Consider the following 72,089-nt stretch of genomic DNA (forward strand, 5'->3'; position numbering starts at 1 on the left):
TTTCCGTATCTCCCAGCCAACAGACACCAAACACAACTTAGAAGGTCAGTAGAAAGGGCGAGAGTAGAACACAATATAGCTCAGGCCGTGCCAGCACAACCTCAGGCCAAGCAAACCAGGAGCAGGCCTTGGGAGCCACTTAATCATCATCATCAGCAGTTGTTTCTGGAGATCTCAGTCCACGGACCATGAGGGGGTTGACCAAGTGTTCAGAAGGGGATTACAGGGATCTTTTTGCTAGCCCTGAGGCAGGACTCTTTTGTTCTACCCATACTCATATCTGGGTTGTAGGATGGACCAGAATATGGATGAACACTGGCACGCCAGAGTTTGCAGCCACAGTGGAGGGGGGACTTTACTTACAGTTCCAGGGAAAAAAAGAGTGATTGTGTTCAGCAAAGGCCAGGAGAGTAGTAAACACACCTCTCCTTAGATCATACCACCTTACAGAACTGAAAACTTATAGGTCTCTGAAGTATCTCTGAAGACAGCTGCACAAAACCCCTGAAGCTTGGAACAATGCACCTTTTACCCAGGATGCAGAGCCTTACTTTAACAAAGAGTTAAAGGTCAAGTAAAAGGCTGGGGAAATGATCAAACAACAGAAAAAAAATTCTGATCGTAGAAAGTTACTATGGTGACAGGGGAGATCAAAACACACAATCAGAAGAAGATAACGAAGTCAAACCCCTACATCCAAAGTCTCCAAGAAGAGTATTAATTGGTCTTAGTCCATGGAAGAGCTCAAAAAGGATTTTGAAAATCAAGTAAGAGAGGGAGAGGAAAAATTGCAAAGAGAAATGAGAGTAAGGCAAGAAAAACATGAAAAATGAGTCAGTAACTTGTTAATGGAGACAAAAAAATGCTGAGGAAAATAATGCCTTGAAAAGCACACTAGGGGGGAGCCAAGATGGTGAAGTAAGAAGAAAGTCTCTCTTACCCTCTTTTATTGACCTCTGAAAGCCCAGAAAATATTGCCCCAGGAAAAATCCTAGTACAGCTGAATCAGAATAAAGATGGGGTGTAGTGGTCCAATAGCCCAGATAGCTTGAGGGATTAATGGGAAAGGCACCTTTTGCCCTGGGGGAAGGGGAGCAGTACAGAACAGGAGGCATCCCAACAAGCTAGTAGAAAGCCCCACCTCAGCATACCAGGAGGAGATCCTGAAACCCAGGTGGTGGAGTAGGCAAAAAACAATACGTGTTCCCCCAAGTGCCTCAGTGAGGGCAGAGGAACCCATGGAAACTAGCTTGGAAAACACCAGGTGCCTAGGCATTCTACAGCAACTAGGTCTCCCAGTGCCTCAGCAAAACTAAGGGAAACAGTGCTCCAAGGGGCCCCAGGCAGATAAAAATCCTGCAAAATCCATCTGAAAGGAGCTGAAGAAAGCAAAAGGAAGGAAAGGCCCAGGTGAGCAGGAAATCTCTAGGAGCCATACTACCCAATCCTACCCCTAGGGTTTCAGTGTTGCTGATTCCAGTCCAATACCATGTAAGTTCCCAGAACCCTACAGCCTCCAATTGCCAGCATTGGAGGCCCCAACATGCAAAGGCAGTGACCAGACCCTAGGCTCCCAACACAAGAAGCTTGGGTCAGTGCCCTCTGCTACCCAATGGGAGAGCTCAATCTCTTTAAAGGCCAGGAAATAAACAAACGCCATGAGCAAAAAGAAATTTACAATAGATCCTTATTGTGGGAAGCGTGAAGATCAAGGCAGAAATTCTGTAGAGGACAACATAGTCAACAAACCCACATCTGGAACCTCTAAAGGGAATATATGCTGGTCTGAAGCCCAAAAAGCCTTAGAAAAGCCCAAGAAGGATTTTAAAAGTCACATGAGAAAGGTAGAAGAAAAAATGAGAAAAGAAATGAGAGGTGTGCAAGAGAGAGTCAATAGCTTGGAAAAGATAGGACACAAATTAACTGTAGAAAACAAGTCATTTAAAAAATGCAATTGGCCAACTGGAAAAAAAAAGTACACTGAATAAAACAAGTCCCTAAAAAAATACAATTGGCCAAATGGGGAAGGAGGCACAAAATCTAATAGAAGAAAACAATTTGTTAAAAATTAGAATTGGGCAAATGGAAGCTAATGACTCTATGAGAGAGCAAGAATCAGTCAAATAGAAACAAAAGGATGAAATAATAAATGAAAATGTAAAATACCTCATTGGTAAAACTACTGACCTGGAAAATTGATCCAGGGGAGACAATTTAAAAATTATTGATCTACCTGAAAATCTCAATGAAAAAAAGAGCCTGGACAGTATCTTTGAGGAAGTCATCAAGGAAAACTGCCCTGAGGTCCTAGAACCAAAGGGTAAAATAATCATAGAAGGAATTCACCAATCGCTTCCTGAAAGAGATCCCAAATTGAAAATGGCAAGGAATATGGTACCCAAGTTCCAAAATTGCCAGGTCAGGGAGAAGATGCTGCAAGCAGCCAGAGAGAAACAATGTAAATGTCATGGAACCACAGTTGGGATTACACAGGACCTTGCAGCTTCTACATTAAAAGACTGTGGGGTGTGGAATATGATATCCCATGTGGCAAAGGAGCTTGGATTGCAGCCAGGAATCAGCGAAGGTGAGCATGTTCTTTCAGGGGAGGAGATGGATGTTCAACCATCCAAGCTCAATAGAAAATTGATCTTCAAATACAAGACTCAAGAGAGACATAAAAAGGTAAGTGGGACAGAAAGAAACAACATGTTATTAATAAGGGCAAACTGTTTACTTCCCTACAAGGAAAGATGACACTTGTAAATCTTGAGAAATATATTATTATTACACCATGTTAAAGGGGTGTACATGAAGGGGGGGTGGACATAAGTTGACTTTGATGTAATGATAAACAAAAAAAAATCTAATCAAGTGGGTTAAATGGATCCAAGTAAGCAGATTAATTCAATATAACTAAGAAAATGAACTGAGAGAAAAGGAAAGGAGGAGGCAGATGAAGGTAAATTCCATTACAGGAAAACGTACAAAAAACTATTACAGCCGAGGGAAAGAAGGGAAGGAGATGAGCATTGTTTGAATTTTACTCTCCTCAGATTTGGCTCAAGAAGGGAATAACATAATCAATTAGGTACTAATATTGATAGACTTAACCCTTCTTAGCAATACAAAGATCTAAGACATCTCCAATTTATCCAAATAGAAAAAGAGGCACAAAAATTAATTGAAGAAAATTACTCTTTAAAAAGTAGAAGTGGCCAAATGGAAAAAAAAATGTACAAAAGCTCACTGAAGAAAATATTTCCTTAAAAATTAGAATTGAGCAACTGGAAACTAATAACTTTATTAGAAATCAAAAAAGAATAAAACAAAATAGATCCAGAAGAGATAATTTAGAAAAATACTGAACTATGTGAAAGCCATGATCAAAAAAACAGAGCCTAGACATCATCTTTTAGGAAATTATCAAGGATAACTGTCCTGATATTCTAGAACCAGAACTTAAAATAGAAATTGTAAGAATCCATCAATCACCTCCAGAAAGATATCCCAAAATAAAAACTATCAGGAATATTATAGCTAAATTCCAGAGCTCCCAGATCAAGGAGAAGATATTGCAAGCTGCCAGATATTGCAAGTGTCCAGGTCCCAGGAGTTCTGTTCACCCCTGCTTACTGGCCACTCCCATCCAGATCACCTTAGGCCCCTCCTCCCATCACCCAAAACTACTTGGCCACTCCTAGATCCCTTCCACAGGCTTTCTGTATATAAGGTCTGTCTTGTCTCCATTAAGATGCTGGGATTCTTATAATCTAGCCACTGCCCAGATTCCTAAAATCTAGCCTGCTTAGATTCTTAAAATATAGCCACTGTTCAGATTCTTATAATCTAGTCAATAGCTTACTAATGTTCAGACTTCTTAAGAGTCTGCCTAAGATGACGGATGTTCTAATAAACTTTATCTTTGGCTGAAAGAAGGCTTGGGTCGAATTCTTTTGGGCAGGACCAGCCTTTTGTGATTTTGGGGTCCCAGGACTTCTGAACCCCTAATACCACATCATTTTGGTGGCCTGTACAGGGAAACTGCCTAACCCCAAGTTCTTCTCCAGTCAAGACTGGAAGGTGTGTAAGCCTCCCCTCCCTCCTTTCTTGCTCTGCAGTTATGGTTGCTCTCCAAGTACCAAGACTTAGAGGTGCTTTTTAGGCAGACAGTTATGAGGCTGTCTGTCATTCAGCCTAATGCTCTCAGGCTCTCAGTCCACTGCATTGGTTGAAGGCCATGGACCTGGATACACCTTCTGCAGCATAGAGAACAAGGATGGACGCCCTATCCAGAAGAGTATGCTCAATTCTGTTTACTCCCTCAGTGCTAGGGAATTGGTGAAAACTGCAGTTGCTTTTTGGTTCCTTGAGGCTTACTTACTCCCTTCCCTCTGCACCTGTGAATCCTCCTTCATGGAGGTTACAGGGAAAGTTAGAATACCTAAGAATATCTTGGCAGATTCTGGAGGTTTTGTGATTGATCATTAAGGAGTTTTGAAACACCTGTACAACCTAGTCACTGCCTTCCCTTGAGTCAAGAGGGTATCTGTTAACCCCTCTCATAGGAGAAGAGAGTTTCACCCTTTACCCCTCACCTTTGATTTTACCCTCCCCCACCTGGGAAAGGAAGGAGGGGTGAGGGGCAGCAGCTACAGTGTGGGACCCCCTGGCAATGGCCTAAGGCCTAGGGCAACCTTTGGCTGGAAGCATCACCCAGGTTGAGCACATCCTGCTCCAGGTAAAGAAGCTGGCCTCTGAACTTGGGTAAGTGTGCTCTTTTTAAAGTTATAGGTTTAACTGTTAATGATGAGTTGTTGATTCTCTGTGTAAAATAATTTGGAAATGCATTTAATAAAACTGAAGTCACTTGATTGATAATGGGTTTGTTTCAAGTTTCAAATTGGTGAACTTTTTGTATCAGTTATGTCAAGCAACTTTTCATAATTTGGTTACCATTAAAATACTTTGGCTATTGTTGGCTATTGTTTTAATGTGTAAACTAGTCAAAAAGCTTGTTTGGGTATGGCTTGCTGAAAATTTGCAAGTGTATAGAAATCTCTAAAGATTGGCTTTTTAAAACAGGACAAATTTTAAGTTTGAGATGTAATTCCTGGAAAAGTTTTTTTTTTTCTTTTTTCTTTTTTTTCCTAAACTGTGATTAGTGAAACTTGCTATGAGGTAAAAGCTCATAAGATTTTATTTTGAGTTGTTTGATGGATCATAATCCATCAATAATCAATAATCCACCATCTGCGAGAAATGCCACAAGTTACTCAGAGAAAATATGATACTGGTGGGAAGTCAGCATTTGGAAAAGCTGAGAGGACATTTTTAGCCCCAGTCTAAGATGGGATCCTCCTGGCTCAGTTTCCCCATTATGTTCCTTTGAAAGGGAATGTTACCCACCTGGCTATTCATGAGTCTGGCTATGAGTTAGATTTTATATTGCATGGTTGGAAAGCTTGAATTATCTGAATCCAAACAGAGCTAAGGATGTTTCATCCTCTCATTTGGGACCTAAATCTAGTACCTGCTTTATATTTGGGTCTTACAGTCTTTTCTGTCAGATTTGTGTCTTCCAGACTACAGGTCATTCACCTACAGTTGGTAGCAAACAGTGGGTTTGGGAGACAGTCAATGTCTCCCCATTGTTCCCTGGATGCAGCCTGTGCTCAGTTCCAGCCAACCTCCTCTTTGGGACCCCTTTGAGGCACGGACAGCTCTATGCCCCTTGCCAGCAGGAAGCAGTTTCAGAAGCTGAGACCTTCTCCCCTTACACCAAAAGAATTTGGGTCCCATTTCTTTGAGGGGAGAATGAGGGGTTGGGATCTGGACCCCAGAAAGGAAAAACCCTGGACTTTCCCACATGGCCAAATCTCTGGCTTTCACCTGAGGTTATAATCCCATCAATTTGCCTTTCATTGTGGCTACACCCAATCTCCCAATTCTGTTACCCTTAATCTAGCCTAGCCCTACCTCCTTATGGTCCCTGGCCATTTCCCACCCTTAATCCTAGTTAGGCTCCATTCTACTTTGGCCAGGAGGTCCAGGTCCCAGGAGTTCTGTTCACCCTAGCTTATTGGCCACTCCCATTCAGAGCTTCCTTAGACTCCTACCACAGTCTTTCTTTATATAAAGTCCACCTTGTCTACATTAAGATGATTAGATTCTTAAAATCTAGCCAATAGCTTACTAATGTTCAGACTCCTTAAGAGTCTGCCCAATATGACTGATGTTCTAATAAACCTTGTCTTTGGCTGAAAAAAAATCTATTGTACTATAAGACGTGATGAGCAGGATACTTTCAGAAAAACCTGGAAAGAATTACAAGATCTGATGCAAAGTGAAACACACTGTGCATACAGAAACAGCAATATTGTATGATGATCATCTGTGAATGACTTAGCTATTTTTAGTAATATAAGAATCCAAGACAATTCTGAAGGACTTATGATGAAAAACGGTATCCATCCCCAGAGAATGAACTGATGGTGTCTCAATACAAATTGAATCATACTTTTTTTTTTTACTTTCTTTTCTTGAGGTTTTTATTTTCCCCCTTTGGTTTATGTTTTCATTCACAAAATGATTATTATAGAAATGTTTTGCATGACTACACATGTATTGCTTGTCTTCTACATGGTGGGGATAGGGAGAGAGGAAGAGAGAGAATTTGGAACTCAAAGTTTTGAAAATAAATGTTAAAAATTGTTTATGTATATAACTAAGGGAAAATAAAATACTAAGTATTTTTAAAATTAATTTATTTATTTTTAGTTTTCAACATTCACTTCCATAAGATTTTGAGTTCTAAATTTTCTCCCCATCTCTCCCCTACCCCACTCAAAGACAGTGTGGATTCTGAATACCCCTTCCCCCAATTTGCCCTACTTTCTATAACATTCTCTTCTTATCCTCTTCCCTTTCTATTTTCCTGTAGGGCAGGATAGATTTCTATACCCCTCTGCCTGTATATCTTATTTCTCTGTTACATGTAAAAACACTTTTTAACATTCATTTTTAAAACGTTGGATGCCAAATTCTCTTCTTTCCTCCCTCCACACCCACCCTCATTGAGAAGGCAAGCCACTCAATACAGCTTATACATGTGTAGTCATGCAAAACATTTCCATAGTAGTCATGTGAAAAACTAACTATATTTACCTTCATCCTATATTATCCCCCACTTTATTCTATTCTCTCTTTTGATCCTGTCCCTCTTTAGAAGTGTTTGCTTCTGATTACCCCCTCCCCCAGTCTGCCCTCTCTTCTGTCATCTCCTGCTCACTTATCCCCTTACCCCCTATTTTTCTGTAGGGTAAGATAGATTTCCATAGCAATTTATTGTGTATGTTATTCCCTCCTTTAGCTGAATCTGATGAGAATAAGATTTACTCATTCCCTCTCACTTTACCCCTCTTCCTCTCCACTGTAAAAGCTTTTTCTTGTCTGTGTTATGTGAGATAATTTACCCCATTCTACCTCTCCCTTTCTCCTTCTTCCAATATAATCCTCTCTCACACCTTAATTTTATTTTTAGACATTGCCTCCAATCTCCTACTCACCCTGTGCCCTTTATCTATCTATCTGTCTATCTATCTATCTATTTATCCATCTATCCATATAATTTTTTCCCCTCCAACTACCCTAAAACTGACAAAGATTTCATGAGTTACAAATATCATCTTTCCAGATAGGAATGTAAACAGTTCAACTTTAATAAGTGCCTTATGATTTCTCTTTCCTGTTTACCTCTTCATGCTTCTCCTGAGTCTTGTATTGGAAAGTTGACTTTTCTATTCAGCTCTAGTCTTTTCAGCAAGAATGCTTGACAGTCCTCTATTTCACTGAATGTCTGTTTTTCCCCTCAGGGGTTATACTCAGTTTTACTGGGAAAGTGATTCTTGGTTGTAATCATATCTCCTTTACCCTCTAGAATATTATATTCCAAGCCCTGAAGTCCCTTAATGTAGAAGCTGCTAAATCTTGTGCTATCCTGATTGTGTTTCCACCATACTTGAATTGTTTCTTTCCGGCTGCTTGCAATATTTTCTCCTTGACCTGGAAATTCTGGAATTTGGCTGCACTATTTCTGGGAGTTTTCCTTTGCAGATCTCTTTCAGGAGGTGATTGGTGGATTCCTTCAATTTCTATTTTACCCTCTGGTTCTAGAATATCATGGCAGTTTTCCTTGATAATTTCTTCAAAGATGATACCTTGGCTCTTTTTTTGATCATGGCTTTCCCATAGCCCAATAACTTTTAAATTAGCTCTCCTGGGTCGATTTTCCAGGCCAGTTGTGTTTCCAATGAGATATTTCACATTATCTTCTATTTTTTCATTCTTTTGGTTTTGTTTTACAATGTCTTGATTTCTTATAAAGTCACTAGCTTCCAATTACTCCACGCTAATTTTTAAGGAATTATTTACTTCAGTGAGCTTTTGGACCTCCTTTTTCATTTGGCCAACTCTGCTTTTTAAGACATTCATCTCCTCATTGGCTTTTTGGACCTCTTTTGCCATTTGGGTAAGGCTATTTTTTAAGGTGTTATTTTCTTCAGTATTTTTTGGGGTCTCCTTTGCAAGCTGTTGACTTGTTTTTCATGATTTTCTCACATCACTCTTATTTCTCTTCCCACTTTTTCATCTACTTATCTTATTTGCTTCTCAATACCCTTTTTGAGCTCTTCCATGGTGTGGGACCAGTTCATATTTTTCTTAGAGGGTTTGGATGTAGGATCTTTGACTTTATTGTCTTTTTCAGGTTGTATGTTTTGATCTTTTCACCAAAATAAGATTCTAAGGTCTGACTTTTTTCAAAATTTTGCTCATGTTCCTACCCAATTACTTGAGTTTTAAACTGTTTGTTAAGGCAGGAGTCTGTTTCCAGTGTGGAGAATGTACTGTCCCAAGCTTCAGGGGTTTGTGTAGCTGTTTTCTGAGATACTTCTTGGGACTTTAAATTTTCAATTCTTCCAAAGTGGTAAGATCAAGAGTGAGGTGTTCACTCCTTTCCTGGTCTGTGCTCTGGTCCATGAGTGACCATAAGCACTCTTTTCTGCCTTGTAACTGTGAGGAAGGTTCGCTCTTCACCACCACCACCACAAACTCTACCACGCTAGTGCTCCTCCTCGCCCTAGGACTGCTACCCAGGACTGTGACCCAGATCCAAGCATGTGTAAAGTAAGAGAATCCTGCCTCAGTGTCAGCAAAGAGATCCCTGCAATCCCCCTCTGATCAGCCACTTTATCCCACCTCTGTCAGTGAACTGTGAACTCTGGAAATAGCCCCCACCCCCGGGCTACTCTGGGACTGGAGTCAGACCTAGCTCCTCTCTTACCATGGTGACAGACCTTTCCTACTGACCTTCTAAGTTGTCTTTGGTGTTTGTGGGTTTAGAAGTCTGGAAACTGCCGCACCTCCCCTTGATTCAATCCCCTAAGTACTGCTCTAGGTTTGCTAAAGCCTGGTCTTTAACTTCACAGCCCATGCTGAATTGTGCTCCTGTCCCAGCCCAGCACAATAGACCTTTCTAATCAACCATCCAGGTTGTCTTGGCCTGGTAATTCATTTCACTGTATCATTTGTGGGTTCTGCTGTTCTAGAATTTTAGAGTCATTTTTTACACATATTTGAAGGTGTTTAGGGGAGAGTTCAAGCAAGTCACTGCTTTTGCTCTGCTATCTTGGCTCTGTCCACCCCCCCCCCAAGTAAATTTTTAAAAAGATAAAATACTAAAGCAAAACCTGTTGAATATTAAAAAATAAAACCTAGCTATATTATTTCAAATTTCCTCATATTATAAGTCTCTGTGAATTTAATAATCATATTTGTAATGAGTTACATGAATATAATTTTCCTATATACAAAGTATTTTCCTCATAATAACACTATGAGTTAGGTTGTATTGCTATCCCTATTTCACCCATGAAGAAACTGGGACATGAAGAAATGAAATGCCTTTCTAGTTCTGTTCATTGTGTATTCCTGGACATGTCTTAAGTTACTATAAAAATATGAGTTAGTATTTGGAATAAATAGCAGAATTGGAGTTTAAACCTACTATTCTGGCTCCAAATCTCATGGTCTTTCTGACACATCATGTATGCTGTGTGCACCAGAGGTTTTTATTTTTTTTTTAATTTTTTCCTCCAGACAACCTTTCGCATTTGCCTGCCAAAACAAGTACGTTTTTTTCATTTTCTAATGGGAGAGAGAACAGCACAAGTAATTAGAGGGAATGAGCAAAGAAGAAGAGAAAAGGCAGTGAGCAGGCAGTGGAGCTGGCTGAAACCTCTAAGGAACAGAAGGTGAGGCATGATGACAGATGTCTTTGTTTTGTTATTTGTTAAACACCATGCACTTGCATCTCCCGACATTTTGCAGCCTGCCTGTACATTCCCCAAAAATGTTGGCAGCAGAAAGCATGACTGATTTTTTTTTTTTTTTTTTGCATAGGAAGTAGTATGCTTAGATGAAAGGATCTGTGGGATAGCCCTGATAATCCTTCTGTCCAAAACTTTTTCAACTGCTGATCTGCCATGATGCCCGAACTCCACAACCAATACAAGTATTCATCTCATTATCTCCAGCAGTCTCCTTCCATTATAAAAATGCCCTTAGGAAAACAACTTATTGAGCCATTATATGGCACAGGAGAAGTAGCATGGTAGAACAAAATAATGTAGGGCTCAGAATCTGAAAACTTAGTTTTCCATCCCAACTCTTTCACTTTATGTGTGACTATTAAATCTGGAGCTCTCCAGTATGCCTCATAGTCAATATAGCAGTCTTATCTAGTCATGGTCTCAGAGATGAAGCCTGGGATATCTTTGAAGTACATTATCACAGGTGTACCTATCATGAAAGAATGGCTTCCAGAAAAAGGAAGGAATTAAGTCTAACTACAGTATACTGGACAAGGGAAGTGCTATTTCAGCAAATAGAAGCTCCCACATCCTTATCACATGTCAGTGTATCACAGGGACCACAAAAGCATGACAGAAATAGGGTGCTTTACTGGAGTTTATAATACAATCAAATACTTCTTAGGAGCCAAGATTTACTTCAGACTCAATCACCCTTAATAGACAACTAGGTTTGACAATGAACTTAAAAATAGCAAGCTAGTCCAATGCTAATTGGAAGGAAGCACTATTTTCCTGACATGGATCTCACCACCTAACACTTCCCTAGAATGCCCATATTTTTGTCACCATGCAAATTCTTGTTCTCATGTCAGATCATTTGTGGCCCAGTCATGGTACTCTTCCAAAAATACTGGAGTGGTTTGCCATTTCCTTCTCCAGCTCATTTCACAGATGAAGAAACTGAGGCAAATGGGGTTAAGTGACTTGTTTAGGGTCACATAGCTAGTAAGTATCTGAGGCCAGATTTAAACTCAAGAAGATGAGTATTCCTGACATCAGACCCAGCACTCTATCCTCTGTGCCACCTACCTGCCCAAATAAAGCAATAGATGAAACTAAATATCCCTTAGCCATGGTGTTGAAAAGGCTAGTCACTACAATTGTATCATAAGCCTTAGTCATAATGCTGACATTGAACCTGGTCAAGTAATAAATTTGCAGGCAAACAATAAATATTTGTTAAGCTCCTACAAGGTACAAGGTATTGTGCTAAGTCTTGGGGATACAAAAATAAGTAAAAGACAGTCCCTAAATTTAAGGAGCTCACAATCTAATAGGGGAAATAAAAAGCAAATACATATGTACAAACAAGCTATAGATAGCTATCGTAAGGTTGTTCCTTATATGTAGTGTGGAGTTGCTGTGTGTCTCAAAGGAGACAGAATAAACATATCTAGCCTCTTCTTCCCTCAGATTTCTCCAAGGGAGACTTTTTACTCTTGCCAAGAGAGGGATCAGGAGGTAGAGGCAGAAACTGATCATTATACTTTCCTCAGAAAGAAGGGGTTAGAATTATAGAAACAGGATTATATCTATAGATAGATAGCTAGATAGCTAGATAGCTAGATAGATAAATAGATAGATAACCTACTCCTTTAAATACTATTGGTTTTGGGTGTATAGTTTTCAGATTCCAGTTAAACTTCTCATCATTGTACTTTACTGGTTAAAGGAGAATTCAAGCTTTATATCCAATGCTTGTTTTGTTTACCACCAAATTCCAGCTTTACAATAAACACAGATAGCAAGTATAAAAGAAACCTCAATTTACCTAAGTCAATAATAAAACATAAATCAGAGAAAGTATACATTTGTGAGTATATATAAGACACAAAAGAGTGAATGAGCTCTCCCATCAGGGGCAAAGTCACTCAGCTCAGCCAAGAGAGAAAGAGGTCCATATGTCACCCAAGTGGATATTCCCTGAAGTCTCTTGTAACAAGCTGGTGATAGGAACATGATGAAGATTTCCTAGCTTCTCTCACTTTGATTTCTTCCCAGAGTCTTAGTCTCCCTACAGCAAAGTGAAGTGGGGTGGGCATCATCTAATTTCTCTTAAAGCTGAAAGGCAGAAGTTCCCAAATGAATTTCTAAGTCCAAAGAAGCTGGAGGGATTGAAAATATTTTCAAGTCTACCAAGGCCAAAGTCTTTCTCTCTCCCCTCTCACCAAGTCTGCTCTACACTTCATGCATGAATTGGGCATTGGTATCCACTAATAAGGACAGAGTCTTAGGCCAGTGGAGTTTGGGACACAGGTTGCATTCCTCCCTGGATTGAAACTGTTTGCAGTTCCTTGCAAATATTAGCCAGGGCAAGTCCAAAACCTGTAACTAGACTATATAGCATAAGTACAAGCATCATCGCTTTAAAACCACAAGGGTGGTTTTTCTGGCTTCCCAGGTAACTAACCTTCAGTACCATGGAAACTGAAATAAAGCAAATGCACATTAATTGTATCTGTAGTAGACATAATTTTATGCAAAGCATCTCCTGGGAGAATATTATAAGAACAACATGATTAATTATACACAGGACGTATGTAGTCCAAAACTGTCTAGTCATAGAAATAATAAAAATAATAAATGTATGTGTATATATGCATATATGAACATGCACACACATACACATACATACATACATGCATATATTTCCTTCCTCCAATGGCTAAGTGGAAAACTCTAAGATATTATAAGGATATGACCGATTGTTATTCATTTCTTAACAAAAAAACACCAAATTGGAAAGTGATAAGTGTGTGTGTGGATAAAAATGAGTAATCACTCAAATTTGAGTTCAGCATTGAATATATAGGGGCATAGATATCTGAATGTCTCTCCCTTACCATAATGCTATAAATTCATCCACTTTTCCCAATAGCACATATTACATGCTCAGGGTTCTAGCTTCCAAATACAATATCATTTAATGAGTCCACAGCAATTTGAGCATTATGCCTACTCCCCTCTTCTATCATATTTGCAGAAAGAGCTCTACACAGGGGCATCAAGGAGGGTCATTCCACCTCTGTTTCCATGGCTACCTTCATATGAAAGCCATTTCATTCCAGAGCCCATAGCTCTGATATAATGGTCCCCAATGTCACACACAGTGCCCCTCAGGACATTGACTTTTACTGAAATTCCACTCGACCTGGCTTAATGGCAGGGCTTTCAACAGGTATCTTTGGCACAAATTTCCAACTGTGCAGTGCCAGGACAGTGATTGCTTTAGGGTTGATAACAGGGCAAAAGGGTTCTTGCCAGAGCAAAATAAAAGCAACAACAGCACAATATTTCATATGGACCAATTCTTCTTGGCTCCAAGGTACATACACATATCATAGACTTCCCTCCCCCAAGACAATCTCAGCCTCCAAAATGAACTTTCCCTATTTCAAAGTTCAGTCTTTCCTTGTTGCTAAGTGAGGGTTTAAGAGATCAGTGGCTTGTTGAATATGACATGTGGAAAAAGAAGAACTGGAAATATCTGGTTTTACTTAGTTAAATTAGAAAAAGAGCATAATTGTAATTAATTTATTCCACTTCAGCAAACATTTATTAACTGACTACTCCATGTAAGGATCTATGCTTGGTGTGGAATATATTCACAAGAAAAATATTCCCGAAGAGTTGAGAATATAAAATCAGGGAGGGGTATAACATATACGCACAAAAGTAAAATATTATACAGATAAGGTCAAAGAAGTCCAGGCACAATTTCCTAGGGAAAAAAATGAGAAAATTATAAGAATAAGAGAAAGTTTCAAGGTTGTAATATCTGAATTGACTTAAGAAAGTTTTCTGGAACCAACTTTGGTAGATTGAGCTCTTCTTAGCAATACAATGATCTAAGACAATCCCAAAAGACTCATGATAGAAAATGTTATCCACATCCAGAGAAAGAACTATGGAGCCTGAATGCAAATTGAAGCATACTATTTTCTTTATTTTTCTTTCTTTCTTGTTGTTTTCCCTTTTTCTTCTGCTTCCTCTTTCATGACATGACTAATGTGGAAATATGTTTAATATGATTGTATGTGTATAGCCTATCTCAGATTGCATGCTGTCTTGAGAGGGAGTGGGGAGAAAAGGGGAAAATCTTGGAACTCAAAACTATAAAACTGAATGCTGAAAACTAAAAATAAAAAAAAAAGAGGACACTTTTTGGAAACAGAACCAAGATAGTAGATTACAAGCAATAACCCAGCTGAATTTTCCCAATATTCTCTTCCAAATAACTTTAAAATACTACCTCAAATCAACTTAAGCGGTGGACAAGCCAACAAAGGCAAGAGTGAGACATTATTCCAGCATAATAAAATTTAGGAAGCTTCAGGAGAGGTCTGTGACCCTGTGGTGGGGAGAGGTCAGGAGCACAAACAGCAGCACCAACAGTGGGCCATGGAGGCCTTGACAGGAGCAGCTACAGTTTCAGGAGTTCTCAGCAGAAAGAAAGAAAGAGGCCCAGACAACTTGTAAGGGGGAGTTTACAGGGAACCCCTTTCTGGCACCGGGTACAGACGGCACCGGTCACCAACTCTATTTCCTATACAGAGCTCTGAATTGCAGTTCCAGCTCAGACAGGATTGCTTATGATCAGTCACAAAAGAAGAGGAGCCTTGGTCACAGTTTCAAGGCCAAGAAAAGTGCTATTGCTTGTGTTTGCAGGGGATCAGCAGTTCTTCCTGGGTAAAGACTAAGTTCAGTCTAAGAGAGGAGGGACCACACCTCTCCCCAGATCATACCTCCTTGGAAGCACTGAAAAAGCAGACCTCAGAACTCATTCTGAAAACAGCAGCAAAAAACAAACAAACAAACAAAACAAAAAACAAACAAAGAAACAAACAAAAAGAACACAAAAACCTGAACTTGGGACAATGCGTCCTCACTCATAGGTGAGCAGAGCCCAATTTTAACATAAACTTCAAAGTAAAAAAAAAAAATAGGCTGGGAAAATGAGCACACGACAATAACAAAATAACTTGACCATAAAAAACTACTTCAGCAGCAAGGAAGACCAAGACAAACTCAAAAGAAAACAACAATGTGAAAACAGCTACAATCAAAGCCTCAAAGAAAAATGCTAAATGGACCTAAGCCAAACAAGAATTCCTGAAAGAATTAAAGAAAGAGATAAGAGTGGTAGAGGAAAAATGGGAAAACAAATGAGTGATAAAAAAAATTACAAAAAAGATAATTCACAGGAAAAAAAGACACAAAAATTCGCTGCTGAAGAAAAGAAACAGGATAGGCCAAATGGAAATTGAGGTATGTAAATTCACTGAAGAAACTGCTTAAAAAAAACATAATTGGTCAAATGGAAAAAGAGGTAGAAACTCTCACTGAAGAAAATAATTCCTTAAAAATTAGAATTGGACAAGTGGAACTTAATGAATTCATGAGACATCAAGAAACAATAAAATAATCAAAATAATTAAAATGTAGAAGAAAATGTGAAATATCCCATTGGGGGGAAAAAAACAAGTGGCCTGGAAAAAAATATTGGGGAGAAATAATTTAAGAATAATTGGACTAGGTGAAAGTTGTGATCTAAAAATGTGCCTAGATATCACATTTTAAAAAAGAGAGAAAGAGAGAGAGAGAGAAAGAGAGAGAGAGAGAGAGAGAGAGTAAAATAGGATGGAGGTAAATACACAGTAATCACAACTGTGAATGGTAATGGGATGAGCTGATACATAAAATGGATTAGAAACAAGAATCCAATATTGTGTTGTTTACAAAAGACATATTTGCAACAAAGACAAACACAGAGTTGAAATAAAGTTAAAAGAATGGAGCAAAATCTATTATGCTTCAGCTGAATTAAAAAAAAAAAAAGCAGGGTTCACCATCATCATTTTAGACAAAATGAAACAAAAAAGACCTCATTCAAAGAGATAATCAGGGAAACTATAGTTTGCTAAAAGGTACCATAGACAATGCTATAATATTTAAAAAACTCTAGCCAGTTTCTCTGATAAAGACATTATTTCTCAAATACAAACATATGTACACACATTCATACATATATATATGTGTATGTGTGTATATGGCTGTGTGTGTAGCTGACTCAAATTTATAAAAAAAAAAAGAGCTGCTCCCCAATTGATAAATGGTCGAAGAATATAAACAGGCAGTTTTCAGAAAACAAAATCAAAACTTTCTATAGTAATATGAAAAAAAATGCTCTAAATCACTAGAGATTAGAGAAATACAAATCAAAACAACTCATGGATTCCACCTCACGTTGATCAGAAATTACAAATGTGGAAGGGATGAGGAAAAATATGTGCATTAATAAAATACTGGTGGAATTTTAAACTGGTTCAACCATTCTGGAAAACAATTTGGAAGTATTCTCAATGGGCTATCACTCTATGTATACCTTTTAACCCAACAATACCAATACTAAGTCTGTACCCCAAAGAGACCAGAGAAAAAAGAAAGGGACCTATATGTACACAAATATTTATAGCAGCTCTTTATGTGGTGACAAAGAATTGGACTTTGAGGAGATTCTCATCAATTGAGCAATAGGTGAACAAGTTGTAGCTTATGATTGTGATAGGTTACTGCTGTGCTTGAAGAAATGACAAGGGGATAGTTTCAGAAAAGAAAAGAAAAAACAAAAACATGGTGACACCCATTTGTACTATTGTAAAATAAAGTGATAAGACCCTGGAGGTCATTATGCACAGTAACATCAATATTATAATAATAATCAACTATGAAAGACTTGACAGCAATGATCAATACATTGATCCAAGACAATACAAAAGGAATCATAACAAAAAAAAAAATGCTATACACCTCCAGAGACAGAACTGATGAACCAGGTGGGGAACCTACAGCCTCAAGGCCACATGTGGCCCTCTAGGTCTTCAAGTGCAGCCCTTTGACTGAATCCAAACTCTACAGAACAAGTCCCTTTAATAAAAGGATTTGTTCTACAAAATTTGGACTCAGTTTTAAGGCTGCACCAAAGGACCTAGAAGGCCACATGAGGCCTCAAGGCAACAGGTTGCCCACCCCTGTGATGAGCTTTAAGTACAAATTGAATAATAATTTTCACTTTAGTTTTTGTTTTGTTTTTTTTTTTGTTTTTTGCAGTTTGTATGTTTTCACATATATAATGGAGGAGGTATGGGAGGAAGGGAGATAATTTGGAACTCAAATAAAAAAATATTAATTTTTTTTTCAAAAAAAGACAAATTTATACAGGCAAAAATGAGGAGGTAGTGCATTCTAGGTAGTAGGGATGACTTGGGCAAATACACAGATGAAGTAGTGGCTTGGTGTAAATCCTGGCACAGACACATTTTAATCGCATTACCATCAGTGGATCAATTGAATTATCTGTTCCCTCTAGACATCTCTTTCATCTCTTTAAAGTTATAGGTTTTTAAATGGGGTGCTAATCTGCTTAACTAGAGAAAGCAACACACTACTAGTTCCCTTCACTAATGGCATCACACATCTGGACCAAACAAAAAGGAAGTATTTATAGATGTAGAAGGATGGGAATGTAAGAATGGAAAGAGACAATCTAGAGATAATATATGCCAACCCATTCATCTTATAAATGAGAAAAGAAAAGATGACCAAAGCTTTGAATGGCATGATGAAGTAAATGAACTTATATTAAATGAAATAAAATATGTATAGTGCATTTACAACCTTAAAACACTTTATGTAAATGGTAGTTAGTATTAGTAATTACTGGAATGGGACTTTAATCCACGTCTCCCATCTCATATCTAGTACTCTTTCTTGTCAAAAATTCTGCATCTCTGAGGTTCTGGCTTATGAGTTGTTTTGTAGACATCACCTGGGTATCTTCACCTGGTTGACTCCCTAGAACTTCAGCTCATTTCCCCAGAAGGGGAACCAAAAGCATTTGGACCTCCTCAGTTTTATTTCCCAAACCATTCACTTCTCTTTGAATGACCTTCCTTCTTCCTCATCTCTATTTCTCCCTTCCTGTTTCTTTGCTCCTTTCCTCATATACAATTCACCTTTCAAGCCCTAGATTCAGAAAATAATCTTTCCTTTCTTTGAATTTCTATAGCACTCTGTACCCATAATGAATAACATAGACTTAAAGACTATTAGTTTTATAAATGACCTTAGAAATATTCTATAATCTCTATTTTATAGATGCAGAATTTTTGGCATATATCCAGGCACTGGCATGTCCAAGTCCACCCATAGTGTGTCTTAGTGGGAAATAGAATCTCCTGATTCCCAGTTCAAGAATCTTTCCATCACACCATGATTCTTACCACATCACTCATTCTGTATTTAGTTTTTTTGTGAACATTTTATCTCCCCTATTAGACTATAAGTCCTATGAGACCACAGACCTATCTTTATATTCTCCCACAGCTCAGTAAATATGTATTCAGTGAATAAGTGATCTTTAAATCATAAGGCTCTAAATGGAGTTTTCATATTTCTTAGAATCTCCCACCCAATCAACAATCACTTGACTCCCTCGAGGGATGATGCTATCTCTTGTCATTGTAGGGTAGCAGGCTGACAAAAGGATGGATGGTGGAGAGCTTCATTAAGAAGGATGGATGTAAAATGGCAGCAAGTCTTTGCTGAACTTTTGAAAGTGAAACAGGATAATTGCCACAGTTACAATGAGGCTGATCAAGCTGAGAGAAACAAGTTTCCAATTGTTCCAATCAGTTCTAATCCGGCAGAGTTATTAGCAGTGCTCTACCCCTGGTGTGACTGCATCTGCTAACTCGAGATAATGATTTATATCACAGTTTATGAAGGTTCCAATTTGTCCTAATTCAATAAGTGAAAACCAGAAGACATGCATCAGACTATATGACCTGAAGCCTCCCCCATTCTCCTTTTTCTGTGGCCCAGGATGGGGCTATCAAATAGCATTTTCTGCAGTCAGAAGCTAAAGAGGGACAAGGAGTGGGCATAAGAGAGGCAATTCTTAGGATCCAGCAGGCTCCTCACTTTATAAGAATCAAGAGCACTTTGAAAATAACTGAGGGGGAAGCCAGGAGAAAGTGATGTACAAATAGGAAACAATATGGGTCTTCTAGACAATTTAGGTGTCAGTGAGTCTTCAGAATCCTCGGTTTGCCTTTTCTGTGTTCTTTTAGACACTCAGTGCTCTCACCTCTGCCACTGTGGTGTGGTAGAAAGATATTTAGTCAATATTTATTTATATTTGACTATATTTAGTGAAAACAACAGTAACAACAACAACAGCAGTTTGAATCCTGGCTTTGATACTTACAAATTGTATAACTACAAGTCAGTATCAGAACACCAGTTTCCTCCTCTGTAAAATGAGGATAATGATACTTACTGCCTTAACTTACAAGGTTATTATGAGAAAAGAGTTTTGCAAACCTTAAAATACTATAGAAATAACATTATTACTAATAAAAGCAATACTATTACTACTACTACTACTACAATACTACTATTACACTACTAGTACTACCACCATCACCACCACTACTATTACTACTACCACTACTACTACTACTTCTATTGGTATTACTACTATTACTTCTAATAATAATTATTTGCTTTCCCATAAGGCTCCAGCATTGTTCATCTACTCTTAAATGAGTGGTTTAGCCATACTAATCCTTCTCTTAGGAATTTACATTCTCCTTTACCCCCATGAAAGGGAATTTGGATAGTAATAAGCATGTGAAGGGGAGGTGGAAGGATAGCAGGAGACTTGAGGACCCTGGAATTACACAAAATAAGTCACGTCTGTGTATGCAAGAGGCCAGTTGTGATTGGTAATCTGTCCTCTATCCCCAGTTCCACTCCAGAGACAAAATAAGTCCCACGAAAGGCTTTAATTTAGAAAGGCCAAGATTATCCACTGCAGAAAGTAGAGTCTTTCTACCAAGATGCAAGGACTATGTAAATACATCTACAAACTACTGTTTACAGAAATATGCACCTAAACAATTGGGCAAATATTAATTGCTCATAGAAAAAATGATCAATGTAATAAAAGTGACAATGCTACTTAAATTATTTTGCTTATTTATTGCCATACCTGATCAAACCTCCAAGGATTACTTTTAAGAACAAGAAATAATGAAATTGATATGGCAGGGGAAATGAAAGTTTCAAAGGAATTAATGAAAAAAAAAAGTGGAAACAAAGGAGGCCTATCAGCGTCAGATCTCAAAAGACACCACAAACAATTCTCATAACAATTTGGTACCATTATAAAAAACAATAGAGGGATCTAGCAGTAGAACAGATTAGTTACACAATAGAACAAATTAATTTAGTATCCCAGTGTCCAAAAAATTAAAAAAAAAAAGACAACCTGAGTTACTAGATAAGGACTCACTGTTAGATAAAAATTGCTGAGAAAATTGGACAGGAGTATAGGAGTTAGATTTAGAAGAATATGTCACACTTCACCAAGATAATCTCTAAACAGTTAAATATAGTTACTTTTGGGGTGGTAAGTACAACATTAAGAGGCTATTAATGTATAAGAACTTCCACTATTCTCTCATCCACATCCAGAAATTTATTCTTTTGATGAATTTAGTAAAAAGAGAGAAGAAGAGGCTTTTGTAAGACAAGATCAAATCTAATAAGATGAAATTTAATAGGAATAAATGTAAAGACTTACATGTTGATTGAAAAGATCAGTTTCAGTATAAAATTTCAGAAGCATAGTTAGAGAGTTAATTTAAAGAAGACCTGAAGTTTAGGTTATAAGTATACTACAAGTATAATAATAGTCCACAGTGGAGCATGTGTGTGTGTGTGTGTGTGTGAGAGAGAGAGAGAGACAGACAGAGAAAGAGACAGAAAGAGACAGAGACAGAGACAGAGACAGAGACAGAGAGAGGTAATTTCCAGGAATAAGAAGGCTTCAGTTCTACTTACTCTGTTGATTGGTCAGATCCCATCCAGAAAACTGAGTTCAATTCTTGGCATTGTATCTTAGAAAGAACACTGAAAAACTGATGTGTATGAAGAGAATAGCAATTTGAACGGTGAATGACTTTGATTTCCTGCTTTGCAAGGAGCAGTTGAAGGAACTAAAGGTTTAGATTGGAGAAAAGACTTGTTTGTGGGAGTAGGGACGGAGGTGCTGATTTTTTTTGTCAAGTTTTTTTTTCTTTTTTGGTCTTTAAAAAACTGTGAAAAAAAAAGGATAGATTCATCCTGTTTGTCCTCAAAAGGCAAAAGTAGGAACAATGAATGCATATTTCAAAAGAAAAAAAATTAAGGCTTTATTTTAAGGGAGAAGGGTAAAAATTTCTAAGAAGACTAGAATTAAAGTCAGAAAACCTGATGTAGTTGTGGTACAGGTCTAGTAGTGATAATGCTGAGTCATAAAGTATGTACAATTTGATTAAATTTTGGTATATACTTCTAAGTTGCTTTCCAAAATAACTGGACCAATTCACAGCTTCACCAACAGTGAATTAATGCATTTGTTTTCCTTAGTGTCTGAAACATTTGCCATTATTCACTTTTTTCCCCCCTAAGTTTGTCATTCTGATAGAAATGAGATAAAGTTTGAGAGGTGTTTTAATTTGCATCTCTAATTGCTAGTAATTTGCAGGGTTGCCCCCCTCACAATATGGCTATTGATAGTTTGCATTTCTTCTACAGAAAGCTTCTTATTCATATTTTTGATAATTTATTGATTGAGAAATTACTCTTACTCTTATAAATTGGAACCAGCCCCTTATATTATTTTGAAAATGAGATTGTCAGAGAAATTCATTGTAATAGTTTTTCCCCAATTACCTGCTTCTCTTTTAATCCTAGCTTTTTTTGGATTTGTTTGTGCAAAATCATTTCAATTTTATTTAATCAACTTAATGTAATCAATGTAATCTTATGTAATCAGTGGTGGCAATTTTATTTTCTCTGGTTTTCTCTGTCTCTTGTTTTGTCATGAACTCTACCACTATCAATTCTACAGGAATTTTGTCCTTGCTCTTCTAATTTGTATCTATGTATTTGTATATGCGTGCACACTATGTGTATGTATATATGTATATATGCATATACATACATGTAGATAGATTGATTGATTGATATGCTTTTATATCTAAGTCACATAACCACTTGGAGCTTGTCTTAGTAAATGGTGAAAATATTGATTTAGACTTGGCTTCACCAGACTGATTTCCAGTTTTCCCAACAGGTATTATAGAATATTTAGTTTATACCCTAGTGAATATCTGTAAGTTTGGGGTCCGTGAGTTTACTGAGCACTAGGTTACTAGGTTATTTGATTTTGTTGTTCAGTTGTTTTTTTCAGTCATGTCTAACTCTTTATGACCTTATTTGGGATTTTCTTGGCAGAGATACTAGAGGGATTTGACATTTCCTTCTCCAGCTCATTTTACAGATGAGGAACTGAAGAAAACAGGCGTAAGTGACTTGCCCAGGGTCACACAGGTAGTAAATGTCTGAAGCCAGATTTGAAATCAGGAAAATGAGTTCCTGACTCCAGGCCTGGCACTATTTCTACTGTACCACTTGGCTGCCTTTCAATGATTATCCCTTCTATTTTTTAAATTACCTTATCATTTTGCTGATTACTGTTTTATAGTTTTTTGTGATATGGTACTTCTAGGCTCCCATCCTTTACATTTTTTGTTTCATGGCTTCAAGGGAATCCTTTTTCAAAAACAAGTTGGATTGAATAGGCTCATCAATCAATCAATCAACAGATATTTATTAAATACCTTTTTTTGTGCCAGGAACTGTGCTAAGCATTGATTGCTTTCATTCCTGAAATTCTATGACTATGAGGTTTCTAACATTCTCTAGAATTCCCGTGTTTCCTTGTTTTTGACTGGCTAGATTGTCAATCAGAATCAAATCATAGAGTTGTAATGGCAAGTGGGTCATTGTATTTTCTTGTCCACATAATTACTAAAATTTTAGAATAATCCTTCATTCTGGTGTTGAATGGACAATCAAATAAAATCCCTATGTTTTGAATCCCTTTATACTCTTCCAGTACAAGGACAAAGAGAAAATAGAGTCTCAGATCCCTGAGCAAATACTAGACTAGAAAATTAGAAAGCCTCAGTCTTCTCTCTCCTGAAACATAACAAAATGCCCCAAGGTCAGTGAATGAGCAGTAGTTTACTCAGATCCCTATCTCCGTGTTTTCACTATATTCTAAATACCTATGGGAAGAGACATATTCAGAAGTCTACTTGTCTCACAAAGTCATATTTGTGTATGTGTCAACAGGTGTTTCTTTCCACTGTGGTACATGATGTCATAATAGTAATAACAGTAACAATAATAATGTCAACAAATAACAACTAACCTTTACATAGCTCTTGCTATATTCCAAGGCATATGTGAAGTGCTTTACAATTATTACCTTATCTGATACTCAAAACAACCTTAGGAGGCAGGTGCTATTTTGCAGATGAAGATACTGAGAAAAACAGAGGTTAAGTGACTTGCCCAAGATCATACAGCAATTAAGTATCTGAGGCTGGATTTGAACTGAAGTGTTTTTTATTCTAGGTCTAATATTCTATCCACTGCACCATTTGGCTTCTATATAGAACAAGTCCTTTCAGTGAGTTTTATTCTAATTTGTAAAAAATAAAAAGTGGGCTTCCTCACCCCCTAATAGAGTCATAGGAAAATTACTAAATAAAGCCATGCTGCTAGATGGTGCCAATGGATGGAAAGTGGAAAAGTGTATGTATTAAGGTAAGCAGTCACATCAGAAAATATCTGATAAATTTCCAAGGACTTCTCAGATGATAATAGTTAAATTAGCATTTGAAAGAGATTTGCACCAATTTAATGAAGCAATACCCATTCCACATATAAATACAAATATGCAAATAATGTATGTATGTATGCATTGGCATACAAATATACCTATATGCATTCAGACATGCATATATACGTATTCACCTGTCTGGTAGCATAGGGAAAACATTTATTCTTTATTGCTTCAGAGTGCAGAATTAGAACTAGTTAGAGGAATTTACAGAAAGGTAAATTTAAACTCAATATAAGGCAGATCTTCCTAACTATTTGAACTTTCCAACAATAAAGGAAGAGTTCTAGCAAAGTAACAAATCCCTTGTTGCTGGAAGTATTCATGCAGACACTAAATGACCACCTAAAGGGTATAGTAAAGAGGAGATTCCTGCAGTGGGTAAGAGTTTAGGCCACGTGACTTCTAAGTTCACTTCCAACTCTGAGATTCGAGGCTTCAGCCTTGAGACTTCCTGATTTCCCTGGCTGTGGTTTGGCTAAAGAAAGTTGTGCTAAATGCACATCTGTTCACATTGGCGATGCGAAGGACCATGGGGTGTATTTGTACAGGCAACGCAGCCGACTTCACAGCAGTAGGAGAAAAATTCAGGCCAAAAAGTCCCTCTGTGTTTGGTGGACCAAATTAATTGGGAACTTTCCAGTTGGCACTTGGCTTGGCACAGTCAACTGGGGGAAGGAGGAGTGACATGGGTAGGTTCAATGGAACTGCCTTTGCCAAGTTTCTCTCTTTTTTATCCTGTTCCTTCAAAGCTCACATTGTGAATAGTTTAAAGGAGTCATAGGATTAGAGCTGGAAGAGATCCAAGACATCATCCAGTTCAACCCTGTGATTCTAGAAAGGAGGAAACTGAGGTTCAGAAGAGGGAAGGAACTTCCCCAAAGCCACATACAAGTCAGTGACAGATTTAGAACTTGAACTAAGTTTTTCTTATTCCAAATCCATGGCCCTTGCTCCCATATCAAGTCCAATAGGGTAGGAAGAGGGTTAATACTTCCCATCATAACCACTGGGCTAGTGCACATATCATATACTTTTCTTCAGTTTCCCTTTTACCCTTGCTCTCCAACAAGGCCATGTGATGTAGTGGTGAAAGAACTGCATTTGGAGACAGAGAAGCTGGATTAAAATCTTGACTAATCTTGCTTGATACCTATATGATCCTGGGTAGGTCACTTACTCTTTCTGAAAAAAAAAATATAAAAAGAGAAATTAGATTCAAAGGATCTCAAAGGTCCCTTCCAGGTCTAAATCCTAGTATTATGGGCATCTTCACTCTGAGATTTATCAGCGGAGCCCATTCTTCATGAGAAAAAATAAATGCGAACTCTCCCCAGCTTGCAAACATTAGTGAAAAGAGATATGAAATGACCTTAATGAACATAATTTTGATTGGCTCTGAAACAGCCCAGTGTTGGATTACAGAAACATATTGGAATGAGGGAGCCAAAGCTCCTTGGGTTCGGCTAGAATGACTGGAGCTTACACCTGCAGGACTCAGGACTGGCTGACAGAAGAGGTAAGACAGCCAGTACAAAGACTGCCAACTGGGTAAATGCAGCCTTGATGAGTGTGGTTGAAAATAAGACCTCTTTTCTTTCTGCTAGACCCCTGTGTAGGGAGGGTGCCTCAAGGTATTAGGAAGCTTCTGGCATTTGAAAGGCAGAACCACACAGGTGTTGGAATTTAGTGGGGGAGGGGAGAAAAGATTCTCTCTGCATTTCTCACCAATGAGGGAGCAGATGATGGGGAATGTTATTGATCAGAATTTCAGGGGAGGAGGATTGCAGAATGGGATTGTCCAGAACTAGGCCTGTTGCAGTTGAATGGTGCAAGGCCAAAGATATAAACCCGGACCTTGTGTAGTTCAGAGTTGGGAAGTCATTGACTGTAGTCAGTTGTTTAATGCTTGGCACATGATGTTTGAGTGAGTTCACCGTCTAAGAGGGGCTAGAAGAAATGATTATAGCATGGGATTTGTATTATATAAGAGAAGATTTGGGGTGACAATCTAATGTTAATTGTTTTCAAGCGTTTGAAGCACTTTCATATGTAAGAGGAATTGAAACTCTTCTGTTTGGTCTATACAGAATCATGAGTCAAAGGTGCAAAGAAGCAGAACAAAGTTGAATATAAGAACTTAGAACTGTCTAACAGTGGAATAGCCTCTTTCAGAAGTGTTGAATTCTCTATCACTGTAGGTCTTCAAGGTGAGGCTAGATGAATATCTGTTTGAGATGCCACAGAGAGCTTTCCTGATTATCCATGAGTTGAATAACTTGGTCCCTGAAGTCCCTTCCAACTCTGAGGGCAATGGAAAATAACATCTAATTCAGGGCCATGTGGAGAAGTGGATTCATTGATTGGATTTGGCACCCCCCAGAGATGGAAGGGATTGGAGATGGGAAAGGTGAGAATTAAGAATAAAGAAGTTGTCTATAGAAATGGAAGCAATCGTTAGGGATTATCTAGTCCAGCCCCTTTATTTTACAAATGAGGAAAGTGTGGGCCAGAGAAATAAAAGTGTGGGTTACAGAAATAAAACCTAGGTTCACATGAATGTTATTTTACTTCAGATCTAGAGTGGTAGACTAAAAAGATTCACAAATGATAAGATAAAAGGGAAGAAGTAAGCCAATAATTTCCAACACAGAAACATCAATGTATTATGCACACTGAAATGTCATGCCAGACACAGAATCATCACTTGGATACCCTTCCTTCTCTCTAAATACACACACACACACACACAGTCCTTGAAGTAAACTGGGGTTGGACAGATTATATCACTATTTTGGTGACTGCAAATGTTTCAATAGCCAAGCGCTATTCCCTTCCACCTGCCCAAATCTCTCCCTACCAAAATTCCAATTATTTCTCTTTCTCTCTGTGTCTTTGTGTTTTTGTCTGTTTCTGTCTGTTTCTCTGTGTGCTCAAACCCCATACCAGGCTGTCTGTAAATGCTTTCATCATAGTATGGGCCACATGTTCAAAACATTATATATTCAATCTATGACAATAGGGGAGATGTAAAAAGCAAGAGCTATTAAATATTTATTACAATCATCTGTTCAATTTTTATTTTATTTACAACTCTTTGTACCACAACACAAAAGAACAGAGAAGAAATGTGGAGGTCACATTCTGGGGTAAACCTGGAGCTTATGCTGTTATTTTCCCCTTTATTTTCCTCCCCTCCTATCCTCTTCCTCCATGTCTTCTAAGTAAACTGAGAATAAGCCCAGAAGGATGATTAAAATGTTTCAAATGGTATCTGTGGGAACAATCCCAAAGCAGATGGCACCAGTAAACCAAAGAGTATCCATCCATATAGTTTAAGAAGAAAGATTTTAAATAAACCCAACCATAGGACTTAGATGTAGAAGAAACACTGAAAAAAAAAATAAGAAGGAACATTGGAAGTCAGTGAGTGTAACTCCCTCATTATATAGAGGAGGAAATTGAGGGACAGGTAGGGGGAGTGACATTCCCAAAATCACATAGTTAATATATGATAGAGTGAGGATTCATACTCAGGTCATCTGCCAGTAATTCATATTACCACTGTTATGCATTGCTCTTGAGTAGAAGGGGGCAGCAGTAGACTGGTTGATTAGGAACTGAAGTGGCCTAGCAGGGCTACATAGGAAGTGAGAGAGAAAGAGGATCTCCTGAGCCTGCCAACATATAGCTGACTTTTCCTTGGGAAATAGTGGAAATTTGTGACCAAACTCTCCAATCTACCCTGAGAGGGGGCCTGCTACTGAACTCCTCCTCCATCCCTGATGCCTTCATTTGCCTGACAGATAATTAAGATGCTTTCTACTACTGCCAGATGTTAAAGACTATCTTAAGACCAAGTCTGGAAATATCATATAGGATGACATCTGTTACTTAAAGCTGATCTCTCCATGCAAATATATCAACAGGCCCAGATGGGTTAAAGCTCTAACTTTTACTGTATGTTTTACAGTCTGAAATGGCAAGCAATGATGTAAATGGAGTTGGGTGGTTGTTTCATTTATTTTTATTTTAAAAATACTCCTCCACCCATTTTTCTGCCACCATGGCTAAAATTGGAATCAGTAATTGAAAGCTGGGCTGCTGAAACCAATTGAAAAAGCCATTAGGTAACAGTCGTGTAAAAGGCCTTCCACATGATGAACTCTGATGCCAGTCACATTGGTTCACTTTTTTTCCTAGCAGCACATGCCATTGGTCCTGCTAGCTGTCTGGGAGTAGGCATCCTGAAGATCCATTGGTTTCAGTCGGGCATGGAAGAACCAGCCACCTGTTAAATTTAGATTTCTTAAATCTGCCAACAGCCTGACACAATGATAAACAGCCACTGTTTTTAGCAAAGGTTGGGAAAGCTCAGTCATTCACTGTTAATTGCTTTATGGTACTGAACCATAAAAATGGCCAAGACTCAATCCTCAGCAATGTCCCAGTCATGCAGGGATAGGCACCCATCCCTGTGACATCAAGGTCTTTTCATCATTCTCCAGATTCTGGACAAAATTTTTATCCTTAGCAGTAAAGTCTGTGAAGTGTCACAACCAACCTTGGGATATCAAGGATCCAGTGGAAAGGTCTTAGGGGATTCCTATTTCCCATCTTCTACCCTGTTTTTCATATTCATGGTCAGAAACCAAATGGTCAAACACTAGAAATTAAATGGGCTTAAACCACCAGCAAAGTCATTTGAAATGTTTTAAGAAACAATAAACCCTAACTATATATTTCTTGATGGATAATAAATACACAAAGTGTTAATAAGCTACATAACTTACCTCTGGAATTTGATGCCATGGAGGACAATCACAATGCTCTCCTACAAACTATCTTTTGAAATTACAGTATCCCACAGTTGGAAGGGACCTCAGGGATTTCCCAGCCTAATATGTACTTGAACAAGTATCCCTTCAATTACATATGAAAATAATCATTCAGCCACAACATGTAGACTTCCAGGAATTGGACTCACTGAGGAGACTGTAGCACTTTATGTCTCTAATGTTAGAAAGTGTCACCTAGACCATAGAATATTCTGTTTTGGGTGGAAAAGTGTGGAAAAGAAGGAATAGAGATATATTTCGGTGAAGAGTCATAAAGGCTGGGGACCAAGACAGGTTCATGATGATGACAGGGGTCAGGTGAAGCAGAATCAAAACTGTTCATAGTTAAAAGAAGGGCTGGAGTTATAAGTATAGTTACATCAGCTGGCCATCCCAGTATGGATCTCAGGAAAAAAGTTAGGTAACCACTTGATATATAGCTGGGATGCATAAGACAGGAGGAGGCCAGAGTCTTGAGTCAGCGTTATGAATAGTTCCAAGAAGTCAGAGAGTTAAAAACAGAACAAAAAAGAAAAATGAACCACGTATACGGCATGGAACACAGCACTCAGCTGGAAGATTACTTGCTAAAACCTGCAGAAAAAACAAAAAAAGAAATTCAGTGTCATCTGGTCAATGTCAGATCTTTTGAGCTAATCTAGTGTCAGTAGAACCATTTGTGACAATTGATGTTATGAAAAGAAACTATCAATCCCAAGAAACTAACACACTGATGCTTGAAATGTCAGAGCTGAAAGGTAACTTAGAAATGATTCAACATACTCATTTTATATATAAGGGAACTGAGGCCTACAAAGTGGAAGTGACTTGCTTAAAAGATCAAGTGATTAATATCAGAACCAATTGTAGCATGATGCTTTCCACCATGTCATGTTAGAGATTTAGCTTTAAAATTATTTTAAAGAATTTTTAAGCTACTAATTGTTACAATGAAGAAATAAAAGTCACTCTTGTCCTAGGCAGGACAATCCAAAGACTGGAGTAGTGAAGACTGGAAAAAGGTCATTTTTACTGATAAAACTAATATTTTTCTCTATTCAAGTCTCTATCAAATTGTTGGCAGAATTCCAGCTGAACTTGTACATTTTGATGAACCCAAGCATCTTCATCAGACTGTAAAGTACCCACCCAAAATATATATTTTGGGATTTAGTTTCACATCATTTGGTCTCCATTAAGAAAATTTTTAACTCTCATAAATTTATGGATATATAGGCAAGCAGAATTGTTCTAGAATTAGAGAAATTGGCAAATGGAGATGAAATATTGCAACATAGCCTTGCTCTAAGTCATACACCATAAGAAGTTAAGACATTTATTCAAGAATGAAGATAAACATGCTTCAATGGTCTAAGAACTCAACTGATTTAAATCCTATTTCTAGATTTGGGAAAAATGGGTTATTCATGAAAGATATGATTAATATCCAAATATTTTACAGGTCTAAATTTAGCATCATAAATGCAAAAGTTGAAGGGAGCTTGAAGATTGTCTAGTCCAACCTCCTTATATTTCTGATGAAGAAAAGAAGGCCAAGGGAAATAAAAAGTGACTTGCCCATGATCACACAAGTAGCATACATTAGAAGGACGTTTGGAACCTCAGACCTCCACTCTCTTTCCTCTGTGTCATTCAATCCCTGTGTGATAAAAGTCATTTCAGGATGAGAATGGAATATTATGTGACAAAATCTTGGGAACACAATGCTAATTTTCTCAAACAAGTGACTATGGCAAAAGGGGAACATTTTGTCCTTTTTAATTTTAAAAAGTAGTTAAGTTTATTCATGTCAATAAATTCAATAATTTTTTTTCATCCCAAGTAATTCATACAACAGAATCTTAAGTACTAATGTATCTCTTCCACTGCAATTGTCCTGTGCTCTGTATTCTAATATCCTATGTTAGAAGATCCCTTGAAACTCTAACCCTTTATGAATTTGTTACTCTCAGGTCAATATTATTCCACTGCACCATAGTGACTTAATTTTCACAAGGCCTGACTTAATCATAAAAGGATGCACCTGCCAGTTTACACCCATGGCATCCTCAGAAATGGAAAGCCTTTTTTTCACTTCCTCCCTCTTCAGTCTTTCTTGCTTTTTTGTCTATATCACCTTGGCAGTCCTGTGGACAATTTTAGAAGTGTGCCCAAGCAATGCAGGATATTTAATTCCCCTTCTGTCAACCTCACCAGTCACCCAGGTCAGAGACTTTGCAGAGCCCCTACAATTAAGGCAGATAAATAAAATCACATTCCTCATAATTACCTGGGACAATTCTGTGTAATTAGATGTTAAGTGTGGTATCCCCTCTCCTTTATGGCCCCAGATAAATACCTGCACCTCTGTCTAGAAAGGAGCTTAGTTGGAAATGTAACTGCTTTGTTGCTCACAATGTAATTAAATGCCATTAAAAAGCCACTAATTAGATCGTAAGTTTTAAAAAAGTTGCCCTAATTACCTTTGGTACACGGTGCATTGAGTTGGGAGGGCAAGTCCTTCAGAGCCAAGGAAACTTGGCTTCACCACCGAGATTGCTACCGTGAGCTGGGACTAGGGCCTTCTTTTCCTAATCAATGAGATGAAAAAGCAGAGAAGATCAGGTACAGTGGGGCAGAGAAGACTAAGAAACTTGCATCCTCAAACAGTGCTTTTGGCCTTAAGTCACTCCTACAACACGTATGTGTGATAATAAACGTTAGGGAGAGGGTGTGAAGGTGAGGGGTTGGAACTGGAGTTATAAAGCAAGGACAAAACATATACGGTATAACCTGTTTCTGAACCAGTTTTATCAGTAAGGGGCAGGGGGCAGGGAGAGAGTATGCTGCTCAAGAAAACTTCAATTTCCTCAAATACTACAGTCTTTTTTGTTATAGGGATAAAATTTATTGATAATTCACTTTTAGATCTCTCTTTAAGTTTACAAAGCATGTTCCTCCAAAATGGAACTATGAGATAGGTAGTACACTTTTTTGGGGGGTGGGGAGAGAGGATGTCCAGTAATTTCATCTGCATAGGGAGCAAGCAGTGAGGAAACTTCCTACACCAATGCAAATTCTTAATTGCTTGGCAACATACACTATCAGAGAATTTTCTGGGATGCTGAGAGGTTGAAAACATTGTCCAGGATCTTACAGCCAATAAGGGTTATCAGGAAGACTCCAGTGCAAATGTTCTATTCGTTACACAAACTGACTCTCAGAGCAAGTATTATCTCAGTCTTATGCATGAAGGAAGAAGGGGAAGGGATTTGAGTGGAGTAACAAAGCTATTAAGAGTTTGATCTGGATTTGAACTTAGATCTCTTCTTATTGCAAGGTCAGCCCTCTACTCAGCTACATGACATACTTGCAATTCAATTCAATCCAGAGATGTGATGACAAATGCTTAGTATCTGGCTCTCCAGAGAAAAGAAAATGTACACAGGACACACTCTTAAGTTTAACATGTATTATGAACTTGTATGTAATTTAGAAAAGCAACAAAAGACCAAATCTAGCCCTGATTTGCACTATTTGCTGATGTTTGAGGTGCCAATGCTCCCACATAAAATATACATTTAAATAGTATTAAATATTATATTAAATATTTACATATACATATATACATACATACATACACACACACACACACACACACACATATATATATATATGTGTGTGTGTGTGTGTGTGTGTCTCCCTCAAGTTGGTTTGAGTTGGCTGTAGAATACTCTTAATAAATTCCAGAAAAATTTATACATTGTATATTGCCCACTACAAGACAATCCTTAGTCTAAGGAGACAGTATAGTATAGTGGAAACAGAGTTAAATATGAAGTAATAGGTTCTTGGTTTCAAATCTTCCTTTACTTTGTCATGGAAACTTATTTTTTTTTTATGAGTAGAAGAGAATTGAAGGAAGTTCAGAAGGAAACATGATTTGGGCAGATTTGAAAGTAATATATTGGGGCAGCTAGGTGGCACAGTGGATAGAGCACCGGCCCTGAAATCAGGAGTACTTGAGTTCAAATCCAGCCTCAGACCAAACACTTGACACTTACTAGCTGTGTGACCCTGGGCAAGTCACTTAACCCCAATTGCCTTAAAAAAAAAGCAAGTAATATATTGAATTTTTTTTACTCTTTAAAATATAGTGAATAGAGAATCAGACTTTCACATATAATCTTTTTTTTCACTTTTGTATATGGGAATATCTCTGACCATCCTGCACTCTGTCTCTGCATCTCTGCCTCTGTCTGTCTCTCTGTGTCTCTGTCTTTCTGTCTCTCTGTCTCTCTGTATCTCTGTCTCTCTCTGTCTCTGTGTCTCTCTCTCTGTCTCTGTCTCTCTCTGTCTGCCTCTGTCTCTGTCTCTCTGTCTCTCTCTCTGTCTGTCTCTTTCTCTTATTTTCTCTGTGTTTTTCTGTCTCTCTTTCTGTCTCTGTCTCTATTTCTGTATGTGTCTCTCATCTTGTAAATTTAGAATTAAATTAAAAAAAAAAAACAAAAACTGCATCAAGAACAAAATGTATATAAAAGGAAAGATAGCCAACTCAGGAGGAAAATAAAATGTTCCCCTATCACTCATATCCCACATAGGACTATGGGACCAGGTACAAGACCTACCACCACTAGGGGTACTCATCCTTTCTTGTTTTCTCCCCACCCTCCCTCCCACAGCTATGGATTGTCCCAGAACCCACACAGGATTTCTGAGTGTCGAGAAGATGCTGAATTAGCTTTGCCCAAGCTGCTTAACTGTTCACAAGTCTTAGATGAGATGGGAGTTAAAAACTTTATATAACAATAGGCCTTACCTATTATCCTGCCTTTATATCTTACAGTTCTTGGTCACTGTCATCTGAACTACTTATATAACCTAAGGACAACTGGACCTGGTCATCCAGTCAATATTGCACCTTTAGAACTTCTAGACTTTTCCATCAAACCTGAAGCTGAGTTGTTGTCACACAGTTAGTGTATGAAGTCCTTGAGAGCAGGGACTATATTGATTTTTCTATTTCTATCCCCAGAACTTAATACAGTCTTTGATACATAGTACTCACTTAATAAATGCTTTCCCCCCATTCATTCATTTGTTCATTCATCTATTCATCCATTAATTTCATTTGTTTCACTCACTACACAGTGTACTGCTGAATCTCATTCATAACAGAAAATATAACACCAAGTTCCCACGTGGTAGGAAAATGGGATATATGTCTATTTGTATGTATGTACACATACACAATATACTTATATATGTGTATACACATGCATGCATATACACATATATACACATACATATATTATATGTGTATACATAAACATGTGTGTATATACATTATATATACATATGTGTATATATTATATACACATATATGCATTTATATACACATATGCATACACACACATATAACATGGGAACAGTTAGGTAGCACAGTGGATAGAGTGCTGGACCTGAAGTCAGGAAAACTCATCTTTCTGATTTCGAGTCTGGCCTCACACACTGGTTAGCAGGTTTGACCCTGGGCAAGTCACTTAACCCTGTTTGCCTCAGTTTCCTCATTTGTAAAATGAGCTGGTGAAGGAAATGGCAAATAACTCCAGTATCTTTACCAAGAAAACCCTCAGAGTCATAAAGAGTTGGACATGACTAAAATGACTGAACAACAAAAATATGTAAAATATTTTGTAAATTGTTAAAGTACTATATAAATATAAGCTTTTATTAAGTGATAAGATAAGTTAAAATGCAAGACACAATGGCCAATAAAGAGGTTGGGATCTACTAGAAGGATATAAGAATGTGAAGGAATATAGCAAAAAAAGACAAAATATAATTTTATTTTTAGTTTTCAACATTCACTTCCATCAGATTTTGAGTTTTAAATTTTCTCCCCCTCCCACTTCTCTCCCCACCCCAAGATGGAGTGCAATCTGATATAGGCTCTACTTATATGTTCATATTAAGCATATTTTTCCATTAATCATGATGTAAGGAACATTTAAGGAAGAAACATAAAAATAAAGCAATAAAACAAAACAATAAAAGAAAAGAAGAGCAAATAGTATGCTTCCATCAGCATTCAGACTCCACAGTTCTTTCTCTGAATGTGGATAACATTTTCCATCATGAGTCTTTTGGAGTTGTCTTAGATCCTTGCATTGCTGAGAAGAGCGAAGTCTATCAAAGTCAGTCATCACGTAGTGTGACTGTTACTGCATACAATGTTCTCCTAGTTCTGCTCATTTCATTCAGCATCAGTTCATATAAGTCTTACCAGGTTTTTCTGAAGTCTGCCTGCTCATCATTTCTTATAGCACAATAGTATTCCATTCCATTCATATACCACCATTCGTTTAGCCATTCCTCAATTGATGGGCATCCCCTCAATTTCCAATTCTTTGCCACCACAAAAAGATCTGATGTAAATATTTTCGCACATGTGGCTCTTTTCTCATTTTTATGATCTCTTTGGGATACAGGCCTATTTGCTGGGTCAAAGGACATGCACAATATTATTGCCCTTTGGGCATAGTTCCAAATTGCTCTCCAGAATGATGGAGTTCACATCTCCACCAACAATGCAATAGTGTTCCAATTTTCCCACATCTTATCCAACATTTATCATTTTCCTGTTTTGCCATGTCAGCCAATCTGATAGGTGTGATGTGGTAACTCAGGGTCTTTTGATTTGCAATTATCTAATCAATAGTGATTTAGAAATTTTTATATGACTATATATAACTTTAATTTCTTCCTCTTAAAACTGCTTGTTCATATCCTTTAGCCATTTATCAATTGGGGAATGACTTATGTTCTTATAAATCTGTCTCAGTTCTGTATGTATTTTAGAAATGAGGTCTTTATCAGAGACACTGGTTATAAAAATTCTTTCCCAGTTTTCTGCTTTCTTCCTAATCTTGGATGCATCAGCTTTATTTATGCAAAAATCTTTTCAATTTAATGTAATTAAAATTATTCATTTTGCATTTCATAATGTTCTCTTTTTTTCGTCATAAATTCTTCCCTTCTCCATAGATATGAAAGGTAAACTATTCCTTGCTCCCCTAATTTGCTTCTAGTATCAGTTTTTATCTCTAAATCCTGTACCCATTTTGACTTTATCTTGGTATAGGATGTAAGATGTGGGTCTATGCTCAGTTTCTGCCATACTATTTTGCGGTTTTCCCAGCAGTTTTTGTCAAATAGTGAATTCTTATCCCAGAAGCTGGGGTCTTTGGGTTTATAAAACAGGAGATTAGTATAGTCATTGACTGTTGTGTCTTGCATACCTAACCTATTCCACTGATCCACCACTCTATTTTTTTTTAGCCAGTACCAAGTAGGATTGATGATTACTGCTTTATAATACAATTTAATATCTGGTAGAGCTAGGCCACCTTCCCTTGAATTTCTTTTCATTAGTTCCCTTGATATTCTGGAAATTTTGTTCTTCCAGATGAATTTTGTTATTATTTTTTCTAGCTCTATAAAATAATTTTTGGTAGTTTGGTATTGTGCTGAATAAGTAAATTAATTTAGGTAGAAATGTCATTTTTATTATATTAGCTTGGTCTACCCATGAGCAATTGATATTTTTCCAATTATTTAGTTCTAACTTTATTTTTGTGAAAAGTGTTTTGTAATTGTGTTCATATAGTTCCAGGTTTTGTTTGTAAAGGTAGACTCCCAAATATTTTATAATATCTACAGTAGTTTTAAGTGGAATCTCTCTTTCTATTCTTGCTGTTCAGCTTTGTTAGTAATATATAGAAATGTCAATAATTTGTGTGGATTTATTTTATATCCTTCATTTTGCTAAATTTGTTTATTATTTCAAGTAATTTTTTACTTGATTTCTAGGATTCTCTAAATATAATATCTTATCGTCTGCAAAGAGTGACAGCTTTGTTTCTTCTTTGCCCATTTTAATTCCTTCTATTTCTTTTTCTTCCCTGATTGCTAAAGCCAACATTTCTAGCACAATATTTAATAATAGTGGTGATAATGGACATCCTTGTCTCACCCCTGATCTCACTGGAAATGCTTCTAGCTCATACCTATTAAATATGATTATTATTTGTTTCTGATAGATGATATCTATCATTTCAAAGAAGACCCCATTTATTCCTATGCTCTCTAGAGTTTTATTTAATAGGAATTGGTGTTGTATTTTGCCAAATGCTTTTTTCTGCATCTATTGATAATCATAATCATGTTGTTAATATGATCTATTTTGCTGATAGTTTTCCTAATATTCAACCAGCCCTGCATTCTTGGTATAAATACTACCTGATCATAATGAATTATCCTTGAGATAAGTTGTTGTAATCTCTTTGCTAATATTTTATTTAAAATTTTTGCATCTGTATTCATTAGGGAGATTGGTCTATAATTTTTCTTTGTCTCTTCTGGCTTTTCCTGGTTTACATATCAACACCATGTTTGTATCATAAAAAGAATTTGGAAGGACTCCTTCTTTATCTATTTTCCCAAATAGTTTATATAGTAATGGAATTAATTGTTATTTAAATGTTTTATAGAATTCACTTGTAAATCCATCTGGCCCTGGAGATTTTTTCCTTAGGGAGTGCATTGATGGCTTGTTCAATTTATTTTTTCTGAAATGGGGTTAAGTATTTTATTTCCTCATCCATTTATCTGGGCAATTTGGTTTGCTTCTTCTTCTTCTTCTTCTTCTTTTTTTTTTTTTTAGTTTTCTTCTTTTAAAAAAAATCAAGTTGACCAAAGGTTTATCTATTTTATTGGTTTTATCATAAAACCAATTCTTAGTTTTATTTATTACTTCAATAGTTTTCTTAATTTCAGTTTTACTAATTTCTCCTTTGGTTTTCAGAATTTCTAATTTGGCATTTAATTGGGGATTTTTAATTTGTTCTTTCTCTAACTTTTTTAGTAGCATGCCCAATTCATTTATGTCTTCTTTGTCTATTTTATTCATGTAAGCCTTTGGAGATAAAAAGCTTCTCCTAAGGACTGCTTTCACTGCATCCCATAATTTTTGGTATGTTGTTTCATTATTGTCATTCTCTTGGATGAAGTTATTGATTGTTTCTATGATTTGTTGTTTGACCCACTCATTCTGTGGGATTAGATTATTTAGTTTCCAATTAGTTTTTAGTCTTATCTTTCCATAACCCTTCTCACACATAATGTTTTATTGCATCAGTATCTGAAAAAGATGCATTTAATATTTCTGCCTTTCTCCATTGTCTTGTAAGGATTTTATGCCCCAGTATATGGTCAATTTTTGTGTGGGTGCCATGGGCCACTGAGAAAAAGCTATATTCCTTTCTGTCTCCATTCAGTTTTCTCCAGATATCAACCATATCTAACTTTTCTAAAATTCTATTCATCTCCTTAACTTCTTTCTTGTTTATTTTTTTTGTTAGATTTATCTAGTTCTGAGAGGAGGAGGTTGAGGTCCCCCACTAGTACAGTTTTGCTTAGAATATGATTTTAGTCTTGAAATTAAATAATTGGAGAGATACTCATTGCTAAGGGTTAGGCTCTTCCCTCCTATCCACTCTCTGAACCATGGTCTTGGCACTTCCAACAAAGGTCATGCCCTGGAGATTTTGACTTAGCTCCAGAATTTCTACCCTGGACCCCTGCTGTCCTAATTGGAAAACTACCTCTCCCAGACCACTATTTCAAGAAAGTTTCAGCTATGTTTTATTTCACTCCCTTTTCTCCTGCCATGTCTTCCATCTTATGGTCTTTTTAGTACCCTTTTGTCTCACGCTCTCTTTCCTTCCCCATTTTTGGGATCCTGAACCATGATCAGATTAACCCAGCAATTTTTCTTAGATATGGTATAACAATATATTTCCTCATAACTCCACTCACCATTCCAATAAATTTCCAGACCAAAGTCTTCCTCAGTGCTTACCAATTCCCTATGTGTGCTGTGTATTCCATTTAAATGAAACCACCTTGATGTCAGAAACAGATCTTTTGTTTGTTTATTTGTATTTGTACCTTCCAGTGCTTTGTACAGTGGCTGGCACATAGGAAGCACTTAGTAAATGTTCCAGCTATCAATCTATATGTTTACCTATGCTTTTCAAACCAGATAACTATATATCAAAAACTATAAAATTCAGAAACCTAGTGTTCAATAAACTCAGGAACTTAAAATATCTGGGGAATAGCTCCCTGTCTTATAAGAACTATTCAAAAACTTGAAAAGAAGTTTATTTTTCAAAAAATAGATTTAGAAAAAGACCTAAAACCATGTTCCACAATCAGTGTCAAATGGTCATATAATATAAATACATATTTTAAAAAGGTTCTTTTTTATTGATTAAGCATTCTACTTCTCCTCCCAGCCAGTTTTAAAAAGTATGTACTTGTGTTTGTGTTTCATTTTATTTTTAAAATGTGTAATTTTTTTATATTCAGAATGAGTGTTCCTTTTGAACTTACTGTGTTATATGAGGTAAGTTGTTAGCTGAAAACTAATTTTTGTGAATCTGCTCTCTAGTTTTTTCCAGTAATCCTTATATCTAGCCTCCATTCAAGTTTATGTTGTTGATTTTTAAAACATTGAGTTTTTTAACACAATCATTGATAATAAAATTATTCCTACATCTTATTTACTTATTCTGTTACAATGATCTATATTTACAATTTGTAACTACTACCAAACAGTTTTCACAACAACTCAAATGGAACGACTCACTTTTCAGCAATTTGCAATTTGGTTTCTGATCTCATCACTCAACTAAAACTTTTGTCTCTCAGGTCAACATTCATCTCAATTTCTAAACCAAAAATGTATTTTCCTTTTTATCATCCCTACTTATCTCTCTATATCATTTGACAATGTTGTTTATTCCCTCTATTCTGGACCTCCTGTTCTTTCTAGGTTTTCATAATATCTCTTGAAACCCCAACCCCCACCCCCACCTTGCTTGTCCTTTTATTGTCTTAGATGCTTTTTCTTAGCACCCTTTGTTAAATCAATCAACATTCATTTCATATCAACCAATGTTGTTGTATCTGTGTCTCTCTGTCTCTCTGTCTGCTCCTCCCTCTCTCAAATCTAATTGGCTTTCAAAGATTCAATTTGCATGTCTATGAAATTGATTCCCAAACTATATTAAGTTCTGGTCTCTCATGAACCTCCTTCTAGAAACTAAAGTCTCTTCCTATACTTCTTAAGCTGGATGCCCCATAAGCATCTCCAATACAACATGTTCAAAATGTAACTAATTTTCTTTCCCTCTAAACCCACTCCCCTTCAAACTCTCCCATTTCTATTGAGAGTACTACCATTTTTCTTATCATTCATATTTGCAACCTCAAAATCATCTTTAACTCCATTGTTTGTCTCACCACATCCATTGCCAATCAATTGCTGAGTCTTATTGATTCTACCTCCACAACAATTCTTGCATCTGTCCTCTTTTCTCCATATATATAACCAGCCCTCTGGTTCAAGGCTGCATCACCTCTTACCTTTGTCACCTCAGCCCTAATCCAGAGAATGGATTCTAATTGCTCTCATCACTAATCCATCCTTTACATGACTACCAAATCAAGCTTCCTAAAATATAATTTCAACCATGTCATTCCCCACTTGAAATCGATCAGTTGCTCCCTTTTGCCTTGATAAAAACATGCAGTGTCCTCAATGTGCTATTCAAAGCCTTTCCTAATGTGAGCACAGCTTTCCTTTTCTGTCTTCTGTAACACTACTCCCCTTTACACATTTCATGTACTAATCATACTGGTCTATCTTTTCTCCAAACTTAACATACCATCTTTGGACTTGGGAAATTTACACAAGTTGTTCCCTGAATCTGGAAGGCATTCTCTCCACATTTCCTGATACCCTTCTTTAATTAGGATACGTATTAACCTATTTACATAGTGGATTACCTCCCAGCCAATAAATATAAGTGCCTTGAAGGACAGATAATGTTTATTTATCTATTTATTTATTCACTTATTCATTTATTTATTTGTTTGTTCACTCATTTATTCATTTTCCCCCTAGCACCTAGCAAAGGGTTTTGCACAACATAAATGCTTAATAAATGCTTGTTGGATTAAACTGTTTCTAGAGGGTCAGTTATTGTAAGAGAAAGACCTTAAAGGCCCTTTCCATTCTTTCTCTCTGTGTGTCATTAGTTCCTAAACTCTTTTCTTGTAGGGACCATGGAGAAAAATTGGGGGGGGAGCTCATTTGAAATGGCTTTCCTTTCCCTATATCTTCTCTGATGTCTGAATGACAGGCTTTTTGGAGTAATTGCATTTTTCATTTCTCTCAACAATGTTGACTCCTAGAAATGTTGGAAGACGTCAAAGAAATGTTAAATACATTCCTTTTCAGGCTACTGGATCTAAACTTTAAAATAAATCTGGGCACCTAGTCCAAAGAAACAATCATTAATGATGGAGATTATAAACAACACAGTTTGTATCCTTCAAGGCAATCTAGCCTGTCCATATATTCTGTTCTGGAAAGTTTATTTGAGGACATGATCTCTAGGAAAGTCATGTTTCAAGTCAGGATAATTTCACTTAAAAAAATCATAAAATAATCACACATGAAATGTGTGGCTGAAGAGTCTTCTTATCTACCAATCCTCCTCCAACCTGCTTTCTCTTCTTTTTCACACTTTTTTTATCCTTCCCCCTCTTTTTTCCCTCAAATCCTGTTATATCTCATAACTGATTAAGAAACAAGTTGAGAACTAGCAATTAGGAGTTATATTTGAGAAGGGAATCCAGAGATAAACAAGACCCAGTCAGTCATTGACTTGCTTGATGACTTGATGGTTGAAACAAACCCACCACTTTCCTGGCAGGTGGGGAAATGGAGGAGAAGAAACTAGCTCACACAATGCAAAAGGACCTTCTAATTACTGCACAAATTTTTTTAAAATTTCAGTAAAAGTTCCTGGGACATCAGAAACCTCCTGGATGAGAGCACAGAAAACAGATTGCAGTGAAATATTTTCCACAAACCCAAGGAGACTTGCTAATTGACATATTTTGTACAGAGAGAAAATAAATGATGATTTCAAGATGGAAAGGTCACAGATAACCAGTTTTACCATCAATTATTTTCCCTTTTATGCCTTTCAAAGCCCAAGATTGAATGAGAAATCTGGTACAATCCATAGATCTTTAGTCCCTGGCTGCTTCTTTGTTTGAACTGTTGGTTTGTTTCTTTTTTCCTCCTGGTACATGACCAACCAGCCTCTGAGAGAAAAAATAGGATGGAAGTTTCCAGCCTTGGAGGGAACTTTATGAATTTTAGAGGTCAGGAATACCTGGGTCTCTCAATTGAAACTGCCTGTCAGCAGGAGTACTTTTCTGCAATTATGCCTACCTCTTAGAAAATGACTACCACCAGATGGATGAGCCTAAACCTTTGCCTAACTTGCCAGAATATATGATTGTCTAGTGCCTGAGGAAAGACCTTTAGCTGTAAGGAATTTGAGTGACCAGCCATTTCAAGCTTCTTATTTTCCAAAGGAGAAACATGAAGCTCAGAAAAATGAAATGACTTAGTCACATAGCTAAATAGCTAAAGTCTCAGGACTGGAATCCAACTATCTTGCATTCTGTTTTTGGTTCTATGCTCTGAACAAAAAAATTATACTTTTTTGATATAAAGTTATCATTGTTTTATTTTAATTGTAATAATATATCAAGAAATATCTAATATCTATTCTAATGTATTTTATTCATATTTGTATTAATTAATTTAGTTTTAGTTTTCAACATTTACTTCCACAAGATTTTGAGTTAGAAAATTTCTCCCCATCTCTCCCCTCCCCCCTCCCCAAGACAGCATGGATTTTGAATACCCTTCCCCCAATCTGCCCTCCCTTCTGTAACCCCCCACCCTAATCCCTTTTCCCTTCTGTTTTCCTGTAGGGCAGGATAGATTTCTATACCCTATTGCCTGTATATCTTATTGCCCACTTTCATGTAAAAGTAATTTTAACATTAGTTTTTAAAACTTTGAGTTCCAAATTCTCTCCATTCCTCCCTCTCTACCCCCCCTCATTGAGAAGGCAAGCAATTTGATATAGGTTATACATGTGTAGTCATGAAAAACACTCCCATAACAGTCACATTGTCAAAGACTACCTATAATTCCCTCCATCATATCCTGCTCTCCCATTTATTCTATTCTTTCCTTTGACTCTGTCCTTCCTCAAAAGTATTTGCTTCTGATTGCCCCTTTACCCAATCTGCCCTCCCTTCTATCAACCCTTCCCTCATATCCCCTTTCCCCTATTTTCCTGTAGGATAAGATAGATTTCCATGACCAATTGAAAGGGTATGGAATTCTCTCCTTAAACCAAATAAGATGAGAATAAGATTCATTCATACCCTCTCACCTTCCCCCTCTTCCCCTCCACTGTAAAACTTTTTCTTGCCTCTTTTATGTGAGATAATTTGCTCCATTCTACCTCTCCCTTTCATCTGCTTCTAGTACAATTCTCTCTCACTCCTTAATTTATTTTTTACATATCATTCCTTTGTATTCAACTTACCCTGTGACCTCTGTATATATTCATACATACAGACACACACACACATATTCATATATATATATATATATATATATATATATTTCCTCCAATTACACTAATAATGAGAAAGTCTCAAGAGTTACAAATAACATTTTTCCATCTTTCCACGTAGGAATGTAAACAATTCAACCTTAATAAGTCTCTTATGATTTCTCTTTTCTGTTTACCTTTTCATGCTTCTAATGAGCCTTGTATTTGAAAGTCAAATTTTCTATTCAGCTCTGGTCTTTTCATCAAGAATGCTTGAAAGTCCTCTATTTCATTGAGTTTCCCTTTTCCCCCTGAAAGATTATACTCAGTTTTGCTGGGTAGGTGATTATTGGTTTGAATCCTAGCTCCTTTGACCTCCACAATAACATATTCCAAGCCCTCCAATCCCTTAATGTAGAAGCTGCTAAATCTTGTGTTATACTGATTGTGTTTCCACAATATTTGAATTGTTTTTTTGTTTTTGTTTTTGTTGCTTTTTCTTCTGGCTACTTGCAATGTTTTCTCCTTGACCTGGAAACTCTTGAATTTGGCTATCACTTTCCTAGGAGTTTTCCTTTGGGGAACCCTTTCAGGAGGTGATTGGTGGATTCTTTCAATTTCTATTTTACCCTCTGGTTCTAGAATATCAGGGCAGTTTTCCTTAATAATTTCTTGAAATATGATTTCTAGGCTCTTTTTTTGATCATGGTTTTCAGGTAGTCCAATAATTTTTAAATTCTCTCTCCTGAATCTATTTTCCATGTCAGTTGTTTTTTCAATGAGATATTTCACATTAACTTCTATTTTTCTTTCATTCTTTTGGTTTTGTTTTACAATTTCTTGATTTCTCTTAAAGTCATTAGCTTCCATTTGCTCCATTCTAATTTTTAAGGAATTATTTTCTTCAGTGAGCTTTTGGACTTCCTTGTTCATTTGTCCAATTCTGCTTTATAAGGCATTCATCTCCTCGTTGGCTTTTGGGACCTCTTTTGCATGTGGGTTAGGCTATTTTTAAGGTGATATTTTCTTCAGTACTGTTTTGGGTCTCCTTTAGCAAGCTATTGACTCATTTTTCATGATTTTCTTGCATCATTTCATTTCTCTTCCCAGTTTTTCCTCTACTTCTCTTACTTGCTTCTCAAAATCCTTTTTGAGCTTTTCCATGGCCTGAGATAAATTCATATTTTTCTTGGTTGTAGTAGCTTTGACTTTGTTGTCTTCTGTTTGTATGTTTTGATCCTCTTTGTCACAAAAATAAGATTCTATAATCTGAGTTTTTTACACTGTTTTCTTCAGGGGTTTTGTGCAGCTGTTTTCAGAGATACTCCTAGTGACCCGTAAATTTTCAGTTCTTCCAAGGTGGTAACAACAAGGGCAAGGTGTTTACTGGTTTCCTGGCCTGTGCTCTGGTCTATGAACAACCACAAGCACTCTTTTCTGCCTTGGAACTTTGAGGAGGATTCCCTCTGTTGGTACTGCTGCCACAAGCTCTGCCACAGCAGTGCTTCTCCTCACACCAGGACTGCCACCAAGCACTGTGACCCAGATCCAAGCACAGGCAAAGCAAGAGAATCCTGCCTCAAAACCAGCAAAGAGATCCCTGCAATTCCCCCTCTGATCAGCTGCTTGATACTCTCATCATCTGTGAGCTGAGAGCTCCAGAAGCAGATGCCACCACTGTTGCCCCAGTATTGTGTCAGGGCTGGAACCAGACTGTGCACCTATCTCACCCAGGTCCAACAGACTTTTCCCACTCACCTTCTAGGTTGTCTTTAAAGTTTGTTGGTTGAGAAGTCTGACTGCCCCGTGATTCAGTCCCCTGAGGCTTGCTCCAGGTTTGCTGGGGCCCTCTCTTTGCCTGCTTGGCTCAAGCTGAACTGTGCTCCTCTCCCAGCCGGGAGAAACAGTTCTTTCCTGTTGACCATTCAGCTAGTTTTGGGCTGGAAATTTGTTTCACTGTGCCTCTTTTGTGGGTTTTGCTGCTCTGGAATTTTCTTAGAGTCATGTTTACAGGTATTTGGCAGGGTTTGGGAGAGAGTTCAAGCGAGTAACTGCTTTTACTTCACCATATTTGCCCTGCCCCCTAAAAAGTATACTTTTAATGAATGGGTATTTAGTTATTAAGGTGAATTAATGTTGACTAACTCATCATTATGGTATTGTCTGCCTTCATGGCATGCCATCCCACTATATTTTCAGTTTTTGAAAACAGAAATTGAGCTATTGCCCTGGGCACCCTAACTGGTAAGGATTCTTCTTGTATAGGTATCCCTCTATTCCTCTTTCACCTTCAGGTGTGGCAATGGTAATTACATTGTTATTAACTTTTGTGGAAAACGTGTCATATCAATCAATTATTTTATATTTTTACTTATCATTTCTGTAATTTCTCAGCACCAAACATGATTCTTTGACTATGATTCACTTAGATATATTTATCTTCACTTATAAGAATATAAAGGTAGGAACTATCTTGGTTTTTATATATATAATTAATATTAATATATTGATATATTTAATTTAATATATTTAATCCTATGTTCAATCCAGTGCCTGATAGTTAGTGAGTACTTATTAAATGCTTTTTCATTCATTAACTCTTCAGTCATTTACCTGAATATTCACTCATTGACCTACTTCATTTGAAGTCTTGTGACTCACCCAGTTTTGAAGGGGCCAAGATTCTTTTTCCTTTTCTATTGCCTATCATAGCTGATGTGTTATGTTTCACACCAATATGGCTCAATATGTGTGTATGCATATCTAGGAATATATATTTGAGTTCAATTAGACTGCTTACATTAGTGACTATAGAATTATCTTTACAGGAGCAATGGAATCTGCAGTAGCCCATCTGATTCTTACCAAATAATACTGATAAAAATATTTTTTTAGAGAGAGAAGAAAATTTCTATCCCTATGTATTACAATCTGATAAAGTGATTCAAAGCCTTAAGTCTACTCAAAATTTCAACAGGATTGTAAAAAGGATAATTTCAATTATTTTAAATTAAATTTTTTCTTGTATAAATAAAACTTATGTAGCCAAGAACAGAAGTAATGCAGAAAATTGGGGGAAAAAAGTTTCATAGACAATCTCTCAGATAGGATGTGATTATGTTGGAATATTGTTGAGGTATAGGAAATGATGACCTGGTTGATTTAGGAAAAAAAAAACACGGAAAAACTTGGACTTTTGAAGGAAGTTGCTATCTTCAGAGAAACAGATGATAGAAGGAAATAAAAAATTTATTTTTTTATGTAAGTCTTACATATATGTGTATGAGTTACAGTCTTACATATATGTGTATGAGTATATGTGTGTATGTTTATAGTTAACTATGTATATGTATATATATATATCTATACTTAATTATAGTCTTCCTTGGGGGAGAGGGTGATGAAGGGAAAAAAGTAAAAGCTGAAAGAGCACAGCAGAGAACAAAAGAAAACCAACAAGGAAACAAAGAAAAGCTGGGCAGCTTTGAAAACAATGTGTAGTATTTATTACATAGGTTTTCTTGAAATGGAAATTTATTGTTTTATATTGAATCCTCTCTTATAGTCTGTTGTGTGCATTGTAATGCTTTTTTTCTTTTCTCATTTTGTATTTAAGCTTAAAAAATTAAAAAAAAAATATCAACAAGATTCAGGTCTGGGAATCAGGATCTTCCCTGTATTTATGTTTATATTTTTTTGAAAAAAAGTTTTTCTTTTACAACATCTTTATATATTACTCTTCCTTTCTTACATAATAAGCCAACTCTATATAATAATAAGCAAAACTATTTAGTGTTGCAGCTGAGTCTGAGAGTATATGGTATGTTCCACACCTATAGACTGTTTCCCACCTTCTATCCCAACAATCCACTGCAAGTAATTTCCACTCCCCTCACTGGCAAAGAATAATCAGCCATATAACTCCTGACAGTAAGATTCATAGCTGGAGAACATTCCTTCATGTCTCGCTCACTTGAGTATTATACTCTTCTCATCTAAACAAACCTAGAAGTTTCTTCTCCTGGGATGGCTAATTGTGAATGTGATCTAGCTTTCCATTGGACAATATCAGCCCTAGACACTGATATAGAGTCAGGAGACAACAATAGAAAACTATCAGATTTTGAAGCTTCTCAAGGGAAAGAACTGTGATATTTTTCACTCTTTTATCTAAATCACCTAACAAGGTGCACTTAACATAAGAGGCACCAAATAAATGTATCAGATTGAATGGAGCTTTTTTGTTGAATCAGTGCTGGGATGACACTTTGTAGAAACAATACATTATGCTGAAAAAAAAAACAGGAATCAGAAGACCCAAATGTGAGGCATGACTCTTTTTAATAGTTGTGTGAACTTAGACAAGTAACTGTTCCCAAGCTTTAGTATTCTCCTTTGAAACATGAAGATAAGAAAGTATCTGTCCTGCCTTTTCACAAAGTTATGAAAGTCAAATGTAATACTCGATATTAAAACACTCTGAGATATAGAAAAGCTCAATTTTTGCCATATGTTATTATTATTAGTCTTTGTACTATCTGAAACAAGAGACTAGAATGATTTATCACTGAGCTAGAGGATTTATTGGATAGAGAACTGGACTTTGAATCAGGAATATCTAAGTTCAGATACAGCCTCAGATAACTTACAATCTGTGTGATTCTCTGCAAGTCCCTTAACATCTTTTTGCCTCAGTTTCCTCTTCTATAAAATTGGGATAATAATAGCACCTACCTCCTAGAGTTGTGAAAATCAAATAAAACATTTGTAATGCATTTAGCACAATGCCTGCCACATAGTAGGCATTTAATAAATGATTGTTTTCTTCCTTCATTGACTCCCAGAATTTGGGGAGGAATATAACACATGCATCTGGTAGCAGTGAATCCACATCTGGGGTTGGGATCAGAGGCAACCCACTTAATTAGCTATATTTTTAGAATGGCAATTTTAATGGGAGTCCAACTGGAAATGTTTAGTTTGGAGAAGAGATACATTGGAAGGGCATGATAGATATCTTCAGCATCTAAAGGACTGTCACATAAAAATAAATAAGACTTCTATTTTCCTTCAAAGGGCAATACTAAGTATAAAGGAAAGAATATGCAAAGAGACAGATAGAGGATTTGATATAAGAAAACAAAACCAAATGAATCCAAACTTCCTAAAATGAGTTATCTAAAAGTGGGCTAAGATACTTCAGGAAGTAGTGGGATGACCCTTACCAGTGACTTTCAAGTAAGGAAAGGATGACCTCATGTTGGAGATTCTATAAAGGAATTGCTTTACTAATTATAGGTTATATTAGATGCCCTTAAAGACATTTTTAACTCTGATTCTGGGACCTTAAAGGTTATCTGGTCCACTCCCTAGATGAAGCATGAACCTTTTCTTATTGAGTTACTTCTGAGTGTATCTGAGCCAAAAACTAGTTCAATGTTCATCATTCTCATGGAGTGTAACATGACTCTCCAAATGACTCACCACTGCTGGACTGGAGGGGGGCAGTCAATTAACTAGCTTCCAGATCCCAGTTGTCGATAGACCTTGGGTGGGAAAGCACTTGAGGTAAACTACATCTATTTACAGCCTCATCAGAAGTTATAGTTTGGCCACAGTAGAAGCTAATGAGCACCACCTCTTGATCATTCAGTTAGTTAACATTTATCAAATGTCTATTATGTTTCTAAGAACTGTGGGTGGCACATGAAAAAAGGAGAAGAATCTCCAGGAGTCAACATTTTATGACCTAATTCCAAATGCTAGAATCTCAGGGCATCTTCTCCTGGCTCAGGCATATTCATCCAAGGGATAGAAAGGGTCTCCAAAGACAAAATGGAGACACAATGATTTTTGCCAAATAACTTACCTCAGCAATGAGAAGTCATAATGAATATTACAGATGAATGAAAATTGGAAGAATATATAATTACCTGGAGAATTATAACCAATAAGAAAAGGATTACAGAGTGGCATAATTTTGCCCATTACAAGAAATGTCAAGATTTTCATGGTAGTGTAATTGATATAATTCTCTTTGCTCTTAGACAAGACTTTGATTCAAGCCCTGATTTGGGTATTTCCTTGATATTTCCTTTAAACAGATCATGAGAGCCAGTGTGACATAAGGCAAAAATGTTAGACTCAGAATTATGAGAAACCTAGGTTGGAATTCCAGGTCTGATGCTTACTACCACATTGAACCTGGATAATTAATTGAAACTCTCTTAGCCTTATTTTCCTCCTCTGTAAAATGGGGCTAATAAAACTTTATCTGTCTCATGGGGTTGTTGTGGGGAAATTGTTTTGTAAACCTTAACATTACATAGCTTAAAACTTTACCAAGACTTTTGTGACACCCTGTATAATATTGGTACATGTTTTTAAAAAATTAGGAGAATTGTTCAAAATAGAATGGTAGTAATAGGTCAGGAAACAATGGGTACACTGTCACTCAAGCTGTCTGCCAATACGCCATAAAGCAAATTCATCCATCAGGCAGGGGCTTGGACTAAATGACCTCTATGTTCTCTTTAAACTTTCAGATTCTATGCCTAACATGATTATATTAGTTAACAGGGATTGGCCACCCACCCAGGGCTTTCATTTCCTCTCCATCTGGCTGATTACCGGCCCTGCTAGACTTTTGGCAAAGGGCCCCTAAATTGTCCTTGCCTCCACTTGTCAGCCTGACTCTGTGCCACAGCACCTTGAGTGGTAATGATGGTGCTTCCCAAACTCTCTCATTATGGTGGGGGAGGCAAGTATGCTGAGAGCTGGCAATGACTCATCACTGTATTTTTTTTTTTTTTTTGGTTTCAGCAGTTACTCATTGTACAGCAGGAGGAGGCTTCTCCTAAATCATGTGGGAAGGGAGAGAGGAGAGGCTTAAGTATAGGATGACTTGGTTAACTTCATTTGCTCAGCACACGGGGGCTTCTTAACCCCCTGAGGAGTGATCCTATAGGATAAAGTGTGGCAGAAGAGCTGCTTTAGCTCTAGAATCACAGAAATACAGAACTAGTGTTTGAAGGGATTTCAGAGGTCATCAAGTCCAATCCATGCTTCAGTAGGAATTTTTTTAAATAACTTTAACACATGGTCCTCTAGCTTCTGCTTAAAAACTTTCAATTATGGATAAATCATTGCCCTCTATAGCAGCCTATTCCACTTGGGGACAGGGGTAATGATCAAGAAGTTTTCCCCTACTTTGAGCCAACCTCTGTCTGTCTCTCTCTGTATCTATTACTCTGTCTCTCTGTCCATCTCTGTCTCTCTGTTTCTGTCTGTGTCTCTCTGTGTCTGTCAACTTCTACCTATGGCTCCCAGTTCTATCCTCTGTTGCCATTCACAACAACTCTAATACCTTTTTCACACGACAATCACTCAAATAGGTAAAGATAGCTATCATGTTCTCACTGTGTCTGCACTTCTCCAGACTAAACACCCAATGTTCTTTTAACTTATCCTCAAATGTCAACATCTTCAGTCTCCTTACCCAGTTTAATAGACATCAAAAGATCATCAGTTCTAGTTTCCTGCTTTACGCAGATTAAAATCCAAACTAGTCAAATGTCTCCCCAGTGTCAAATATTCCATAATTTTCCTATGTATTTTATATAAGAATCCACAAAGTCAAGTTCTTCCCTATTGTCAAGCATGATACTATCAACTTTAATTTGAGCCTATTTCTTCATGTTTGGTCCTCTATAGATTCAAAGAATTCCTGAGTTTCCCCCTTGGAAATCTTTCAAGATATTAAAGGCAATAGGTAAATTATCAGCAGTACAAGCTTCCCACAAGATAGAAAACTGGACTTAGGTTAGCAGAAATAATCAGAAATTATTAAGGAATACTTGTCAGGAATGGTGCAGAAGGAATTCCTACACTGAGTTGATCTAGATCATAGATATCAAAAACCAGGCTCCCACAACACTTCAAGTATGACCCAAATCACATTAAAATGAATTTGGGAAATATCTAGCAAAATATAAAAACTCAATAGAACATAGATAATGTTAATATATGGTTTTCTAAGTCAATATGCTGCCCACAGAGATCCTCATATACAGTTTAGTGGCCCTGGTTTCTATCTGAGTTTGATGCCACTAGTCTAGATGAAATCTTTAGCCCAAGGTTTCTTAGCACCATTTGTACCCAGAATCTCTATGGCAGCCCGGTGAAAGCTATGAACTTTTCAGAATAATGTTTTTAAAAGAATTAAATAAGAAATATGATTAAAAATAAAATCAATTTTACTGAAATATATATATATCAAATTATTTTTATGATGTGAAGGATTACAAGTTGAGAAACCTTGCTCTAATTCCTTCCAACACTGAAATTTGATTATACTCTGATCATAAAGGCATAGTCCCCACACAATCATAAACTGGTGAGAGGAATAAATCTGTAGTCAGGGTTCAAATTCTATCTCACTATTTATTATTTTGTGACCTTGAGAATGTCACTTTATGTCCTGGGGTCTCAGTTTCCTCATCTATAAAGTGATAGTAGTGGATGGTCTCTAAGGTCCCTGCCATTGATTAACTTGTCTGGTACCTGCATAAATTCATGCAAAGAGGGAGGAAGGAAGAGGGAAGGGTATGAAGAGATGTACTTAATAAGATTCCTTTTACAAAAGGCTTAAAAATGGGAGTCCTTGATAAATATCCTATTCTCTGGTTGGGAAAGATGATAGCTAATTTATCAAATGGATTACTTAATATACAGTTCAATTTGATTCAAATATTAGAGATCTGACACTAGAACTGTAAACAAATGGTGGTTCCTCAGTCCAACTAGTTTCTTCATCCAGCTGCATTCTGTGTCACAGATATGAGAAAGTATTTTTATCCTAATCCTAGTGACTTCAGTCAAGGAAAAAACAAGCATGAGGAAGAGGCAAGGAAGAATAACTTACAACCACAAATCTTCCACTTAAGTCAGGTCAATTTCCTTACCCATTGTCAAATCTCTGTTCATATTATACATTTGCATGGAAGATTCTCCTCCCTCATCTGCCTCTGTCCAGATCTGTTCCATTCTTGGGAGGGTAAGTCATCTATCCTGTAAGAATTCTTGACCCAACTATTTAGACCTAAATTTGCACATAAATAAAAAACTTTGCAATTATTGAGACTTTCCATAAGCATTATCTCATGTGATCCTCAAAATAACCATTTGTGGTAATCCAAAATGTATTATCTCTATCTTCCAGGTGAAGAAAGTGAGTTTCACAGAGGCAAAGTAACTTACCCACAATTATACAAAGAGAAAATAGAATAGTCAGGGCTTGAACCAAAGTTTTTTGAAACAAAGTATTATCCTTCTTATTGAAAGAATATTTGTATTACCTACCTTGCAGAGTTATTATAAGAATAAAAAAAGTAGAACATATTTTTGGAAGTGCTTTGTGACCTTTGTGAGGCACAAATAATTATTTCTAGTTTTGCTGTGGGAATTTTTAAATTTTACTTCACATCTTCCCTGTGGGGTATGGAAGAATAATGGCTGGAAAATATGTGCAAAACATTTAAATTCTCTGTGATTCAATTTTCTTAATTCTAAAGAAAGGGTAATGATAATAGATGCAACACCCTCACATAAACTCTAAAGCACCACATACATGTGAACTATTATTAATATCATCACAACATGTGTTTTAATGCAGTATATGAATTCTAATGCTCATCATCATTAGCAATATTAGCATATTCATTATGACATAACCAGGTGATGAGGAACAAAATCATTTGCTTAGAAATTTTCAGGCTCATTCAGAAGCTGGCAGCAATTGAATTTGGTCTTTAAAACTATCCTCCCTAGTTTACTCTAACCATTAGACCATACCAGCTCATTGTGAAAGGCAAAATGAAAAATAAATTAGAGATGACAATACCACATTTATAGAACACATTATTTATAAAAGGAGACTTTGCCCAGTATTTGGTGATAAACATAATTCATTATATTTCTCTTGATCTGATGCTGATGGTAAATGTTATATATGATACAAGACTTAGTCAACAGTCACAGTGGTAGTGAGCTAATAAATGGAAAAATGCCTTGAAAAGGAGTAAGCCCAAAAAGGAGTAAGTAGTCTCAAGATCTCATAATAGTAGTAGCTAATATACAATTTTTCCTCAAAACCATTTTGTAAAATCATTTTTTTTCTTAACAGAGCTATTTATTTTCCACTTTCTATGGGGTATTTTACTTATCCTGGTAACTGTCAATGCCTTGTCCTACTCAGATTATCCTCTATGTACTTATAAATTTATATGGTGTGTTCTGTCCATAGAATGGAAGTTCCTTGAAGGAACTATTTTTCATTTCATCCATGTACGCCCAATGCCTTGCACAGTGCCCTACACATAATAAGATTTTTAGAGTCATAAGTATGATTCGATAGCTTGAACCAAAACTCATTATTTGACAAAAACTGTTAGGAAAACTAGAAAAGAGTATGGCAGAAACTAGTTATAGATTAACATCTTACACAGTATACCAAGATAAGGTCAAAATGGTTACATTATTTACACATAAAGGGTGACATCATAAACAAATTAGGAGAGCATAGAATAATTTATGTCAGATTATTGATAAGGGAAGATTCTAGGTCCAAAGAACATATAAAGAGCATTACAAAATATAAAATAGATAATTTTATTATATAAAATTTAAAAAAAATTGCACAAATGAAACTAATTCAACTAAAATTTTAAGGAAAGCAGAAAACTGGGGTGAGGGGGATTTGCCACAAGTATCTCTGATAAAGGCCTCATTTCTCAAATATATAAAGAATTGAGTCAAATTTGTAAAAATATGTCATTCCCCAATTGATAAATGGTCAAAGGATATGAACAGGTAGTTTTCAGACAAAGAAATCAAAGCTCTCTATACTCATATTTTTTTTAAAAAATTCTCTAAATAATTATTGATTAGAGAAATGCAAATTAAAACAGCTCTGAGATACCACCTCACACTGATCAGACTGGGTAATATGACAAAAAAAGGCAATGTTGGATGTTAGAGAGGATATGGGAAAACTGGACACAAATGCACTGTTGGTGGAGTTGTGAACTGATCCAACCATTCTGGAGAGCAATTTGAAGCTGTGCGCAGAGGACTATACAATTGTATATTCCCTTTGATCCAGAAATGCCACTGCTCAGTCTACATGCCAAAGACATCCAAAAAAGGGAGTCAAATTTGTAAAAAAAAAAAAAATACAAATCATTCCCTGATTGATAAAAGGTCAAAGGATATGAATAGGCAGTTTTCAGGAGTTGGTGGATTCTTTCAATTACTATTTTACCTTCTTGTTCTAAGATATCAGGTCAGGTTTCCTTGATGATTTCTTGAAAGACATTACTCAGGCTCTTTTTTTTTTTTTTGGATCATGACTTTCATGCAATCCAATAATTCTTGAATGATCTATCCTGGATCTATTTTGCAGGTTAGTTCATTTTCCAATGAGGCAGTTTATATTTTCTTCTATTTTTTGTCCTTCTTTTGATTTTGTTTGAGTGATTCTTGATGTCTCATAGAGTCATTAACTTCCACTTGTCCAATTGTAATTTTTAAGGAATTATATTCTTCAGTTAGCTTTTGTACCTCCTTTTCCATTTGGCCAATTCTACTTTTAAAGTAGTTGTTTTCTTCAGTGGATTTTTTTTTCAAATTGGTCAATTAAATATTTTACTCAGTTTTCCTGCTCCCTTTTCTAAGCTGTTGGTTCTTTTTTTAATAATTGTCCTGCACAAATCTCATTTCTTTTCCCATTTTTTCTACCTTTCTTACTTGATTGTTTAAATTCTTTTTGAGCTCTTCCAAAAGGATTTTTGAATTCTAGACCAATTTGTCTTCCCCTTTGAGGCTTCATGTATAGGCAATGTTACATTTTTGTCCTCTTCTGAGTTTGTGTTTTGATTTTCCCTGCTGCTATAGTAGCTTTCTATGGTCAGGACTTTCTTCTGTTTCTTACTCATTTTCAGACTATTTCATGACTTTTAAAATTGAGCTCTGCTCCTGGGGCACAGGGGTTACTCTCCAAAGCTTCTTATGCTGGGGGACCAGGGCCTGGTCAATAGCTTCCTGCTTCATGGCCCCAGGTACTTGCAGCTTGCCCACAACATTGGGGTTGTCTGGCTTAGTCACGCCTGTTTTGTCAGGGTTCCAGGGCTTGAAATTTGCCTTCTGCAATGGGGCTAGAGTCCTCAGTGATGGCCTGTTGAACTAAGACCATTGGGCCTTCATTGTTGATCTGTGTTGTGGCTAAGAACCCCCTCTGATTTGCCTGGATACCATTTGAACTGGGCTCTTCTCCTCTTTTAACCAAGTAAGACAGACTTTTCCTTAAGTCCTTCTAAGTTATCTTAAGCTGGAAAATTATTTCACTCCATCGTTTTGTGAGTTCTGCTACTCCAGAAGCCATTTAGAGGCTTAATTTAACTTTGTTTCAGGGGAAATTGGGGAAAGTTCATGCAACATCCTGGCTTCTCTCTACCATCTTGGCCAGAATATTTTACTTTCAAATACAAGACACAAGAGAAGCATACAAAGTTAAACATGAAAAACAAACCATAAGGGACTCAATAATGTTAAACCATTATTCCTTATATGAGAAAATTTATTCTTGTAATACCTTAAAAACTTTATTATTATCAGGTCAGTTAAAAGGATTATACATAGGCTCAGGTTGGGGTATGATTTGACTATGGCAGGATGATCTTAAAAGGAAACTAATGGATGAGAAATAGTGATGCACTGGGAGAAGGGGAAGGAAGAGAAAGAATTGGGCAAATTATCTCACATCTAAGAGGCATAAAACAATAGAGGGCAAATTTGGGTTGCAGGCAAAGCTTGAACCTCATTCTCATCAGAACTGATTCAAAGAGGGACTAAGAGGAGGCAGGAGGAGAGACTTGAAACCTTAAGGGCACATGTAGCCCTTTAGGTCCTCCAGTGTGATATTTTGACTGAATCCAAACTTCACAGAATAAATCCCCTTAATAAAAGGATTTATTCTATAACACTTGGCCTCAGTTAAAAAGCTACAGTCAAGGACCTCAAAGGCCACATGCAGCCTCGTAGCTGCAGGTTCCCCACTCCTGGACTAAGATATATACCCATTTGGGTGTAGAAATGTATTCTACCCAACAAGGAAGTACTATGGGAAGGGGATAGGAGAAAGTGGGGGAAGGGTACTCAGAGAAGGTAGGGTAGATTAACAATTGTAGTGGTCAGAAGCAAAACAGAATTTTAGGGAGTAATAGGGTGTGAGGGGACAAAAGGATGGAGGGAAATACACAGGTAATAATCACATTTGTAAATGTGAATAAAATGAATTCACTCATAAAATGGAAGTAGCAGAATAAATTAGAAAGTAAAATCCAACAAGATGTTGTATACAATTAAAAAAAAAACAGTTGAAACAGAGAAACACACACTGAGTAAAAAATAAGGGGATGGAGAAGACTCTATCATGCTTCAGCCAAAGTTAAAAACAAAACAAAACAAACACACAATGACCACAAAAAAAAAAAAAAAAACACAGGGAGGGGTGGCAAGGATGATCCCAGACAAAGGAAAAGCAAAAATAGACCTAATTAAAAGAGATTAGCAAGGAAAGTACATTTGCCCAAAGGTTTCATAGAAAATGAAGTAACAACAATACTAAACATATATGTAACAAATAGCATAGCATCTAAATTCTTCAAGGGAAAGTTAAATTAGCTATAGCAGGAAATAGATTCTGAATTATATTAATTATAGGCCTCATATTTCCCCTCTCAGAACTAGATGAACCTAAATATGAAGTAAATAAGAAAGATGTTAAAGAGATAAATGGAATTTTAGAAAAGTTAGAGAAAACCTCTAGAGAAAACTGAAAGAGAGAATTAAAAAAAATATACCTTTTTCTCAGTTGTACATGGCATCTTCACAAAAATAGACCATGTATTAGAGGATAAAAACCTTTCAAACAATTGTAAAAGTAAAGAAATTTAAATATATCCTTTTCAGATACTAATGAAATAAGTATTACATTACGTGAAGGGCAGTGAAAACAGATTTAAAATTAATTGGAAGCTAAATAATCTAATCCTAAAAATTGAGATGGTCAAAGAACAAATCAAAGAAATAATAGTTTCATTAAAAAGAATGACAACAATGTAATTTGTAGGAGGTACATATAGCAGACCCTATTGGAAAAAAAATATACATTTCTAAACTCTTGTATCAATAAAATAGAGAAAATTAAGCAGATCAATGAATTGGCCAGGTATTTTTTTAATAGAAAAAGGACAAAATAAAAATCCCCAGGTAAAGACCAAATTGGAAATCCTGAAAATCAAAAGAAAGATTAATAAATTGAAAGTTAAAAAATATTATTTTATATATAATATAAATAATTAATGTATAACATAAATAATAAATAAATAAAACCAGGAACTGATTTTATGAATAAATACATCTAGGATCTGATTGTATGGGAAAAAACAATAAAATAAATAAGCATTAGTTAATTGTATTTTTAAAAAGAAAGAAGAAACAAATTATGAGTATCAAAAATGAAAAGGGTTGATTCACCACCAAGGAAGATAACATTAAAGTAATTATTAGGAGCTATTTTTCCCAATTACATGCTAATAAGTCTGACAATTTAGGTGAAATGAATATTTACAAAAATACAAATTTAGCAGATTAACAGAACACTTAAATAGATCTACTTTAGAAAGAGAAAATGAATAAGCTATCAATGAGCTCCCTAAGGGAAAAAAATCATATTGTCAGATGGATTAACAAGGGAATTCTGTTGTTTTTGTTGTACAGTTTTTTTTTTCAATTGTATGACCATTTGATACACCATTTGGAATTTTCTTGGCAAAGATACTGGATTAGTTTTCCATTTCCTTTTCCAGCTCATTTTACAGAAAAATAAATTGAGGCAAACAGGAATAAGTAACTTGAACAGGGTGACCCAGTCAGCAAGTGTCTGAGGCCAATCTTGAACTCAAGATGAATATCCCTGACCTCAGTCCTAGCACCTTTCATTGCAAGACCAAACATTTAAAAACAATTAATTCTAATACTATATAAATTATTAGGAAAAATAGGCAAAGGAAGAGTCCAACCAAACTCCTTTTATGACACAAAAATAGTGTTGATATTTAAATCAAGAAGAATAAAAACAGAGAAATAAAACTAGACCAATTTTCTTAATGAATATTGATGCCAAAATTTTAACTAAAATACTCAAAAGGAAATTATAGCAGGATATCTCAAAGATACAAATATGACAAGATGAGATATATATCAGGAATGCAGGGGAGGGGTGGAGCCAATATGGCAGAGTAAAAGCAGTGACTTGCTTGAGCTCTCCCCCAAACTTCTCCAAATACCTACAAAAAAAATGGCTCTAAACAAATTCTAGAGCAGCAGAACCCACAAAAACACAGAGTGAAAGAAATGTCCAGCACAAGACAACCTGTATAGTTGATTGGAAAGGTCTATTGCACCAAGCTGGAAGAAGAGCAGAGTTCAGCATGGGCCACACAGGGAAAGACCGGGCCTCAGTGAATTTGGAGCAGTCCTCAGGGGATTGAATGAAGGGGACCTATGACAGTTTCCAGATTTCTTAACCCACTAACGCCAAAGACAATTTAGAAGGTCAGTAGGAAAGGTTTGACAGACCTTGGTGAGAGAGGGGCTTGGTATGGCCCCAGTCCTGGTACAACCCTGGGGTAGCAGCTGATTCTGGAGCTCGCACCCACAGAGGGAGGGGAAATTGAGTGGCTGATCAGAGGGGGATTGCAGGGATCTCTTTGCTGGTGTTGAGATAGGATTATCTTGCTTTGCCCACACTTGAATCTGGGTCTCTTTTCTGGGTAGTGAGGAGGAGCACTAGCGTGGTGGAGCTTGTGCTAGTGGTGGAGAGGGAATCCTCCTCACAGTTGCCAGGTAGAAAAAAAGTGTTTGTGACCACTCATAGACCAGAACACAGACCAGGAAAGGAGTAAACACCTCACCCTTGATCATACCACCTTGGAAGAATGAAAACATACATGTCCCTAGAAGTATCACTGAAAACAGCTGCACAAAACCCCCAAAGCTTGGGACAGTACATTCTCCACACTGGAAGCAGACCCCTACCTTAACAAAGAGTTTATAACTCAAATAATTGGCTGGGATGATGAGCAAAATGTGCAAAAAAGTCAAACCATAGAATCTTTCTTTGGTGACAAAGATCAAAACATACAACCAGAGGAAGACAACAAAGTCAAAGCTCCTATATCCGAAGGCTCCAAGAAAAATATGAATCAGTTCCAGGCCATGGAAGAGCTCAAAATGGGTTTTGAGAAGCAAGAGACATAGATGAAAAACTGGGAAGAGAAATAAGAGTGATGAAAGAAAATCATGAAAAACAAGTCAACAGCTGGCCAAAGGAGATTTAGCAAAATATTAAAGAAAATAACACCTTAAAAAATAGACTAACCCAAATGGCAAAAGAGATCCAAAAAGCCAACGAGAAGAAGAATGCCTTAAAAACCAGAATTGGCCAAATGAAAAAGGGGGTCCAAAAGCTCACAGAAGAAAATAATTCCTTAAAAAATAGAATGGAGGAAATGGAAGCTAACGACTTTATAAGAAATCAAGAAATTGTAAAACAAAACCAAAAGAATGAAAAAATGGAAGACTGTGAAATAACTCATTGGAAAAACAACTGACCTGGAAAATCGATCCAGGAGACAGAATTTAAAAATTATTGGCCTACCTGAAAGCCATGATCGAAAAAAGAGCCAAGACATCATCTTTCAAGAAACCATCAAGGAAAACTGCCTTGATATTCTAGCACCAGAATGTAAAATAGAAATAGAAATAACCCACCAATCACCTCCTGAAAGAGACCCCCAAAGGAAAACTCCTAGGAATATTGTAGTGAAATTCCAGAGTTCCCAGGTCAAGGAGAAATACTTCAAGCTGCCAGAAAGATACAATTCAAGTATTGTGGAAACACAATCAGGATAATACAAGATTTAGCAGCTTCCACATTAAGGGACCAGAGGGCTTGGAATATAATATTCTGGAGGTCAAAGGAGATAGGATTACAACCAAGAATCACCTACCAAGCAAAACTGACTATAATCCTTCAGGGGGAAAAATGGACAATCAGTGACATAGAGGACTTTCAAGCAGTCTTGATGAAAAGAGCAGAGCTGAATAGAAAATTAGACTTTCAAATACTACACTCAAGAAAAGCATGAAAATGTATAGGAAAGAGAAAGCATGAGGGACTTAGTAACGTTGAACTGTTCATTTCCCCAATTGATAAATGGTCAAAGGATATGAACTAACAGTTCTCAGATGAAGAATTAAAGTCATCTATATTCATATGAAAAAATGCTCTAAATCATTATTGATCAGAGAAATGCAAATCAAAACAACTCTGAGGTACCACATCACACCTATCAGATTGGCCAACATGACAAAACAGGAAAGTGATAAATGTTGGAGAAGATGTGGGAAAATTGAAACACTAATGCATTGTTAGTGGAGTTGTGAAATGATCCAACCATTTTGGAGAGCTATTTGGAACTATGCCCAAAGGGCTATAAAAATGTGCATACTCTTTGACCCAGCAATAGCACTTCTAGGGCTATATCCCAAAGAGATCATGCAAATGGGAAAAGGACCCACATGTACAAAAATATTCATAGCAGCTCTTTTTGTGGTGGCAAGAATTGGAAATTGAGAGGATGCCCATCAATTGGGGAATGGCTGAGCAAGTTGTGGTATATGAATGTAATGGAATACTATTATGCTATAAGAAATGATGAACAGGCTGACTTCAGGAAAACCTGGAAAGACTTGTATGGTCTGATGCTGAGTGAAGTGAGCAGAAGCAAGAGAATGTTGTACACAATAACAGCCACATTGTGCGATGACTAATATTGATAAATTTAACCCTTCCCAGAAATATAAGGATATAAGATATCTCCAGAGGTCTTGTGATGGAAAATGCTATCCATATCCAAAGAAAGAACTATGGAAGTTGAATTGCTGTTTTTTTTTCTCTTCTGTTGAGTTTTGTTTCCTTTTTCTGATGGTTCCTCTTATTGGTTTTATACTTACAATATCACTAATGTGAAAAATGTTTAATATGAATGTAAATGTATAGCCTATATCAGATTGTGCGCCATCTTGGGGAGGGTGATAGGGAGGAAGGGGGAGAAAAATTTTAAACTCAAAAACATATGGAAGTGATTACTGATAAATCAAAATAAATTAATAAAAAAATTTTTAAAAATAAAATTGAACTGTTTACATTCCTACATAGGAAGATTATATTTGAAACTCAAGTAATCTTTGTGAGTATTAGGGTAGTTGGAGGGGAAAAAAATTAGATAGATAGAAAGATAGACAGACAGATAGATAGATAGAAAGATAGATAGATAGATAGATAGATAGATAGATAGATAGATAGATAGATAGATAGATAGGTAGATAGATAGGTAGATAGATAGATAGGTAGATAGATGGCACAGGGTGAGTTGAAGATAAAGGGGTGATATCTGGAGAATAAAATTAAGGGGTGAGAGAAGATTATTCTGGGAGAATGAGAAAGGGAGAGGTAGAATGGGGTAAATTATCTCACATAAAACAGACAAGAAAAAAGATTTTACAGTGGAAGGGAAGTGGGGGAATTTGAGGGGGAGTGAGTAAATCTTATTCTCATCAAATTTGACTTAAGGAGGGAACAATATACACACTCAATTGGGTATCTAAATCTATCATACCCTAAAATAAAATGGGGGAAAGGAGTTAATAGGGGGTGATGATAGAAAGAAGGGCAGATTGGGGGAGGGTGTGATCAGAAGCAAACACTTCTGAGGAGAGACAGGGTTAAAAGAGAAAACAGAATGAATGGGGGGAGGGATACGATGAAGGGGAATATAGTTAGTTTTTCACAACATGACTACTATGGAAGTGTTTTGCATGACTATACATGTATAACCTGTATTGAGTTGCTTGCCTTCTCAATGAGGATGGGTGGAGATAGAGAAAGGGAGAAAATTTGGAGCCTAAAGTTTTAAAAACAAATGTTAAAAAGTGTTTTCACATGCAACTGGGAAAGAAGATATATAAGAAATGGGGTATAGAAATCTATCCTACCCTATAGGAAAATAGAAGGGGAAAGTGATAAGAAAAGGGGGGTGATAGAAGAAGACAGATTAGGGTAAAGGGTATTCAGAATGCACTCTGTCTTGGGGTGGGGGAAGGGTGAGATGGGGAGAAATTTGGAACTGAAAATCTTGTGGAAGTGAATGTTGAAAACTAAAAAGAAACAAATTAATAAAGTGGAAAAAAAGAATGCAGGGTTTATTCAATATTAGGTTAAAATAGCAGAAAAATTAATTGTATCAATAACAAAAATAATGAAAATCATATAATTATCTAAATAGATGCATGAAAGTTTTTGATAAAATACTACATTCATTCCCACTAAAAACACTATCAAACTTTAGAGTAAATGGAGGTTTCCTTCAAATTAATGGTATCTATCTAAAACCATGAGCCTACATTATCTGTAATGAGAGTAAGCTAGAAAACTTCCCAATAAAATTTAGGGGTGAAGAAAGTATGCACATAATCACCACTGTTGTTATTTTGTATTAAAAATGCTAGTGCTAACTATAGCAATAAGAAAAGAAAAAAGAAATAGGAGGAATTAAGAATAAGCAATGAGGAAATAAAACTTTCTGTCTTTTCAAATGAAATGGTGGTATACATAGAGAATCCTAGAGAATCGTGTAAAAAACTGGCTGAGACAGTAAGCAACTTTATCAAAGTTGTAAAATATAAAATAACATAAATAATCAACATTTCTATATATTACTATCAAAACCCATCAGCAAGAGATAGAAAAAAATCTATTTCAAATAACTACAGATAATATAAAATATTTGTAGTCTTCCTGGCACAGAAATTGTTGTTGTTTTTCCTTCATTCTTGAAGAGGGCCATGACATTAGAGAGGTGATGCCATGTAATGCAAGTTAATTATTTTTAAGTGAGGGAGGGCTGTGCAAAGTCATCTCCCTCACTTTCACTTCCAGAGCCATCTGGTTCCAGTGGCAAGATATAAATCCAGATGACTGGACATGGCCCAGGATCCAGCTGGAGACCATGGCCTTTTTAACCTAGGTCTTTAACAGGTCTCACTTTGACTGAGGCAACACCCATTTACTGGTTAAAGCTACATAAGAAATGAGGCAAAGAATGGCCTCTTTTCCTAGTCAAAAGTAACTGCCAAGAAAAACACAGGAAATGTATGAACCAAATTACAAAACACTTTTCACACAAATAAAGATAATCTAAACAACTAGAGATACATTATTTGCTCATGTGTAGGCCAAGTTAATGTATGACAATTCTGCATGAATTAATTTATTTAATGCCATAGCAATCTAACTACCAGAAATTTTTATGAAGCAAGAGAAAAATACCTACAAAATCATCTGGGATAACAAAAGATCAAGAATATCAAGGAAATCCCAGAAAAAAAAAATGTAACTGAAAGTGGCCTACCAGTATCAGGTCTCAAACTGAATTATAAAGTGGTAATCATGAAAACAATCAGGTACTGGCTAACAAATAGAGTGAAAAATCAGTGTAATAGATTATGCACACAATACACAGTAGTAAATGAATATTTGATAAGCACAAAGATCCAATCTTTTGGGACAAGAAATCACTATTTAACAAAACTTGCTGTGAAAAATGGAAAACAGTTTGGCAGGAAATAGGTATAGACCAACATCTCATATCATATAAAGAAGATAAGGTCAAAATGAGCACATAATTTAGACATAAATTGTGGTATCATAAGCAAGTTAGGAGAACATGAAATATCTTACCTGTCAGATCTATAGATAAGGGAAGAATTTATGACAACCACCCCCCAAAAAAAAGAAAGATGATAAGGGGAAGTAAAATGTGTAATTACACTATCTTGAAAAGCTTTTGCACAAACAAAAGCAATGCAACCCATATTAGAAGGAAAGCAGGAAAGTGTGTGTGGGGGGGTTAAATTCCCAATTATATAAAGAACTGAGTCAAATTTCTAAGAATCCAAGTCGTTTGCCAATTGATAAATGGTCAAAGGACATTAACAGGTAATTTTCAGAAGAATAAATTTAAGCTATCTAAGCATATGAAAAAATGTTCTAAATCCCTATTGATTAGAGAAATACAAGGTAAAACAACTCTGAAGTACCACCTCACACCTATCAGGTCAGCTTCTATGAGAGAAAAGAAAAATGAAAAATGTTGGAGAGGGTGTGGAAAAAATGGGACACTAATGCATTGTTAGTGGAGTTGTGAACTGATCCAAGCATTCTAGAGAGGAAATGGGAACTATTTCTAAAGGGGTATAAAACTGTGCATACGTACCCTTTGACCCAGAAGCACCACTACTATGTCTGTATTCCAAAGAGATCAAAGAAAAAGGAAAAGGACCTATATGTGTTTCATATGTGTTCATGTATGTATAAAAGTACACATATGTAAAGACAATGCATATAAGTATGCATGCACACATACATATGTGTATGTACATATGTATAGGTACATGTGTGAAAGTATATACATCTGTACATGTATATCTATGTATGTGTGCATTCATGTATGTTTGTGTTTATATGTGTATATTGTGTGCATATATATATAGTGTGTATATGCATGTGTGTATATATTTGTATATGTATATATGTATATCTATCTATCTGTCTCTCTGTCTATCTATGTTAGCCTGGAAATTCAAACTCACTTCCTTTACCTGGAAGTCCACTCCTTTTGTGTTTTACAAACACATTTAAAAAAAATAATTTTTTTATTTTTAGTTTCCAACATTCACTTCCATCAGATTTTGAGTTTTAAATTTTTCCCCCTCCCTGTCCTTCCACCTCCCCAAAACAGCACGTACTCTGAAATAGGCTTTACTTATATATTCATATTAAGCATATTTTGATGTTAGTCATGTTGTATTGAAGAATTAAAACTAATGGGAGGAATCACAAGAAAGAAGAAATAAAACAAAACGGTAAAGGAAAAGGAGATCAAATAGTATGCTTCCATCAGCATTCAGACTCCACAGTTCTTTCTCTGAATGTGGATATCATTTTCCATCATGAGTCTTTTAGAGTTGTCTTAGATCCTTAGCTTGCTGATAAGAGCCAAGTCTATCAAAGTCAGTCATTGCACAATGTGGCTGTTACTGTGTACAATGTTCTTGAAGTTCTGCTCATTTCACTAAGTATCAGTTCATATAAGTCTTTCCATTTTTTCTAAAGTCTGCCTGCTCATCATTTCTTATAGCACAATAGTATTCCATTACATTCATATACCATAACTTGTTCAGCCATTCCCCAATTGATGTGCATCCCCTCAATTGACAATTTTTTGCAACCAGAGAAAGAGCTACTACATATATATAATTTATGTATATATGTATATATCTTATATTATATGTATATATTATATTATATATGTATATATTATATCATACTATATATAGTACATATATGTATGTGTGTGTGTGTGTGTGTGTGTGTGTGTGTGAGTGTGTGTGTGTATATGTGTATTAATCTGGCCCTGGGTATTTTTTCCTAGGGAGTTCATTGATTGATTTTTAATTTTTTTTTCTGAAATGGGGTTAAATATTTTATTTTTTCTTCCCTTAATCTGGACAATTTATATTTTTGTAAACATTCATCCATTTCACTAAGATTGTCAAATTTATTGGTGTACAGTTGGGCAAAAATAGTTCCTAATAATTCTTTTGATTTCCTCTTCATTGGTGGTGAATTTACCCACTTCATTTTTGATGTTGGTAATTTGGTTTTCTCCTTTCCTGTTTTTTAAATCAAATTAGCCAAAGTTTTATCTATCTTACTGGTTTTATCATAAAAAACAACTCTTAGTTTTATTTATTGGTTCAAAATTTTTCTTAATTTTAAATTTATTAATCTCACATTTGGTTTTCAGAATTTCTAATTTTTTATTTAATTGGAAATTTTTAATTTGTTCTTTTTCTAGTTTTTTTTAGTTGTATGCCCAATTCATTGATGCCCTCTTTATTTTATTTATGTAAGCATTTAGAGATATAAAACTTCCCCTAAGAACTGCTTTCACTACATCCCATAAGTTTTGGTATTTTGTCTCATTACTGTCATTTTCTTGGACGAAGTTATTGATTGTTTCTATGATTTTTTGTTTGACCCATTCATTCTTTAGGATTAGATTATTTAGTATCCAATTTTTTTATTGTTGTTTTAAAATTTATTTATTTTTAGTTTTTAACATTCATTTCCTCAAGATTTTGAGTTCCAAATTTTCTCCCCATCTCATCCCCCCACCCCCAAGATAGCATGCATTCTGTATACCCCTAATCTACCTTCCCTTCTATCTTCCCCCTCCCTTCTCTTATCCCTTACCCCTTCTTTTTTCCTGTAGGGCAGGATATATATCAATACCCCATTTCCTATAATTCTTATTTCACAGGTGCATGTGAAAACATCTTTCTAACATGTGTTTTTAAAACTTTGGGTTTCATATTTTCTCCCTTCCTTCCTCTCCATCCACCCTCATTGAAAAGGCAAGCAACTTGATACAGATTATATATGTGTAGTCATGCAAAGCACTTCTATAGTAGTCATGTTGTGAAAAACTAAGTATATTTCCCTTCATCCTATCCAGCCCCCCATTTATTCTATTCTCTCTTTTGCCACTGTCCCTCCTCAGAAGTGTTTGCTTCTGATTATCGCCTCCCCAAATCTGCCCTCCCATCTATCATCTCCCTGCTCTCTTGTACCCTCCCCCTTTATTTTACTGTAGGGTAAGATAGATTTCCATACCCTATTGTGTATGTTATTCCCTCCTTAAGCCAAATTCTATGAGAATTAGATTCACTCATTCCCTCTCACCTTCCCCCATTCCCCCTCCACTGTAAAAGCCTTTTTTTGTCTGTTTCATGTGAGATAATTTACCCATTCCACCTCTCCCTTTCTCCTTCTCCCAGTATAATCCTCTCTCACCCCTTACTATTATTTTCCAGATATCACCCATTCATCTTCAACTCACCCTGTATCCTCTATCTATCTATCTATCTATCTATCTATCTATCTATCTATCTATCTATCTATCTATCTATCTATCTATCTGTCTATCTATCTATCTATCTATCTATCTATCTATCTATCTATCATCTATCTATTTATCTATACATAAATATAATTTTTTCCCTCCCACTACCTAATACTGACAAAGCACTCATGAGTAATAAATATCATCTTCAATGCAGGAATGTAAACAGTTCAACTTTAATAAGTCTCTTATGATTTCTCTCTCCTGTTTACCTCTTCATGTTTCACTTGAGTCTTGCATTTGAAAGTCAAATTTTCTATTCAGTTCTGGTCTTTTCATCAAGAATGCTTGAAAGTGCTCTATTTCACTGAGTGACCATTTTTTCCCTTAAGGATTATACTCAGTTTTGTTGTGTGGGTGATTCTTGGTTGTAATCCTATCTCCTTTGCCCTCCAGAATATTATATTCCATGCCCTCTGGTCCCTTAATGTAGAAGCTGCTAAATCTTGTGTTATCTTGATTGTGTTTCCACAATATTTGAATTGTTTCTTTCTGGATGTTTGTAATATTTTCTCCTTCACCTGGGAATTCTGGAATTTGGCCACAATATTCCTAGGAATTTTCCTTTATGGATCTCTTTCAGGAGGTGATCGGTGGATTCTTTCAATTTCCATTTTGCCCTCTGGTTCTAAAATATCAGGGCAGTTTTCCTTGATAATTTATTGAAGGATGATGTCTCGACTCTTTTTTTATCATAGTTTTCAGATAGTCCAATAATTTTTAAATTCTCTCTACTGGATCTATTTTCCAGGTCAGTTGTTTTTCCAATGAGATATTTCCAATTCTCTTTTATTTTTTCATTATTTTGGATTTGTTTTACAGTGTCCTGATTTCTCATAAAGTCACTAGCTTCCATTTGCTCCATTCTAATTTTTAAGGAAATAGTATTCAGTAAGCTTTTGGACTTCCTTTTCAATTTGGACAATTTTTCTTTATATGGCATTCTTCTCCTCATTGACTTTTTGGACCTCTTTTGCCATTTGGGTTAGACTATTTTTTTAAGGTGTTATTTTCTTCAGTATTTTTTTGGGTCTCGTTTAGCAAGCTGTTAACTTGTTTTTCATAATTTTCTTGCATCACTCTCAGTTTCTACTCTACTTCTCTTACTTTCTTCTCAAAATACTTTTTGAGCTCTTTCATGGCCTGAGACTAATTCATATTTTTCTTGAAGGCTTTGGATGTAGGAGCTTTGACTTTGTTGTCTTCTTATGGCTGTGTGTTTTGATCTTCTTTGTCACCAAAGTAAGATAATACAGTCTGACTCTTTTTACTCTGCTTGCTTATGATCCTAGACAATTACTTGAGTTATAAACTCCTTGTTAAGGCAGAGGTTTGTTTCCAGTGTGGAGAATGTACTGTCCCAAGTTTTAGGGGTTTTGTGCAACTGTTTTCAGAGATACTTCTAGGGACCTGTAAATTTGGAGTTCTTCCAAGGTGTATGATCCAGGGTGAGGTGTTTACTCCTCTCCTGACCTGTGTTCTGGTCTATGAGTGACCAGAAACACTCTTTTCTGTCTTGGATCTGTGAGGAGGATTCCCTCTCCACTGCCACTACAAGCTCCACCATGCTAGTGCTCCTCCTCACCCCAGGACCGCCACCCAGAACTGTGTCCCAGATCCAAACATGGGCAAAGCAAGAGAATCTTGCACCAGCAAAGAGATCCCTGCACTCCCCCTCTGATCAGCCACTTGATTTCCCCCTCACTCTGTGGGTCAGAAGCTCTGGAGGCAGTCACCACCCCAGGGCCAGGCTTGGAGAGTGGAGCTGAGACCACTGTGCTTTTATCTCTCTCCACAGACACAGACTTTTCCCACTGACCTTCTAGGTTGTCTTTGGCATTCTTGGATTGAGAAATTTGGAAACTGCCACAGCTGCCCATGATTTTGTCCTCTGAGGCCTACTCCAGGTTTGCTGAGACCTATGCTGCATGTGCACCCACACCAAACGATGCTCCTCTCCCAGCCCAGCATGATCTACCTTTCTGATCAACCATCCAGGCTGTTTTTGGCTGGAAATTTGTTTCACTCTGTCTTTTTGTGGGTTCTGCTGCTTTAGAATTTGTTTAGAGCTATTTTATATAGGTATTTGGAGGGGTTTGGGGGAGAGCTCAAGCAAGTCACTGCTTTTACTCTGCCATCCTGGCTCTGTCCCCTGCCAATTAATTTTTATTCTATATTTCCATGACCCTTTATTACATATAATTTTTATTGCATCATGATTACAAAAGGGTGTGTTTAATGTATCTGCCTTTCTGCATTTGATTGTGAGGTTTTTATGCCTTAGTACATGGCCAGTTTTTGTGTAGGTGTCATGTACCTCTGAAGAAAATAAAAAGTATATTTCTTTCTATCTCCATTCAATTTTCTCCAGAGGTCAACCATATCTAACTTCTAAAATTCTATACACTCCCTTAACTTCTTTCTTGTTTATTTTGTGGTTAGATTCATCTATTTCTGAGAGGGGGAGGTTGAGGGCTCCAACTAGTATTGTTTTGTTATCTATTTCTTCCTGTAACTCTCTTAACTTCTCTAAGAATCAAGATGCTATATCACTTGGTGTATATATATATATATATATATATATGTTTAGTAATGATATCACTTCATTGTCTATGCTCATTTTATCAGGATGTAGTTTCCTTCCTTGCCTCTCTTAATTAGATCTAGTTTTACATTTGCTTTGTCTGAGATCAAGTTTGCTACCCATGTTTTGTTTTGTTTTGTTTTGTTTGTTTTTAACTTCAGCTGAAGCATTATATAGTCTGCTCCAGGTTTTATCTTCGCTCTGTGTGTATCCCTGTTTCAAATGTGTTTCTCATAAACAACATATTGTAGGATTATGGTTTTTAATCCACCCTGCTATCCACTTCTGTTTTATGGGAGAGTTCATCCCATTCACATTCACAGTTATGATTACTACCTGTGTTTTTCTTTCCATCCTATTTTCCCCCATTTTTGTTTTTCCCTCTCCTTTCTCTTTCCCTCCTTACTAGAGTTTTGCTTTGGACCACCACCTCCCCCAGTCTACCTTCCGTTCTAATAACCCACTCCCTTTTCTTCCTCTTTACACTTACTGCTTTTTCCCTCCCTTCAATTCACTCCTCCCTTTTCTTTTCCCTTTCTTCTCCTTCTTCCTATAGGGTAAGTTAGATTTCTGTACCTAACTGATTGTGATATTCCCTCTATGAACCAAGTCTGATGAAACTGAGGTTAAAACAATGCTCATCTCCCTGTCTTCTTTCCCTCTACTGTAATGATTTTTGTGCCTTTTCATGTGATATAATTTACCATTGTCTGCCTCCACCTTTCTTCTTCTCTCAGTACAATTCCTTTTCACCAAATGATTAGATGTTTTATCATCACATCAAAGTCAACTTATACCCATGCCTTCTGTCTGTGTATATCCCTTTTAAATGTCATAATAATAATACAGTTCTCAAGAGTTACAAGTGTCATCTTCCCTTGTAGGAATGTAAATAGTTTGCCTTTATAAATAACATGTTGTTGTTGTTGTTGTTGTTATTGTTGTTTTCTTTCCTGTTTACCTTTTTATTCCTCTCTTGAGTTTTGTATTTGAAAGCCAAATTGTCTGCTGAGCTCTGGTCTTTTGATCAGGAAGTTTTAAAGTCTCTTATTTCATTGAATATCCATCTCCTCCCCTGAAAGATTATGCTCAATTTCAATGAGTAGTTGATCCTTAGTTGTAATCCAAGCTCCTTTGCCTTATGGAATGTCATATTCCACATCCTAAGATCTTTTAATATAGAAGCTTCAAAGTCCTGTGTAATCCTGACTGTGGTTCCATGATATTTAAATTGTTTCTTTCTGGCTGCTTGCAGTATTTTCTCTTTGACCTGGTAATTTTAGAATTTGGCTACAATGTTCTTTGACTTTTTCAGTTTGGGATCTCTCTCAGGGGATGATTGGTGGATTCTTTTGATGATTATTTTATCCTCTGATTCTAGTACCTTGGTGCAGTTTTCTTTGATGATTTCCTGAAATATGCTGTCCAGGCTCTTTTTTTTTCATTGTGGTTTTCAGGTAGACCAATAAATTTTAAATTGTCTCTCCTGGATGTATTTTCCAGGTCAGTTGTTTTACCAATGAGGTGTTTTACATTTTCTTCTATTTTTTTTCATTCTTTTGTTTCTGTTTGATTGATTCTTGCTCTCTCACAGAGTCATTAGCTTCCACTTTGCCAATTATAAATTTTAATGCAATTGTTTTATTCTTTTAGATTTTGTACC

The sequence above is a fragment of the Vombatus ursinus genome, unplaced genomic scaffold, assembly GCF_900497805.2.
Source record: "Vombatus ursinus unplaced genomic scaffold, bare-nosed wombat genome assembly UNPS02014786.1, whole genome shotgun sequence".
Classification (NCBI taxonomy): domain Eukaryota; kingdom Metazoa; phylum Chordata; class Mammalia; order Diprotodontia; family Vombatidae; genus Vombatus; species Vombatus ursinus.